Source organism: Coregonus clupeaformis, chromosome 17, assembly GCF_020615455.1.
Source record: "Coregonus clupeaformis isolate EN_2021a chromosome 17, ASM2061545v1, whole genome shotgun sequence".
Lineage (NCBI taxonomy): Eukaryota > Metazoa > Chordata > Actinopteri > Salmoniformes > Salmonidae > Coregonus > Coregonus clupeaformis.
Window position 1 is genome coordinate 58,434,124 of NC_059208.1, and position 64,777 is coordinate 58,498,900.

At 45.0% G+C, this 64,777-nt stretch overlaps 3 protein-coding genes and 1 long non-coding RNA gene across 12 annotated transcripts in view; 2 read left to right on the top strand and 2 right to left on the bottom strand.

Moving 5' to 3' along the window:
- The window catches only part of LOC121586787 (MAP7 domain-containing protein 1), a 79,602-nt gene extending 75,755 nt beyond the window's left edge, over window positions 1–3,847 (top strand). For 5 of the 7 annotated variants that reach the window (XM_041903774.1, XM_041903775.1, XM_041903779.1 and 2 more), the window contains 2 exons: window positions 1,208–1,480; window positions 3,316–3,847. In XM_041903774.1, coding sequence (XP_041759708.1) covers window positions 1,208–1,480; window positions 3,316–3,326 — 284 coding nt within the window. In that variant the 3' untranslated portion in view covers window positions 3,327–3,847. The remainder of the gene's footprint in view (window positions 1–1,207; window positions 1,481–3,315) is intronic. The other 2 variants (XM_041903776.1, XM_041903778.1) reach the window with 2 other exon arrangements.
- An 18,555-nt stretch (window positions 3,848–22,402) lies between these two features.
- On the top strand, window positions 22,403–53,881 carry LOC121586784 (thyroid hormone receptor-associated protein 3-like). 3 transcript variants are annotated; one of them, XM_041903756.2, is made up of 11 exons: window positions 22,403–22,499; window positions 34,157–34,308; window positions 40,087–40,920; window positions 42,323–42,925; window positions 43,106–43,281; window positions 45,665–45,776; window positions 46,568–46,643; window positions 47,460–47,644; window positions 47,915–48,254; window positions 48,792–48,953; window positions 53,625–53,881. In XM_041903756.2, exons 2-11 carry the CDS (start codon window positions 34,187–34,189, stop codon window positions 53,859–53,861), a joined length of 2,847 nt encoding a protein of 948 aa, XP_041759690.2. In that variant the 5' UTR covers window positions 22,403–22,499; window positions 34,157–34,186; the 3' UTR covers window positions 53,862–53,881. The 3 variants fall into 3 exon arrangements, with proteins under 3 accessions (XP_041759690.2, XP_045082381.1, XP_045082380.1); XM_045226446.1 differs by having other exon boundaries at window positions 48,792–48,936; window positions 53,625–53,704; XM_045226445.1 differs by lacking the exons at window positions 22,403–22,499; window positions 34,157–34,308 and adding an exon at window positions 38,856–39,058.
- Window positions 53,882–56,271: 2,390 nt separating this feature from the next.
- On the bottom strand, window positions 56,272–58,520 carry LOC121586814. The gene is made up of 2 exons (XR_006661935.1): window positions 56,361–58,520; window positions 56,272–56,320 (listed from the first exon to the last, which is right to left on the bottom strand). It is a non-coding gene; the product is annotated as an uncharacterized LOC121586814 (long non-coding RNA).
- Window positions 58,521–58,661: 141 nt separating this feature from the next.
- On the bottom strand, window positions 58,662–60,521 carry LOC121586810 (protein eva-1 homolog B; the record flags this gene model as incomplete). The annotated part of the gene is given in 2 exon segments (XM_045226664.1): window positions 58,662–59,836; window positions 60,396–60,521. Coding segments are annotated over 2 exon segments (498 nt in total). The 3' UTR covers window positions 58,662–59,405.
- Window positions 60,522–64,777: the final 4,256 nt, after the last annotated feature.

Consider the following 64,777-nt stretch of genomic DNA (forward strand, 5'->3'; position numbering starts at 1 on the left):
GAAATAGTCATGTAAAAACCTTACTCTGCTTATCTTAATCAGTGTAAGGTCAAAATGGAAGTAAGCATACGCCGATTAAAACATCTAGTTTTCTGAGCAATCTTTCAAATTATTAGGACATGTAAACACCTTAATCGGCGTTCCAGCGGTCTATTTGATCTGCGCATGTGCTAGAACCAGCCGAGGAAGCCTCCCTCTTTAGCGCAAGTGAAGTGAGTTCGGAACAACTGAATGTATGCGTCTTAGAAGTAGTTTTCACATACAAACTTTAATGTATATGTCCGAACTCAGAATCAAAAAATGCTTCGCAAAAATAACGTGTTCGCTGAGGTAGAATGTTTATTTTGATTGGCGATTTTTTTCCATTTCTCTGTGTCACCAGGTAGCCTGATTTCAAATGTGTCCATGGAAACAGGATTATTAGGGAAATCGTTCTTCTTGGAAAGCATGTAAACGTTTTAATCAAACTATTATATTAATCTGACTATTCACAATAAATGCATTATTGTGTGTGCATGTAACCACACTCATTAACAAGCTGTGATGTTTAATTAATTTTTTTGTTGGGGAGAACGTTTCTTTGGGACCATAAGGCGACATCCTGACAACTGATAAACAGAAATGTTCTTGCAACGTTCCCATGAAACGTGTCTAGAAGATTCATATCTTATGTTCTGAGAACACGGCAACCACGTTCTGTGTATGTTTGGTGGGACGTTGATGGAATATTCTCCTAACCCTCAGAAAACTGGACACATTAATGTTCTTGCAACGTGACATGAAAAGTGTCTAGAACATTAATATTGGATATTCTGAGAACATGGTAACCACGTTCTGGGTATGTTCTGTTTGACATTAAGGGAATGTTTTCCTAACTCTAACGCCAAAACATGCTAAAAAGGTTCTTAGAAGGTCTTTGCAAACATAGATAGAATGTTCCCCCTAACTAACGGATAAATGGACACTCAAACATTAGTGGAACATTACAAAAACGTTCTCTCTCCCTAGAATTGTTAGCTGGGATGTGCATTAGATCCCAAGAGGATGTCACTTATTTACAAAGTGGTCTTGGACGGTAACAAATAATGTCATGATTAAAAGACAAGACAGTTACAAAACATTACATTCATTGAGAGATACCACTCAGTCAAGGACCATTTTCTTTGTAATTTAAAGAGAGCAACTTTTTACTTATTTTTTCTTGCAGCTCCTGAGAGCCAGCAGAGTGAAGCAGAATCCAGCCCTGTGCTGAATGTTGTCCGGCCAGCCATGCACCAGAACGGCCTCTCAGCCAAGGGGAAGGCAGCTGACTTTGAGCAGATCATCCAGCTATCCAATCACAGCGGGAGCAGCAACGGTGGGCCGGGAAAACCGGGGAGTGGCATCGTCAGTGACCCAATCCTGGCCTTCGAGGGAGGAGATCCCTTCCTAATGAAAACAGGTGTCATTAAGCCTCAGCATGCTGCAGGTAGCTATGCAGGTCAGGATTAAGACCATACATGCCATATCATTTCAACATTTCAAATGAAGCATTCTATCACTGTATCAGTACATAGCACTCTAGAATGTACGCAATCCCTAACTCTATAACCACAATACCAGCATGTGTATAGAGATCCACAGTGTGGATCTTATGCTGAAGGTATGCATGCTGTAGTTAGCTACAACCGTTACTAGAGTTTGCAGAGAGAGGGCTCCAAACCTTTACCACTATCCCCAAGCCTGGGCCCTAGCCTCTGGGCACACTTCCCAAGCTCCCTATGTGGGAGAGCTGATGTCCAAGACTGGAAAGAGGATCACAGTCCTGTTTCGGCATGTCCCTGATGTTGGCAAACGAGGCCCCCTTTATTATGCCAAGACCCCCACAGCCGGTCTCGAAGACAGCCACACCCAAGCATTAAATGTCAGCAAAGCAAACAAGAAAGCAATATGAATGAGACCAGTGGGACATACATAATATTATACCCCATATTTATGTCCCCACAGTCCATGGGGGTTCTAATGATAATGTCCCCACAGTCCATGGGGGTTCTAATGATAATGTCCCCACAGTCCATGGGGGTTCTAATGATAATGTCCCCACAGCGCAGGTGGTTCTAATGATAATGTCCCCACAGCGCAGGTGGTTCTAATGATAATGTCCCCACAGCCCAGGGGGTTCTAATGATAATGTCCCCACAGCGCAGGTGGTTCTAATGATAATGTCCCCACAGCCCAGGGGGTTCTAATGATAATGTCCCCACAGCGCAGGTGGTTCTAATGATAATGTCCCCACAGCCCAGGGGGTTCTAATGATAATGTCCCCACAGCGCAGGTGGTTCTAATGTTAATGTCCCCACAGCCCAGGTGGTTCTAATGATAATGTCCCCACAGCCCAGGGGGTTCTAATGATAATGTCCCCACAGTCCATGGGGGTTCTAATGATAATGTCCCCACAGCGCAGGTGGTTCTAATGATAATGTCCCCACAGCCCAAGTGGTTCTAATGATAATGTCCCCACAGCCCAGGGGGTTCTAATGATAATGTCCCCACAGTCCATGGGGGTTCTAATGATAATGTCCCCACAGTCCATGGGGGTTTTAATGATAATGTCCCCACAGCCCAGGGGGTTCTAATGATGATGTCCCCACAGCCCAGGTGGTTCTAATGATAATGTCCCCACAGCCCAGGTGGTTCTAATGTTAATGTCCCCACAGTCCATGGGGGTTCTAATGATAATGTCCCCACAGCGCAGGTGGTTTTAATGATAATGTCCCCACAGTCCATGGGGGTTCTAATGATAATGTCCCCACAGCCCAGGGGGTTCTAATGATAATGTCCCCACAGCCCATGGGGGTTTTAATGATAATGTCCCCACAGCCCAGGGGGTTCTAATGATGATGTCCCCACAGTCCATGGGGGTTCTAATGATAATGTCCCCACAGTCCATGGGGGTTCTAATGATAATGTCCCCACAGCCCAGGTGGTTCTAATGATAATGTCCCCACAGCCCAGGTGGTTCTAATGATAATGTCCCCACAGCCCAGGTGGTTCTAATGTTAATGTCCCCACAGTCCATGGGGGTTCTAATGATAATGTCCCCACAGCGCAGGTAGTTTTAATGATAATGTCCCCACAGCCCAAGGGGGTTGTAATGATAATGATGCATGCGGAATATCGTCCCTAGAACTGAATAATGTTATTGATAAGGTCTGATAGACAGTATGCCTCATGTACTGTAGACTTCATACTAGGGCATATTTTCAATTGAAGCAGAAAGCAATGCTGATTTTCTCTCTCTCTGTTCTCTCTCTCTCTTTCTCTCCGTCTCTCCAGAAGTTCTTTGAGACACCAGGCTTCCATTGAGACGCTTTACGCCACCGGTTGATCTAGTTGATTTGTGCCACACACCGCAACAGCTTAAAAAGGAAGTGTGCCAAACAAAGAAACAAACTATGAACTAAACTTTTAAATCACTAAAAATGTATAATGCCACAGAGGTCAAGAGGGAGGAAGAAAACTCTGCAAAGAAAAAACTGAATGAAAAAATAGAAATATCATCTGTATTCTCTGCATGTTTTGGTTGCAACATACATTGAGTTTTGTTGAAAATGTCAAATACCGATTTTATGGTGCACCTTAAACGACTGACAATGTAATATGAGGAATTTTAGAGAGTTGTAAGACCTGGAAATATACAATATTTGACTAAGGTTGTTGTTATTATTATTGTTGTTGTTGTTATGCTATTGCTGTTGTTATCTTAAGTTGAACAAAGTGTGTGAATCATTGAGTTATTTAACTAGGGGAGGGAACAGTGTGGGGATGGTGACATGGGGAGCTGTGGGATAAAGCTTTATGAAAAGATGTCTCTATCTCTGTCTGTCTATCCATCTCTCTGTCTGTCTGTCTCTGTCTGTCTGTCTGTCTGTCTGTCTGTCTGTCTGTCTGTCTGTCTGTCTGTCTGTCTGTCTGTCTGTCTGTCTGCCTGTCTGCCTGTCTGTCTGCATCTGCCTGTCTGTCTGTCTGTCTGTCTCTGTCTGTCTGTCTGTCTGTCTGTCTGTCTGTCGTCTCTGCCTGTCTGTCTGTCTCTGTCTGTCTGTCGTCTCTGCCTGTCTGTCTGTCTCTGTCTGTCTGTTTGTCGTCTCTGCCTGTCTGTCTCTGTCGGCCTGTCTGTCTCTGTCTGCCTGTCTGTCTGTCTCTGTCTGCCTGTCTCTGTTTGTCTGTCTCTGCCTGTCTCTGTCTGTCTGTCTGCCTGCCTGCCTGCCTGCCTGTCTGTCTGTCTGTCTGTCTGTCTGTCTGTCTGTCTGTCTGTCTGTCTGGCTGGCTGTCTGGCTGTCTGTCTGCCTCTCATCTAACTAAGATATGACACAGACTAAAGAGTCAGTTTGATCTGTGTGGACATCAACTCTAGGGAGTTAACATCTGACATGTCTGCCATACCTCTCACCTGAGACAGAGTCTTAAAGTTTCACAGTTAAGGTTGGTTTCTTCAGCGTTTCCCATGAGGATCACATTAATACAGGTAGAAATATCAGGACACAGTATATGTCCTCTATTCCTGGTCGCTGCTGGTTTAATGGCTGTGACTCATAAGCTGCTTCCTGCCTGGTTTAATGGCTGTGACTCATAAGCTGCTTCCTGCCTGGTTTAATGGCTGTGACTCATAAGCTGCTTCCTGCCTGGTTTAATGGCTGTGACTCATAAACTGCTTCCTGCCTGGTTTAATGGCTGTGACTCATAAACTGCCTCCTGCCTGGTTTAATGGCTGTGACTCATAAGCTGCTTCCTGCCTGGTTTAATGGCTGTGACTCATAAGCTGCTTCCTGCCTGGTTTAATGGCTGTGACTCATAAGCTGCTTCCTGCCTGGTTTAATGGCTGTGACTCATAAGCTGCTTCCTGCCTGGTTTAATGGCTGTGACTCATAAGCTGCTTCCTGCCTGGTTTATAAACAGTGAAGGATGAACTTGTAGACATCTATTCATATATCAGGCTGCTGACAGAGGGATAAATATTACAGTGGGGAACGAGAGGAGGGAGGTTGAGAGATTTAATCAGATCAAGGGACAGATAGAGTGTGAGACAGAGAGACACAGAGAGAGAGAGAGAGAGACAGAAAGAGAGTGAGAGAGAGCGTGAAAGATGGAGAGCGATAGATGTGTTAAAGGTCCAAATCAGCACTTTTTATCGCAATATCAAATCATGGTCACATTTGATTTGATAGTCTGGATTTTCCATTGGTAGATGCTCTCCTACAATCAATAAGCAACTGTTGATAAGCAACTGCTTGCGGTTAGGGTTAGGTTTAGAATAAGGGTTGGGTTTAGAATAAGGGTTAGGGTATGGTTTAAGGTTAAGGTTAGGGTAAGGGTTAAGGTTAGAGCTAGGGTTAGGGTTAGTAGATACAGTTGAAGTTGGAAGTTTACATACACCTTAGCCAAATATATTTAAACTTGGTTTTTCACAATTCCTGACATTTAATCCAAGTAAAAATTCCCTGTCTTAGGTCAGTTAGGATCACCACTTTATTTTAAGAATGTGAAATGTCAGAATAATAGTAGAAATAATTATTTATTTCAGCTTTTATTTCTTTCATCACATTCCCAGTGGGTCAGAAGTTGACATACACTCAATTAGTATTTGGTAGCATTGCCTGTAAATTGTTTAACTTGGGTCAAACGTTTCGGGTAGCCTTCCACAAGCTTCCCACAATAAGTTGGGTGAATTTTGGCCCATCGCTCCTGGTGTAACTGAGTCAGGTTTGTAGGCCTCCTTGCTCGCACACGCTTTTTCAGTTCTGCCCACACATTTTCTATAAGATTAAGGTCAGGGCTTTTTGATGGCCACTCCAATACCTTGACTTTGTTGTCCTTAAGCCATTGTGCCACAACTTTGGAAGTATGCTTGGGGTCATTGTCCATTTGGAAGACCCATTTGCGACCAAGCTTTAACTTCCTGACTGATGTCATGAGATGTTGCTTCAATATATCCTCATAATTTTCCTTCCTCATGATGCCATCTATTTTGTGAAGTGCACCAGTCCATCCTGCAGCAAAGCACCCCCACAGCATGATGCTGCCACCCCCGTGCTTCACGGTTGGGATGGTGTTCTTCGGCTTGCAAGTGCCCCCTTTTTCCTCCAAACATAACGATGGTCATTATGGCCAAACAGTTCTATTTTTGTTTCATCAGACCAGAGGACATTTCTCCAAAAAGTACGATCTTTGTCCCCATGTGCAGTAGCAAACCGTAGTCTGGCTTTTTTATGGCGGTTTTGGTGCAGTGGCTTCTTCCTTGCTGAGCGGCCTTTCAGGTTATGTTGATATAGACTCGTTTTACTGTGGCTATAGATACTTTTGTACCTGTTTCCTCCAGCATCTTCACAATGTCCTTTGCTGTTGTTCTGGGATTGTCACGCCCTGGCTCTGGGGACTCTAGTATGTTGAGCCAGGGTGTGAGTTTTCATTTGTGTATGTTCTAGTTGTTGTATATCTATGTTGGCCAGGGTGGCTCCCAATCAGAGACGGCTGTAGCTCGTTGTCTCTGATTGGGAGTCATACTTAGGTAGCCGTTAGGCATTCATTATTTGTGGTTTCTTGTTCTTATTTGGTTTGTGTTATACCGTAGACGTCACGTTATCGTCTGTTGTTTTGATCGTGTGATCATTCTCTTAATAAATATGTTCACCCTCAACGCTGCGCCTTGGTCCTCCTCCTTAGACGATCGTGACAGAAGAAACCACCAAGATGTGACCAAGCAAGCGTGTCCAGGAGCCATCGCCAGGAGATCCCTAACAGATCTCCTTCGCCTCTCGACTGGGTCAAGCCGAGTGAGGAAGAGAAGGGCTTGACATTGTGGCAGAAGGGGCGAAAGGCTGGCGAGGGACATGGAGACCTGGTCCACGGGTAGGGGAGACGCCCAGAAATTTTTTTGGGGGGCTAACGCCGTGAGCGACGGGCCAGCAGGAGACCGCGGCAGAGCGGCCCAGCGGATTGGCAGAGGAGGCCGCCAGGTTACGGGGGCCACTGGTCGAAGAGGGGGTGGAAGATGTAGAGGCACGGCGAGAGGTACTGGCGTGTGTTGCCAGTCCGGTCCGGCCTGTTCCTGATCCCCACATAGGGCCAGTGGTGTGTGTTCCCAGTACGGTCCGGCCTGTTCCTGCCACTCGCACCAAGTCTACGGTGCGCATCGCCAGCTCGGCCCGGCCCATTCCTGCTCCCCGCACCAAGTCAGTGGTGCGTTTCGTCAACCCTGTCCGGCCCGTTCCTGCTCTCCGCACCAAGTCTGTGGTGCGCGTCGCCAACCCAGTCCGGCCCATTCCTGCTCCCGCACCAAGTCAGTGGTGCGTTTACGTCAGCCCTGTCCGGCCCCTTCCTGCTCCCCGCACCAAGTCTGTGGTGCGTTTCGTCAGCCCTGTCCGGCCCGTTCCTGCTCTCCGCACCAAGTCTGTGGTGCGCGTCGCCAGCCCGGTCCGGCCCGCTCCTGCTCCCCGCACCAAGTCAGTGGTGCGTTTCGTCAGCCCTGTCCGGCCCCTTCCTGCTCCCCGCACCAAGTCTGTGGTGCGTTTCGTCAGCCCTGTCCGGCCCGTTCCTGCTCCCCGCACCAAGTCAGTGGTGCGCTTCGTCAGCCCGGTCCGGCCCGCTCCTGCTCCCCGCACCAAGTCAGTGGTGCGTTTCAGTCAACCGGCCGGCCCGCTCCTGCTCCCCACACCAAGCCAGTGGTGTGCGTCGTCAGTCCGGCACGGCCCGTGCCTGTTCCACCGGTGGCGGGTCGGCACCGGTCAGGTGCTGCGTCACGCCGGAGCTAGAGCAATCCGCTCCACCAGTGTTCAGTTCAGCTCTGGTCAGCAGGGCCAGACCGGACCAGGGGTACTTTGGGGGTTAGAGAAGGAGTGGGGGGTCTGTCCGGGCCGGATCCGCCGCCGAGGCGGAGTGCCCACCCGGTCCCTCCCCTGTTGTATTTGGTTGGCGCGGTCGGAGTCCGCGTCCTTTAGGGGTGCTGTCACGCCCTGGCTCTGGGGACTCTAGTATGTTGAGCCAGGGTGTGAGTTTTCATTTGTGTATGTTCTAGTTGTTGTATATCTATGTTGGCCAGGGTGGCTCCCAATCAGAGACGGCTGTAGCTCGTTGTCTCTGATTGGGAGTCATACTTAGGTAGCCGTTAGGCATTCATTATTTGTGGTTTCTTGTTCTTATTTGGTTTGTGTTATACCGTAGACGTCATGTTATCGTCTGTTGTTTTGATCGTGTGATCATTCTCTTAATAAATATGTTCACCCTCAACGCTGCGCCTTGGTCCTCCTCCTTAGACGATCGTGACAGGGATTGATTTGCACTTTTCGCACCAAAGTACGTTAATCTCTAGGAGACAGAACGTGTCTCCTTCCTGAGCGGTATGATGACTGCGTGGTCCCATGGTGTTTATACTTGCGTACTATTGTTTGTACAGATGAACGTGGTACCTTCAGACGTTTGGAAATTGCTCCCAAGGATGAACCAGACTTGTGGAGGTCAACAAAAAAAAAATCTGAGGTCTTGGCTGTTTTCTTTTGATTTTCTCATGATGTCAAGCAAAGAGGCACTGAGTTTGAAGGTAGGCCTTGAAATACATCCACAGGTACACCTCCAATTGACTCAAATGATGTAAATTTGCCTATCAGAAGCTTCTAAAGCCATCACATCATTTTCTGGAATTTCCCAAGCTGTTTAAAGGCACAGTCAACTTAGTGTATGTAAACTTCTGACCCACTGGAATTGTGATACAGTGAATTATAAGTGAAATAATCTGTCTGTAAACAATTTTTGGAAAAATTATTTGTGTCATGCACAAAGTAGATGTCCTAACCGACTTGTCAAAACTATAGTTTGTTAACAAGAAATGTGTGGAGTGGTTGAAAAACAAGTTTTAATGACTCCAACCTAAGTGTATGTAAACTTCCGACTTCAACTGTAGTTAGTTGAACGGTTACTGATACTCTGTAGATAGTCTGTAGAGCATCTACAGATGGACTATCCAAATAAAGTGGTACCATCATTATTTCTTGGTAACAATTCATTTCCTTACTGTGATTGTTATCAATCAAATAAAAATAAATAGCTTCTTAGCAAAGGGCAATTTCTCAAGCAAGAATTTAGCTAGGACTGTCTGTGAGTGTAGGGAGGGGGAAACAAAAAAACTAGCAGTTATTGGCAGAGAGGTTTGGAACATTCTTTCTTATTGGTCTATTAACTAATTTACTCCATGTTGATGTCACCATGGAAGGCCAAATCTCCATCCCAACAAAACAGGCAGAAATTTCAGCCGGTCTTTTCAAACAGCTTTTACACTAAAAGGGCATTATCATCATTCTCACAATTTCACAGTATTATTCCAACCTCATAGTGTGGAAATGTATATAAAACACGGGGAAATCACGTTTTTGACTGCACTGGACCTTTAAGTACAGCCATACAGCTGTTCTGTCTGATCACTGGGGTACAATCGTCCGTTTCACCCAGAGTAGCAGCTGGTGATGTGAATAATTCAGTCAGTTTCATCCCTCCATTCCAGACATCTTATTTTCTCAAGAGAAGAATGTGCAATTTTTTATTTTTTGTTTGTTGATGCAAATTGTATGGTTTCTGCCTCACAAGTGCTTCAGTTGACAATGGTAATGGGAGTAAATAGGTTTGTTGGTTGGTCATTAGTTTGATACAATATGTTTAGCTATGTAAGATTATATAATGCCAGAAGGTGGCAGCACTAGTTTTACAAACACAATGCGGAGCCAAGAGAATCATTCAACAACTGTTCAGATGTCTCCTGCTGGTCTTTTATAATGGTATCTTTATCACAGATACTCCAGTGAGTAGAAAGCCGATCATTAGGATCACATGAAGTCATCAAATGTCACAAGGATAGTAAAGGGTCTTGCTGGTGACACGTCAAATGTGTTTGCAGACAGTCTCATCTACAACGCATGGATTCTATTTAGAACATTCAAATACAAACAATAAAAACTGAGATTTTCTGCTTGCTGTTATTAGTCCCTCAAAAGGAGGGACATCAAAACATGACTCATCACCTCTCTTCGTCGAGGCAACACCAGCGTTCCCAAAACAAGTCCCATCTGCTGTGATGGATCATCTACAGCTGATGGTGACTGAACAAAGGAGCTTCTGTCCATCTCTTTATTTATAGTTGTGTTAACAGTCAATGACATATGGGGCTTCAGCCATGGTCTGCGTCCCAATTGGCACTCTGTTCCCTATGTAGTGCACTACTTTTGACCAGGACCCGTCAGGCTCTGGTCACAGGTAGTGCACTACATAGGGAATAGAGTGCCAATTGGGAAGCAAGCAGGGACTTAACTCATTGGGAATGGGACGTTACTGGACATGGGGGGGACAGGATCCATTCATGATGGATTGATCCGCCACTGCCTCCATTTGAAACATTCAATCTACGCTGAAGGTTCGCAACGTGGCAACTGAAGAGAATTGGTTTGATTTATTTCACTACAGATCGTTTACTGCGGTGTTGATTGGTTGCCGTTATTTACGCATGATCCTCATAACAGATTATACACAGTGCATCTTTCAGGGTTTTGGTTGCTATGGCTAAAACCATTGATCTTTGTATTTGTTGTGTTGTTAGACATCTCAGGTTTTTACTGTGGTTACAATTTAAACTTATAAAAGTCATTGAACTGTGATGGAATAATGATTTGATGCATCTGACACATTAATTGATTGATATAAAGGACTAAAAATGGCCACACTAAAGGTCAGACACCTGCTATTTGTGCAGGACAGGCTGTATTTATTTAGCTGTTGCTCTGGGTTACAGCGTCATGATGACTGACCCTTGTAGTGATAGCAGACACTACGACAGGTGTGTGTGTGTACATGCCTGTGTTTCCACTGTCACTTAGCCTTTTCTATCAAACATAATCATTTGTTGTTGCATTGTAGAGAAGGGACCTGCAAGTAAACATTTCGTTGGACAGTGTGTATCCTGTATACACGACTAATAAAACTTGAAACCTGAAAATAATCTCCCTTGTGGTCAGTCTCTTTTCAGCATCCCTGGGTAGGCAATCAACCTGTAATAGAACGTGCTTATTTCATACCCTGGTTAGCATATTGAATATATAAACTGGACCTAGTGAACTACAGCCATGACAGCTTTCTGGCACTGAGATGTAATTCCTCCCAGAAAGCCCCAGAGAGGGCACAGGACTCACTATGTCCTCCACAGGAAGTTGGTGGCACCTTAATTGGGGAGAACGGACTCGTGGTAATGGCTGGAGCGGAATGAGTGGAATGGTATCAAATACATGGTTTCTATGGTTTCTATGTGTTTGATGCCATTCCATTGAATCCATTCCAGCCTCCACTGATGGCCCCTGTATCTGTTCACTCTCTTTTAGAGAGGAAGGCTTTTTCTGTGTCAATAGGAAAGCGTGTAGTCCTCAGCGCAGTACTTCAGGACTACAACACAATGATTGGATTTGATTTATTGGACAATTAAATACACATACTGTTTAAAGTCAGTCCAGCTGGACACAACAATACATGCATTACATCATAGAGGTGGTCTGTGGTCCTCTGTAGCTCAACTGGTAGAGCACGGCGCTTGAAACGCCAAGGTAGTGGGTTCAAGCCCCGGGACCACCCATACACAAAAAAAAAATGTATGCATGCATGACTGTAAGTCGCTTTGGATAAAAGCGTCTGCTAAATGGCATATTATATTATTATTATTATAGAGGATGAAACACAATAAAACCTGAAGGCTTTATGTCTATTGTGGTCCAATGTGCTGACTGAGGTAGACAAAGAGCCTCGCCTCCATCTTCCCTCAGTCTGTACACGGTCTATGGTCACCCTGGGTGTCTAACTGGAGCCAGGTGGATACCTACGTATTTACAGGGTGATGTCACCAGGGTCCCAGCTGCTTGTGTCAAGTGTCCTGGGAAAAAAAAGCAAGGTTATGACGTCTATTGTGTAGGCTCTAGGTTGAGGAGTCGGTTAATGTGGGGATGGTGTTGTAGCTAGCACAACAGCTACTGCATACACTACATGATGTCACACAGAACCACTTCCCTTTGCTTCCTGGAAAGACAGCTAGTGTGGGCTTTTTGTATAACTGTCTGTCCACGGTGATGTGCTACAGTATTATAACTGTCTGTCCATGGTGATGTTATATAACTAAAGATGATAATACTATAAATATAACTAACAGCATGTGCTGTATACAGCTTGTTTTCAGTTTAGTTTTTATCAAGCACATGGCAGACCAGAACCAGGAAGAGGTTTTATATTCCACCTCCATGGTTCATTGGACTTCCTGGTCTTAGGTTTCCTTTCTCTTCTTCTGCTGACTCAAGGTGAGTTTTCTTTTCTGTTTTCAGGCTTCCTTACTATTACGTGCTTTGCGAACCTGTGCTTTTAAACTGATCTTGTGTGATGTTTAGTATGCTTGTCTTAAACCAATTATTTCAATGTTTTTTTTAAAATAGTTTGATAGAAGAACAGCCATAACAATGAGTTAATGGACACCCAAAGAGGCATTATGTAATGCCCTTTGTACGTGTGTATCGACCATATAAAAGAAAGATGCAACACTGATATAAACCTTACTGTACCAAAATGATCTAAAGAGCTGTAGGTTATTATTAGATTTGATAATAGCTGTGTAACATGCTGTAACAGTCAACACCCTTCCTTGTTAGGCACTGGAATGTATGCAATTTCCTCATGGAATTGATTTTGTTTTCTCAAACAAATTTTAATTTCCTGGTAGGTTGATACAGAGTGTTCCACTATGTAATGAAAGAATGTATGACCAAACATGGTTCCTCTTCAGTGCTGTTTAAGGTTATGGTGGCCAGCCAGCCACTCACTGCTCTTAAAATGACATTCCTTCAATGGGAATGCAGTAAACTGGGAATCACACCGATGAAACCACAAAAGCGTTTCATTTGATTAAAAACTCAAATTAATTCCTTTGTGGGGTTTTTTTTTGTATTTTTTTTTGTTCCTGTCGTTAAAGACAGCTATTTCCTGATCTCTCATGGACAGAGTACCTATCTGACCAAATAACGCAAGATTTTATTAGTTCTGGGTTAACCGAGATTGTTTCTTGATGGTTGTTTTCTTTTCCTTTCAGGGTTGACTTCATTGGTCCTAGCCTAGTGTTGTCGTGTGTTCTTGTTTTGTTGCCTTTTGCTGGGATGAGTGGAGGACTGCAAGTATACTAATTTCGTAATCTGGAAGGCCTATGATTAGATGACTAAAGTTCTGGCATAACAACTTTACCCATTTATTTTTATACTTGCAATTATGTGGTGTGCAACAATTTTCATGAACATAAAGGGAGAAGGAGAATCCCTGAAGGATTTTGCATTTGAATCACAGCACGAAGATTGTTTCACATAGGCTCAAGCTGTTGGACTACAGTCATAGAAACACACAGAATATCAAGCCCTTAGACATATGAAACTTCAGTAGCTGGTCAATTATTTGTAGAAGGGATTTTACAGCAGACATTGCCACATATCCTAAGGTTTACAACAATCCTTGCCATATCTTCGCCCTATAGGTTAGTACTTTTACAGGGGTCTTTACAGTTACTTTTACAGGGTCAAAACCTTGCTGGCAACAATGTTCATTGTCAGCCTCCTTTTACCTGTTTAGTCCCATGCCTCTTGGAATGTGAGCCCAAAGTGAGACCATAAACAGCCTATAATAGTGATTGACAGGTCTCGGAGGCATGCGGGGCTACACATTGTGCCAGCAGGAGATTGTGCAGGGCTACTTTTAACCTTGGCACCACCAGCTCTAGAGACACCTGCTGTCCAGAAGCGACCTGAGGGAAGGGAGAGTGAAAAAAAAAGTATTTGTATCACTGTCTCTCAGCCTCTAGGGTCAAAAGGGGGATGAATTTACTACCGCAGACAAGAGATGTGGAGAAAATGATGTCTTGGAGCTGGCAGTGGCTAGTTATGATGAGATGTTCTACAGTAGAGTATATGGAAGTAGAGAGTGCACTATATAGGGAATAGGGTGCCATTTGGAACGCATAAAGAGTCTACTGTACCTCCTCTGGATAGTCCCTGTCCTTGAGATGGCTTTAGACCACAGCTGAGTTTGTCTCCTCTCTACAATCATAATGATGATACCCTGTAGGTCTGTGGTGGACAGACAGACAGTTATTTAGATTATATCCTGTAGGTCTGTGGTGGACAGACAGACGGTTATTTAGATGATACCCTGTAGGTCTGTGGTGGACAGACAGACGGTTATTTAGATCAGGGTTTCCCAAACTCGGTCCTGTTGGCCCATCATTGTCACGGTTTCGGCCGAGGCTGCTCCTCCTCCTTGTTCGGGCAGGTTTCGGCGGTCGTCGTCCCCGGAGTACTAGCTGCCACCGATCTATGTTTCATGTTCGTTTGGTTTTGTCTTGATGTTGTACACCTGTGTCTAGTTAGTCCTCATTAGTGTCCTATTTAGTTCTCGTTGTGTGTGTATGGTGTTGTGTGTGATTGCTCTTCTGTTTTGGTGTTCTGAGCTACGTACTTCCCTCCGTTGTTTGGAGAGGTTTTTGCAAATTTTTGTGCGCCTTTTGTTTGATGCCTGTGTGCGCCTTTATTTCGCCTCCGGGCTTATTGTGCTTGTGTACTACGTGAATAATTCACTAAAGTCTTTTGGACTTAGCTTCTGCGTCCTGCGCTTGATTCCTGCACCACACCCACCTTCAGCACCCCTGACAGAATCACACACCTTTAAGAATGGAATCAGCAGGAGCAACAGTCACGCCTGAGTCGCTGGAGGAGCATGTCCGCGGCCAGGATGACCAGATACGACAACTGGGGACCGCTCTACAGGACGTCATCAACACCCTGCACCGATGGGAGTCCAGAGGGGTACCCACACCTCCACCTACCCTGCCACCCCCATCGGCAGGTCCACCAGTCCCAGGTCCGGAACCCAGTGGGATTCGGCTCTCGCTCCCGAGGGCGTATGACGGAACAGCTGCCGGGTGTCAGGGGTTCCTCCTGCAGGTGGAGCTCTACCTGGCCACTGTACACCCGGTGCCCTCGGGACACGAGAGCGTTTCCGCCCTCATCTCCTGTCTCACGGGCAAGGCGTTGGAATGGGCCAACGCCGAGTGGAGGAGGATGGACGCCACCACCATCTCCTACGCCGAGTTCTCCCGTCGCTTCAAGGCCGTGTTCGACCATCCACCTGAGGGCAAAGCGGCGGGGGAGCGTCTAGTCCACCTGAGACAGGAGGGGAGGGGCGCACAGGCGTTCGCGCTGGAGTTCCGGACTCTAGCGGCAGACGCAGGGTGGAATGAACGGGCCCTCATTGACCACTTTCGATGTAGCCTACGGGAGGACGTTCAACGTGAGTTGGCCTGCAGGGACACCAATTTCACCTTCGACCAGTTGGTCGATATGTCCATCCGTCTGGACACCCTGCTGGCCACCCGTGGACGTCCCGAGTGGGGTCCGTCCATTCCACCCTCCGGCACCTCCGAGCCGAGCCCTATGCAGCTCGGGGGTGCTGGCGCTAGAGAAAGGAGGAGGAGGAGCCCGAGGGGGCCTGTCCCCTGCACCAAGTGCGGTCGTGGAGGGCACACTGCGGCCAGGTGCTGGGGAGGGTTCCCCGAGGGGGGGAGGAGACAACAGGCCACGCACTGGGGGAGCCTTCCCAGGTGAGTAGACGCCCACTTACCCAGAGCTCTCTGTTGCGCACTTTTGTATACCTGTTTGTTTTCCACAGGTTGCACCTCATTCCCAGCATAAGGCGCTAGTAGATTCAGGCGCAGCTGGGAATTTTGTTGATCGGAAGTTTTGTTTAGATTTAGGGATCCCTCTCCTACCTGTTGACAAGCCTTTTCCCGTCCATGCTTTAGATAGCCGCCCGTTGGGGTCGGGGTTGATCAGGGAAGTCACAGCGCCACTTAGGATGTGTGCGCAGGGGGGTCATGAGGAGACTATACAGTTGTATCTGATCGACTCTCCTGCGTACCCGGTGGTGCTGGGAATTCCCTGGTTAAGCACCCATAACCCTGCTATTTCGTGGCAACATAGGGCTCTCAATGGGTGGTCTGCTCAGTGTGAGGGGCGATGTCTGGGTGTTTCCGTAGGGGCGACTTCGGTGGAAAGTCCAAACCAAGTGCCCGCACTGCACATTCCGCCTGAATATGGGGATTTAGCTCTCGTGTTTAGTAAAGCTAGGGCGACGCAGTTGCCTCCTCATAGACAGGGGGATTGTGCGATTGATCTCCAGGCAGGAGCAGCGCTCCCACGGAGCCACGTGTATCCTTTGTCTCAAGAGGAGAGAAAAGCTATGGAAACTTACATAGCCGAATCTTTGAGACAGGGATACATACGGCCCTCCACTTCTCCCGCCTCCTCTAGCTTCTTTTTTGTGAAGAAAAAGATGGAGGGTTGCGCCCGTGCATCGATTACCGTGGTCTCAATCAGATTACTGTGAAATACAGTTATCCACTCCCTCTGATTGCGACCATGACGGAGTCATTGCATGGAGTGCGGTTTTTCACAAAACTGGATCTCAGGAGCGCGTATAACTTGGTGCGCATTAGGGAGGGCGACGAATGGAAAACAGTGTTTAGTACCACGTCAGGTCATTTCGAGTATCTCGTCATGCCATATGGGTTGATGAATGCTCCATCAGTCTTCCAATCCTTCGTAGATGACATTTTCCGGGATATGCAGGGACAAGGGGTGGTCGTATACATTGATGATATTCTGGTGTAATCGTCTACCCGAGCCGAGCATGTAACCCTGGTGCGTCGTGTATTGAGGAGGCTGTTGGAGCACGACCTATATGTCAAGGCAGAGAAATGTCTGTTTTTCCAGGAGTCGGTCTCCTTTTTGGGTTATCGGTTGTCCGCGTCAGGGGTGAGAATGGAGGTGGATCGTGTGTCAGCTGTGCGTAATTGGCAAACCCCAACCACTGTCAAAGAGGTGCAGCAGTTCTTGGGCTTTGCGAATTACTACCGGAGGTTTATCCGGGGTTTTTGGACAGGTGGCAGCTCCCATCACGTCCCTTCTGAAAGGGGGTCCGTGCGCCTGCAGTGGTCAGCTGATGCGGACAGGGCCTTTAGGAGACTGAAGGACCTGTTTACGTCGGCTCCGGTGCTGGCGCATCCGGACCCCGCATTACCCCTTTAGGTCGAGGTGGACGCGTCTGAGGCCGGTATAGGGGCCGTACTCTCTCAACGGTCCGGCACGCCACCCAAACTCCGCCCCTGTGCTTTTTACTCTAAAAAGCTCAGCCCGGCGGAGCGAAATTATGACGTCGGGGACAGGGAGCTGTTAGCTGTAGTTCAGGCCCTTAAGGTGTGGAGGCATTGGCTTGAGGGGGCTCAACACCCTTTCCTCATTTTGACTGACCATCGGAACCTGGAGTACATCCGGGCAGCGAGGAGACTGAACCCTCGCCAGGCTCGATGGAGTATGTTTCCGCCAGGTTCGTATTTAAAATCACGTACATCCCTGGGTCCCAGAATGGTAAGGCAGATGCGCTGTCCCGGCGGTATGACACGGAGGAGAGGTCCGTTGAGCCTACTCCCATACTACCGGAGTCTTGTCTTGTGGCACCGGTGGTATGGGAGGTCGATGCCGAAATCGAGCGAGCGTTGCGTACCGACCCCAGCCCTCCACAGTGTCCTGAGGGTCGGAAGTACGTTCCGCTCGTGATTCGGGATCGACTCATTTACTGGGCTCACACGTCACCCTCCTCTGGACATCCGGGTATTGGCCGGACAGTGCATTGTCTTAGCACTAAATACTGGTGGCCCACGTTAGCCAGGGATGTGAGGGTTTATGTATCCTCCTGCTCGGTGTGCGCCCAGTGTAAGGCGCCCGGACACCTGCCCAGGGGTAAGTTACAACCCCTGCCCGTTCCACAACGACCATGGTCCCACCTCTCGGTGGATTTTGTGACAGACCTTCCCCTCTCTCAGGGGAATACCACCATCCTGGTCGTTGTGGACCGGTTCTCGAAGGCCTGTCGTCTTCTCCCTATGTCGGGTCTTCCTACTGCCCTGCAAACCGCAGAGGCACTATTTACCCACGTCTTCCGGCATTACGGGGTACCCGAGGATATAGTGTCTGATCGAGGCCCCCAGTTTACCTCCAGAGTATGGAGAGCGTTCATGGAGCGTTTGGGGGTCTCGGTGAGCCTTACCTCAGGGTACCACCCGGAGAGTAACGGGCAGGTAGAACGAGTCAACCAGGATGTGGGTAGGTTTCTGAGGTCGTATTGCCAGGACCGGCCTGAGGAGTGGGCTCGGTACATTCCCTGGGCCGAGATGGCCCAGAACTCTCTCCGCCACTCCTCTACCAATCTAACCCCCTTCCAATGTGTGTTAGGTTACCAGCCGGTTCTGGCACCTTGGCAGCAGAGCCAGATCGAGGCCCCTGCGGTGGATGATTGGATGAGGCGCTCGGAAGAGACGTGGAACGCTGCACACGTCCACCTGCAGCGGGCCATCCGTCGTCACAAGGCGAGCGCCGATCTCCACCGCAGTGAGGGGCCGGTGTACGCACCCGGAGATCGAGTCTGGCTCTCTACCAGAAACCTACCCCTCCGCCTGCCCTGCCGGAAGCTGGGTCGGGCGGTTTGTGGGGCCTTTTAAAGTCCTGAGAAGATTGAACGAGGTGTGTTATAGGTTACATCTGCCTGTTGAATATAAGAATATTAACCCCTCGTTCCATGTGTCTCTTCTCAGGCCGGTGGTAGCTGGTCCACTCCAGGAAGGTGAGATAGGAGAGACTCCTCCGCCCCACTGGACATCGAGGGGGCTCCGGCGTACACCGTTCGGTCCATCTTGGACTCAAGACGCCGGATGGGGGGTCTCCAGTATCTCGTGGAGTGGGAGGGGTACGGCCCGGAGGAGCGGTGCTGGGTGCCGCGGAGGGACATCCTAGACCCATCTCTCCTGTCGGAGTTCCACCGGGACCATCCCGCGCGCCCTGCTCCGCGCCCTCCTGGTCGTCCCCGAGGCCGGGGTCGGCGCACGGCTGGAGCCGCGCGTCAAGGGGGGGGGTACTGTCACGGTTTCGGCCGAGGCTGCTCCTCCTCCTTGTTCGGGCAGGTTTCGGCGGTCGTCGTCCCCGGAGTACTAGCTGTCACCGATCTATGTTTCATGTTCGTTTGGTTTTGTCTTGATGTTGTACACCTGTGTCTAGTTAGTCCTCATTAGTGTCCTATTTAGTTCTCGTTGTGTGTGTATGGTGTTGTGTGTGATTGCTCTTCTGTTTTGGTGTTCTGAGCTACGTACTTCCCTCCGTTGTTTGGAGAGGTTTTCGCACATGTTCGTGCGCCTTTTGTTTGACGCCTGTGTGCGCCTTTATTTCGCCTCCGGGCTTATTGTGCTCGTGTACTACGTGAATAATTCACTAAAGTCTTTTGGACTTAGCTTCTGCGTCCTGCGCTTGATTCCTGCACCACACCCACCTTCAGCACCCCTGACAATCATAGTAATGAGGCACTGGATAAGGTATTGGTGTTGTACAACAGAGTGTGGGAGGAGGGGAAACTACCAGGCAGTTGGAAGGAGGCAGTAGTGGTACCAATCCGGAAGCCCGGGAAGGATCCAACAAAGCCAACAAGCTATCGGCCAATAGCTTTAACATCACATGTATGTAAGATTATGGAACGTATGATTACGGAGAGGCTAACTTACTTCCTGGAGAGCAGAGGGCAAGTATCGTCACATCAGAGAGGGTTCTTGAAGGGTAGGGGAACTATGGATCCAGTGCTCTGCTTAGAAGCAGAGGTCAGGAAGGCTCAGGTGAACAAGGAGACTGTTGTAGCTGTCTTTTTTGATGTGAAGAAGGCGTATGATATAATGTGGAAGGAGGGGTTGTTAATCAAGCTTGATATTATGGGGGTAGGAGGAAGAACGTACAACTGGATAAAGGATTTCCTGTTTGGAAGGTCTATCCAGGTGAGGGTGGGGAAGTCTTTATCAGGCAGCTACCTGGTGGATAACGGTACACCACAGGGGAGCGTGATTAGTCCTCTGTTGTTCACAATCATGATCAATGGATATAGGAGGTCATTATTTGCAGATGATGGGGCCTAATGGAAGAGGGGAAGAAATGTGCCATACATATTCAGGAAGGTACAGGAAGCAATTGATGAGGTAGAGCGGTGGGCATTCATGTGGGGATTCAGGTTCTTTGTAGAGAAAACTCAAACAGTGTTCTTTACCAGGAGGAAGGTGGGAGATGAGGTATGCTTGAGGTTATATGGGAGAAACTTGGAGAGGGTGGGGGCCTTCAGGTTCCTTGGGGTATACTTTGACACTAGACTGACCTGGGCAGAACACATTGAGAGAGTGGTGGGAAAGTGTTAGAAGGTGCTAAATGTGATGCGCTGTCTGACGGGGAAGGAGTGGGGGGCTGGGCGTTCCTCATTGAAGACCATGTATGTTACATTTACGTCATTTAGCAGACGCTCTTATCCAGAGCGACTTACAGTTAGTGAGTGCATACATTATTTTTTTATTTTTCATACTGGCCCCCCGTGGGAATCGAACCCACAACCCTGGCGTTGCAAACGCCATGCTCTACCAACTGAGCTACATCCCTGCCGGCCATTCCCTCCACTACCCTGGGCCAATTGCACGCCGCCCCATGGGTCTCCCGGTCGCGGCCGGCTACGACAGAACCTGGATTCGAACCAGGATCTCTAGTGGCACAGCCTTAGACCACTGCACCACTCGGGAGCTATTGCATTGATCCGATCTGTAATAGACTATGGAAGTATAGCATATGGTTCGGCAGCCCGGACCTCACTGGAAAGGCTAGATGTCATACAGGGGCAAGGACTCAGAATATGTAGTGGGGCGTTTCGGACGTCCCCAGTGGCTGCATTACAGGTGGAGATGGGGGATATGCCATTGCAGATTAGGAGACAGCAGCTGGCAATGAATTATTGGGTCAATCTACAAGGACATGGGGTGTCTCATCCTGTGAAAGGGATTTTACAGGCATGCTGGGAACATGAGCGAAGACAGAACACAAGCTTTGGGTGGGTAATACCCAGGCGAAGGAGATGGGACTGTATGGAAGTGAGTTTAGTCCAACTGTAGTTATTCCTGTAAATCCACCATGGCTACTCCCGCCTCCAGTAGTTGATCTAGAAGTGTTGGAGAGACTACAGAGAGATAGGGAGGATGTTGATCCATCTGATTTCTTTAAGAGATGTCTGGAAACTGTGTATCAGGATTTTGTGGCCATTTACACAGATGGTTCAAAAGATCCAAGGACAGGACGTACTGGGTCAGCATTTGTAGTGCAGGAATGTGGGGTGGAAGTCAGGAAACGTATTACAGATCATCTGGCTGTATATACGGCGGAGCTGATGGCCATACTGTTGGCCTTGCAGTTGGTAGAGGAAGTCAAACAAGACAGAGTAGTTATTTGCTCTGATTCATGTGCAGTGTTAATGAGTCTCCAGTCCTTTAGCTCACGTAGCAGACAAGACCTGCTTGATGAGGTGCTACAAACCCATGGCAGGATTAAACAGATGGGTATTCAGATAATATTTACTTGGGTCCCAGCCCATGTGGGGGTGGAGGGGAACGAGGCAGTAATATAATAATAAATAATAATATGCCATTTAGCAGACGCTTTTATCCAAAGCGACTTACAGTCGTGCGTGCATACATTTTTTTTTTGTGTATGGGTGGTCCCGGGGATCGAACCCACTACCTTGGCGTTACAAGCGCCGTGCTCTACCAGCTGAGCTACAGAGGACCGCAGTAGATGAACAGGCTAAACAAGCACTTAGTAGTGGGGATGTTGATGTTGAAGTTTCAATGAGCAAGGCAGAGGCAAAAAAACTGATATATACAGTGATGGTGCAGAGATGGCAGGAGCAGTGGAATAGAGATAATAAGGGAAGGCATTTATTTCAAGTGCAGAGGAAAGTCAGGGAGGGAGGACGGCAGGAAGGGACAGAAGAGAGGAGGCTATTTTTACAAGATTAAGAGTGGGACACAGCCAGTTGAATAAGACATTACATGTGATAGGAAAGCATCCAACAGGAAAGTGTGATTATTGTCAGGAAACAGAGACCATGGAGCATGTATTGCTACAGTGTGGGCAGTATCAGAGGGAAAGAGAGAGGATGAGATCTAGTATGAGGGAGAAGGGGATACAGGAAATTAGTTTAAAGAGTATATTGAGTAGAACGTCATTAGATATAGTATCAAATATTTTTTAAGAGCAACGTAGGCAGGTAGGATTTAGTTTCTCCCTGTCTCTGGCCCACACTCCAGTACAGTAGGTGGCGGTAATGCACCATAACGTTGGATGCCAACCGCCGATAAACCCCACTGAAGAAGAAGTAGTTTGGACCGGTAGCTAGCTAACTGCTTGCAACATTTTCGAGTAGGAAGCAAAAGGGGGTTGGGCGCATGTTCATTGAAATTACTGGTAGAACAGTGCAGCAGGCTATTTCGCGCCCAAGAAACTGCGTCTCAACAGGTAAGAACATTCCATAGCAGGTTTTCATGTAGTATATTTCACGGTAGTAGGCTACAATAGCTACTGTATGATTGGCATCATGATTTAAAATAATCATATGCTCCTTTAAATCAAGTGAGGTGGGCGCAATCCTTCAAGATTTGACAAATCCAGGAAGGAAATTAGACCTCGGTAGCCACTGTCCTGCGTACTTGCGACTCGCTGGTGTGAGGCGACCTAATGGCTAACATTTGGTAGCTAGTGTACGGCAGTGGTGGATATCGTTTTTACATTACGATATCTCAGAAATATGTATTTATTTGCATAAAATTAAAGGTATACCTTTTATTTTGTGCGTCCTTGTCTTTAGCAAGTCAGAGCATTCGGTGGTTTCTTCGTTGGTTGGCTAGCATAGCAAGCCAGCCAGCCAGCTTGCGAACTATTGTTAGCTTTTTGTTGAAAACGTTGCTTAGCTAGTTTATTAACAAACTAGCTGGTAAGCTAGCTAGTTTTGTGTGAAACAAGTCTGAGGTAAGTGAAAATGCTTTTTGCTTTACAGACCAGTAGTTTCACGTCTAATTGTCAATCAAGGAAGCTAACCAGCTAACTACCTAGTTACCCTCCCCATGCTCTACAGCCAATAGAATAACAAAATATTGTTGAGAGTTAGCCATCTACAGCATTGAGTGTAGCCCAGTTTACCAACTATAATAATTGACTAAGTTAACTAAATTGAAAAGGCAATTATTGCTAGCTGGCAAACCGGATTTTGAATAGTTAACTAGCAGATTTGTATAATTATTAACCTTGACTTCAGCAGCATAATGTTTGTGCACGCTGCAGGACGCACTGCACTGTACAGCCGGATGATCTGCATACAAACCCTCTGCTGCTAATTATAAATCGGTAGATTTATCTTAAGTCTACCTCTCTTCTCCGCGTCTACTCACATCCTAGAGCCCAGTGTTGGACCATAACTAGTTTGGTTAGAAGTTAGAGCAATAGGCAGGCATTAGGCGTAGTGCAAGTGGAAAATTACTATGTTTAGATACAACCTGTTTATTTTTATTTTTTTATTTAACCAGGTAAGCCAGTTGAGAACAAGTTCTCATTTACAACTGCGACCTGGCCAAGATAAAGCAAAGCAGTGCGATAAAAACAACAACACAGAGTTACATATGGGGTAAAACAAAACATAAAGTCAAAAATACAACAGAAAATATATATACAGTGTGTGCAAATGTAGCAAGTTATGGCGGTAAGGCAATAAATAGGCTATAGTGCAAAATAATTACAATTAGTATTAACACTGGAATGATAGATGTGCAAGAGATGATGTGCAAATAGAGATACTGGGGTGCAAATGAGCAAAAATAAATAACAATATAGGGATGAGGTAGATGGGCGGGCTAATTTCAGATGGGCTGTGTACAGGTGCAGTGATCGGTAAGGTGCTCTGACAACCGATGCTTAAAGTTAGTGAGGGAGATAAGAGTCTCCAGCTTCAGAGATTTTTGCAATTTGTTCCAGTCATTGGCAGCAGAGAACTGGAAGGAATGGCGGCCAAAGGAGGTGTTGGCTTTGGGGATGACCAGTGAGATATACCTGCTGGAGCGCATACTACGGGTGGGTGTTGCTATGGTGACCAATGAGCTAAGATAAGGCGGGGATTTGCCTAGCAGTGATTTATAGATGGCCTGGAGCCAGTGGGTTTGGTGACGAATATGTAGTGAGGACCAGCCAACAAGAGCGTACAGGTCACAGTGGTGGGTAGTATATGGGGCTTTGGAGACTAAACGGATGGCACTGTGATAGACTACATCCAATTTGCTGAGTTGAGTGTTGGAGGCTATTTTGTAAATTACATCGCCGAAGTCAAGGATCGGTAGGATAGTCAGTTTTACGAGGGCTTGTTTGGCAGCATGAGTGAAGGAGGCTTTGTTGCGAAATAGGAAACCGATTCTAGATTTAACTTTGGATTGGAGATTCTTAATGTGAGTCTGGAAGGAGAGTTTACAGTCTAACCAGACACCTAGGTATTTGTAGTTGTCCACATACTCTAGGTCAGACCCGTTGAGAGTAGTGATTCTAGTCGGGTGGGCGGGTGCCAGCAGCGTTCGATTGAAGAGCATGCATTTAGTTTTACTAGTGTTTAAGAGCAGTTGGAGGCTACTGAAGGAGTGTTGTATGGCATTGAAGCTCGTTTGGAGGTTTGTTAACACAGTGTCCAATGAAGGGCCAGATGTATAAAAAAGGGTGTCGTCTGCGTAGAGGTGGATCTGAGAGTCACCAGCAGCAAGAGCGACATCATTGATATACACGGAGAAAAGAGTCGGCCCAAGAATTGAACCCTGTGGCACCCCCATAGAGACTGCCATAGGTCCAGACAACAGGCCCTCCGATTTGACACATTAAACTCTATCTGAGAAGTAGTTGGTGAACCAGGCGAGGCAGTCATTTGAGAAACCAAGGCTATTTAGTCTGCCAATAAGAATGCGGTGGTTGACAGAGTCGAAAGCCTTGGCCAGGTCGATGAAGACGGCTACACAGTACTGTCTATTATCGATCGCGGTTATAATATCGTTTAGGACCTTGAGCGTGGCTGAAGTGCACCCATGACCAGCTCGGAAACCGGAATGCATAGCGGAGAAGGTACTATGAAATGGTCGGTGATCTGTTTGTTAACTTGGCTTTCAAAAACTTTCGAAAGGCAGGGCAGGATGGATATGGGTCTGTAACAGTTTGGATCTAGAGTGTCACCCCCTTTGAAGAGGGGGATGACCGCGGCAGCTTTCCAATCTCTGTGGATCTCAGACGTTACGAAAGAGAGGTTGAACAGGCTAGTAATAGGGGTTGCGACAATTTCGGCGGCTAGTTTTAGAAAGAAAGTGTCCAGATTGTCTAGCCCAGATGATTTGTATGGGTCCAGATTTTGCAGCTCTTTCAGAACATCAGCTGTCTGGATTTGTGTGAAGGAGAAGCGGGGGGGGGCAAGTTGCAGCGGAGGGTGCAGAGCTGGTGGCCGGGGTAGTGGTAGCCAGGTGGAAAGCATGGCCAGCCGTAGCAAAATGCTTGTTGAAATTCTCGATTATTGTAGATTTATCGGTGGTGATAGTGTTTCCTAGCCTCAGTGCAGTGGGCAGCTGGGAGGAAGTGCTCTTATTCTCCATGGACTTTACAGTGTTCCAAAACTTTTTGGAGTTAGTGCTACAGGATGCACATTTCTGTTTGAAAAAGTTAGCCTTTGCTTTCCTAACTGCTTGTGTATATTGGTTCCTAACTTCCCTGAAAAGTTGCATATCGCGGGGGCTATTTGATGCTAATGCAGTACGCCACAGGATGTTTTTGTGCTGGTCAAGGGCAGTCAAGTCTGAGGAGAACCAGGGGCTATATTTGTTCTTAGTTCTGTATTTTTTGAATGGGGGCATGTTTATTTAAGATCGAGAGGAAATTAGAACTGTGAGCGCAAGTCAATCCTATTTAGTCAGTTGATTTTATAAAAAAAAAAGCGCAACATATTTGTGGTTCCTTGGACAGGAAATATCACTTTATAACTGGACAGATCATGGGACTGTCTACACTAGGCTACATTCCTGTGTCATAAAGGCGCTTCTCTGACGCGTGACCTACGGCGCCTATCGTTTGCTGGTTTGTACAAAGATGAATTGCTCAGCGGCGTCCGTATGCGTTATGCTAGTTAGTGTTCTTTTACAGGGCCTTCAGAAAGTATTCATGCCCATTGACTTAGTCCACATTTTTTTTTGTTACAGACAAATTATTCAAGCTCTGTCAAGTTGATTTGTTGATCATTGCTAGACAGACATTTTCAAGGCTTGCCATAGATTTCCAAGCCGATTTAAATCAAAACTGTAACTAGGCCACTCGAAAACATTCAATGTCTCCAGTGTAGAGTTGGCCTTGTGTTTTAGGTTATAGTCCTGCTAAAGGTGAATTAACCTCCCAGTGTCTGTTGGAAAGCAGACTGAACCAGGTTTTCATCTAGAATTTTGCCTGTGCTCATAGCTGTATTCCGTTTCTTTTCATCCCCAAAAAACTCCATAGACCTTGCCGATGACAAGCATACTTATAACATAAAGCAGCCACCAACATGCTTGAAAATATGAAGAGTGATATGATGCAGCCACCAACATGCTTGTGTTGGAATTTGACCCAAACATAACTCTTTGTATTCAGGACAAAAAGTGTTTCTTTGCCACATCGTTTGCAGTATTACTTAAAGGTGCAATATGCAGAAATCGCTCCGCCATTTCCTAGTTACTACATTTCTAATAGTAAAGTTTGTGACAAAACCAGAAGTCATTGTGTAGAGTATGATTGTAACATCTGAACTGTGAAAAATATTTTTCCATAACCAACAATATTGTTTTTCCAGCTTTTTGGAGCTGGTGTACAAACAGAAAGTAAAAGACGCAAAAACAAAACTTAGGCACAGGAAGCATAGAAATAGCGCGCATGGAACAGATCTACAGCTTCTTAGACTTGCTTTCAATGAGAATGACAGGTGTATAACTCACATTTCTATGTGAATTTGGTTGGGTCGCCCAAAAAGTTAAATATTGTAGCTTTTAAGTGCCTTGTTGCAAACAAGATGCATGTTTTGGAATATTTTTATTCTGTACTTTGTTTTCACTCGGTCATTTAGGTTAGTATTGTGGAGTAACTACAATGTTGTTTATCCATCCTCAGTTCTTTCCTATCACAGCCATTAAACTGTTTTAAAATCACCCTTGGCCTCATGGTGAAATCCCTGAGCAGTTTCCTTCCTCTCCGGCAACTGAGTTAGGCAGGACACCTGTATATTTGTAGTGGCTGGGTGTATTAATACACCATCCAAAGCCTGACTAATAACTTCCCCATGCTAAAAGGGATATTCAGCATCAGCTTTTTTTATTTTGACACATCTACCAATCGGTGCCGTTCTTTGTGAGGCATTGAAAAACCTCCCTGGTCTTTGTGGTTGAATCTGTGTTTGAAATTCACTACTCGATTGAGGGACCTTACAGATCATTGTATGTGTGGGGTATAGAGATGGAGTAGTTATTCAAAAATCACGTTAACCACTATTATTGAACATGGAATGAGTCCGTGCAACTTATTGTGCGATTTGTTAAGCACAAATTTAGGCTTGCCATAACAAAGGGGTTTGCATACTTATTGACTCAAGACATTTCAGCTTTACATGTTTTATTTCTTTAATTTTCTACAAAGAAATTCCACGTTCACATTATGGAATATTGTGTGTAGATCAGTGACACAAAATCTAAATTTACTAATTTTAAAATTCAGGCTATAACACAACAAAATGTGGAAAGTAAAGAGGTGTGAATGTGGAAAGTAAAGAGGTGTGAATGTGGAAAGTAAAGAGGTGTGAATGCTTTCTGAAGGGACTGCATGTAGGCTATCTTAAAGTTAACCCCTCTAAATATTTGAAATAATCTTGTTTTCTTAGCAATAAAATAGAAAACGCAGAGCACTTGACCCCTGACACTCTCTTGGCCCCATTTGGGCATAGTGTCCAATCTACTGTCAATATTTATCCGTTGCCAAGTCTTTGGATACCAGTGCTAGTGTGTGTGTGTGTGTGTGTGTGTGTGTGTGTGTGTGTGTATATGTGTGTATATATATATATATATGTATGTGAGGGAAAAAAGTATTTGATCCCCTGCTGTTTTTGTACGTTTGCCCACTGACAAAGACATGATCAGTCTATAATTTTAATGGTAGGTTTATTTGAACAGTGAGAGACAGAATAACAACAAAAAAATCCAGAAAAACGCAGGTCAAAAATGTTATTAATTGATTTGCATTTTAATGAGGAAAATAAGTATTTGACCACTCTGCAAAACAACACTTAGTACTTGGTGGCAAAACCCTTGTTGGCAATCAGAGGTCAGACGTTTCTTGTAGTTGGCCACCAGGTTTGCACACATCTCAGGAGGGATTTTGTCCCACTCCTCTTTGCAGATCTTCTCCAAGTCATTAAGGTTTCGAGGCTGACGTTTGGCAACTCGAACCTTCAGCTTCCTCCACAGATTTTCTATGGGATTAAGGTCTGGAGACTGGCTAGGCCACTCCAGGACCTTAATGTGCTACTTCTTGAGCCACTCCTTTGTTGCCTTGGCCGTGTGTTTTGGGTCATTGTCATGCTGGAATACCCATCCACGACTCATTTTCAATGCCCTGCTGAGGGAAGGAGGTTCTCAACCAAGATTTGACGGTACATGGCCCCGTCCATCGTCCCTTTGATGCGGTGAAGTTGTCCTGTCCCCTTAGCAGAAAAACACCCCCAAAGCATAATGTTTCCACCTCCATGTTTGACGGTGGGGATGGTGTTCTTGGGGTCATAGGCACCATTCCTCCAAACACTGCGAGTTGAGTTGATGCCAAAGAGCTCCATTTTGGTCTCATCTGACTACAACACTTTCACCCAGTTCTCCTCTGAATCATTCAGATGTTCATTGGCAAACTTCAGGTGACAACAGTTCGCACCAACTGTTGTCACCTTCTCACCAAGCTGCTTGGCGATGGTCTTGTAGCCCATTCCAGCCTTGTGTAGGTCTATAATCTTGTCCCTGACATCCTTGGAGAGCTCTTTGGTCTTGGCCATGGTGTAGAGTTTGGAATCTGATTGATTGATTGCTTCTGTGGACAGGTATCTTTTATACAGGTAACAAACTGAGATTAGGAGCACTCCCTTTTAGAGTGTGCTCCTAATCTCATCTCGTTACCTGTATAAAAGACACCTGGGAGCCAAAAATCTTTCTGATTGAGAGGGGGTCAAATACTTATTTCCCTCATTTAAAATGCAAATCAATTTATAACATTTTTGACATGTGTTTTTCTGGATTTTTTTGTTATTATTCTGTCTCTCACTGTTCAAATAAACCTACCATTAAAATTATAGACTGATCATTTCTTTGTCAGTGGGCAAACGTACAACATCAGCAGGGGATCAAATACTTTTTTCCCTCACTGTGTGTATATATATATATATATATATTACTACCGTTCAAAAGTTTGGGGGCACTTAGAAATAATAATAAATAAAAAAATCCATTATAATAACAACAAATTGATCAGAAATACAGCGTATACATTGGTAATGTTGTAAATGGCTATTGTAGCTGGAAACAGCTGATTTTAAAAATAAATAAAAAGTAATATCTACATAGGCGTACAGAGGCACATTATCAGCAACCATCAGTCCTGTGTTCCAATGGCACGTTGTGTTTGCTAATTCAAGTTTATAATTTTAAAAGGCTAATTGATCATTCGAAAACCCTTTTGAATTATGTTGGCACAGCTGAAAACTGTTGTGCTGATTTAAAGAAGCAATATCTGGAGCATCAGTAATTGTGGGTTCGATTACAGGATGAAAATGTCCAGAAACAAATAACTTTCTTCTGAAACTCGTCAGTCTATTCTTGTTCTGAGAAATGAAGGCTATTCCATTCAAGAAATTGCCAAGAAACTGAAGATCTCGTACAACGGTGTGTACTACTCCCTTCACAGAACAGCGCAAACTGGCTCTAACCAGAATAGAAAGAGGAGTGGGAGGCCCCGGTGCACAACTGAGCAAGAGGACAAATACATTAGTGTCTAGTTTGAGAAACAGACGCCTCACAGGTCCTCAACTAGCAGCTTCATTAAATAGTACCCGCAAAACACCAGTCTCAACGTTAACAGTGAAGAGGTGACTCCGTAATGCTGACCTTCTAGGCAGAGTTGCAAAGAAAAATGCATATCTCAGACTGGCCAATAAAAATAAAAGATTAAGATGGGCAAAAGAACACACACTGGACAGAGGAAGATTGGAAAAAAGTGTTATGGACAGACGAATCGAAGTTTGAGGTGTTTGGATCACAAAGAAGAACATTTGTGAGACGCAGACCAAATGAAAAGATGCTGGATGAGTGCTTGATGCCATCTGTCAAGCATGGTGGAGGCAATGTGATGGTCTGGGGGTGCTTTGGTGGTGGTAAAGTGGGAGATTTGTACAGGGTAAAAGGGATCTTGAAGAAGGAAGGCTATCACTCCATTTTTACAATGCCATGCCATACCCTGAGGACGGCGCTTGATTGGAGCCATTTTCCTCCTACAACAGGACAATGACCCAATGCACAGCTCCAAACTATGCAATAACTATTTAGGGAAGAAGCAGTCAGCTGGTATTCTGTCTATAATGGAGTGGCCAGCACATTCACCGGATCTCAACCCTATTGAGCTGTTGTGGGAGCAGCTTGACCGTATGGTACGTAAGAAGTGCCCATCAAGCCAATCCAACTTGTGGGAGGTGCTTCAGGAAGCATGGGGTGAAATCTCTTCAGATTACCTCAACAAATTGACAACTAGAATGCCAAAGGTCTGCAAGGCTGTAATTGCTGCAAATGGAGGATTATTTGACGAAAGCAAAGTTTGAAGGACACTTATTTCAATTAAAAATCATTATTTCTATTTCATGTATGTTTTCATGGAAAACAAGGACATTTCTAAGTGACTAGTGTTATTGGGAAAAATAGATTTTGTATTTCTTCACTCAACCTTTTTGTTTTAAGTGGTCCTGAGTTTTAGGTGAGTTGGTTTAAAGTTGAAGAAATACACATTTTTATATGAATAACAAATGTCCTCCTGACTCTACGATGGAGAGAGCCCCGTTTTCAACATTCCTCCTGTGCTATTCCTGAGAAGACCGCACTGTTAAATGATGGTACGAAGCTCGTGTGAGGAGGATGGTGGCTGTTGTCTTTGACTTGTCCTAGATGATTGATTGACGTGTGGCTGGAAGGTAGGAAGGAGTGACTTTACAAGAAAAATAAAAACAATAGAAATGTGGTGCCTGATAATCTGAAGAGGGCTGCTGTCTTTTCAGAAGAACGCTGTTTGGGATGGATGCCAGATTTGTATCAGGCTTTTAAAATATATGTTCACATCCTTGAGGTTATGTCTGACCCCCCCCCGCCGCCATCCTTCCTAGCTGCTGTGAAGGCAGCTGCCCTTTGGGTGAAATATTTTGATATTTTGTCTCTCTGAAGCAGAGCCAGATATTACCACCCATGGAGTTTCCACAGGCTGTGTATCTTGTCCTGAATGGTGCTATAGTCTCTCTTCTCTCCCCGCCCACACTACCACGCGTTACGGGTATGGCTGCAGAATAAAGGCAAGCCGTTGCTAAAAGCATTCCGGGCCATTCTCTCAACCCGTCTTGTTATAGCTTCTGACAGTGTGTAGCTTCTATTTTTAGCCTGGTTTTGACATTTTGCACAAGCACCGTGAAGGTCGTGGGGGGCTTTTGGGGATACTGGTGACAGCCAAGGGGTCAAGCAGGCGAGGGCGGTGGGTCTTGTTGACAGGGGACAAGTTGTTGTCCCAGACCTGAGGTCTCAACAGTTCTAGAAATAGCGTGTGTGCCAAATGGCACCCAATTCACTGTATAGTGCACTACGTTTGATCAGGGCCCGTAGGACTCAGGTTGGGAATAGTGTGCCATTTGGGACACAGTCAGTCAGAGTGATGATTAGGTCTCCAGAGGACAAGCCAACAGAGCAGCAGGCTCCCGTTTGGCCCCAGGTTACTGATGGGCTCCCTTTTGGCCCCAGGTTACTGATGGGCCCCCTTTTGGTCCCTGGTTGCTGATAGGCTCCAAGAAATCTCTGGGGGCCACGATTGTGACTGTAGAGATGATTTTCTTCGTTGTGTTGGACATTTTGTAGTGATGTTATTTTCTTGGACAGTGTGTGAAATTGTGTAGTAATGTGTTTTTATTTCTTTAGCAAATAAACATTTTTATTGTAGATTTGTGCTCAGGCTAATTTGATGCTGATAACTTCCTTGTTCTAGGGCTCGTCTACTTCCTCGTTCTAGGGCTTGTCTACTTTTATCAACCTGCATGAAGGTTGAGAACTATATAAAACACGTTTATTACCCTTGTATACTTTAATCACCCCGTCCCTCTTGTTGTTGGACAGGTCATTCTAGTTTTATATTTGTCTTTATTTCAAGGATGACCACTTCCTGGTTCTACCTCAGAGCCTTATATGGTGTCTGGTTCTACCTCAGAGTAGCCTGGGCAGCCGCTAGTGGGCTTTATTTTTTTCCACTGTCGTCTATTATTATTTTATTTTTTCACCTTTATTTAACCAGGGAAGCCAGTTGAGAACAAGTTCTCATTTACAACTGCGACCTGGCCAAGATAAAGCAAAGCAGTGCGATTTAAAAACAACAACAACAGAGTTACATATGGGGTAAAACAAAACATAAAGTCAAAAATACAACAGAAAATATATATACAGTGTGTGCAAATGTAGCAAGTTATGTGCAAAATAATTAATCTAGGCTTGATGTACACAGCCAGTAGTACACTCGTGTCCCCTGGCGACCGGTTTGTACATAAAACATTCTCCATTCAGGCTGCAAAAGCTTTGATTTCCTCCTTAACTAAATGTAATGGTCCTACATCTATACTGAACAAAAATATAAACGCAATATATAAAGTGTTGGTGGCGTTTTCCATTAGCAGAAATAAAAGTTCCCAGAAATGTTCCATATGCACAAAAAGCTTATTTCTCTCAAATTATTATGTGCACAAGTTTGTTTCCATCCCTGTTAGTGAACATTTCTCCTTTGCCAAGATAATCCATCCACCTGACAGGTGTGGCATGTCAAGAAGTTGATTAAACAGCATGATCATTACACAGGTGCACCTTGTGCTGTGGACAATAAAAGGCCACTCTAAAATGTGCAATTTTGTCACACAACACAATGCCACAGATGTCTCAAGTTTTGAGGGAGCATGCAATTGGCATGCTGACTGCAGTAATGTCCACGAGCTGTTGCCAGATAATTAAATGTTAATTTCTCTGCCATAAGCCGCCTCCAACACCGTTTTAGAGAATTTGGAGGTACGTCCAACCGCCCTCACAATCGCAGGCCACTAGTAACCACGCCAGCCCAGGACCTCCACATCCGGCTTCTGCACCTGTGGGAATGTCTGAGGGGGAGGGGGGGGGGTGTTGAGAATTTCTGTCCGTAATAAAGCCCTTTTGTGCGGAAAAACTCAATCTGATTGGCTGGGCCTGGCTCCCAAGTGGGTGGGCCTATGCCTACCCATGGCTGCCCCCCTGCCCAGTCATGTGAAATCCATAGATTAGGGCCTAATTAATTTATTTCCATTGACTGATTTCCTTCTATGAACTGTAACTCAGTAAAATAGTTTAAATTGTTGCATGTTGAGTTTATATTTTTATTCAGTATACATATCCTGGTTCTACGTCAGAGCCTTATCACAGAGTCAGATATTTCACCGGATGTATAAATGTGAAGCATCCGGTTGGTGCTTCCACACATACCAAATATGGAGGGAGGTGGATTTTGGCCGACATTCTGCTAATTTTCTCATCGATGAAACATTTGATCTCCATACAGTTCTCTGTTTGTAAAACTAGAATCTGAAACAGAGTTGACTGCGTTTTGTAGACTTTATCCTTTGCAAAAGTTTCAAAAAATTGCTTGGTTTAGTTATAAAAAAATCTTTGCTTATATGGTCTCTTGTTCTACTTAGTTTGGTCAACAAGCAGGTTGGCAACTGTTAGTTTTATGAAACACCCCAAGTGTATTGCCAGTACATACCAACATCACTAATCCCTCTTGTTGTTGGGCAGGTGAACTTCTAGACAGGCCTGACAGTAGAGATGTCCAAAGCGCCAGATTGCCCCGCAAGGACCCGCTCCAGATCAAAGTCCCGGTCCAGATCTAGGTCTTGCACACGGTCTCGCTCCAGAAGCCGCTCCAGATCCAGGAAGCACCGATACAGGTGAAGTTTATTACTTGCTTCCTCTACTGTATGGAGCCTTGTCAGCAAGCCTAGCTTTCCATTGATTACTAGGACATGTACTTCCCATAAATGCCTACCATGGGAATGTGCCTGTTATTGAGACTTGTTTTAATGGTGCTACACGTAGGATTATTTTTGCATTGTAATTTCAGAATGTCCATAATATATCTGGTTCTAATAGTGCAATGATTAGTTTCACAGTATTAATTACCCACCAGTGATGTGATTTGGCTGTGATATTCGCCTATTGATTTCTCCCGCCTGAGCGGCATTTGTTGTCAAACTGGGAAAGCTGTTCTGACTTTGTGGCTGTGTTATCTAGTGGAAAGCTTAAGTGGCTATTTGCAACTCTGCCTAGGTCAGCATCCCGGAGTCGCCTCTTCACTGTTGACGTTGAGACTGGTGTTTTGCGGGTACTATTTAATGAAGCTGCTAGTTGAGGACCTGTGAGGTGTCTGTTTCTCAAACTAGACACTCTAATATATTTGTCCTCTTGCTCAGTTGTGGTCTCAGACTCGGTCTCAACCTTTAAGTCTTTACTGAAGACTTATCTCTTCAGTAGGTCATATGATTGAGTGTAGTCTGGCCCAGGAGTGTGAAGGTGAACGGAAAGGCTCTGGAGCAACGAACAGCCCTTGCTGTCTCTGCCGGGCCGGTTCCCCTCTCCACTGGGGTTCTCTGCCTCTAACCCTGTTGCAGGGGCTGAGTCACTGGCTTGCTGGTGCTCTTTCATGCCGTCCCTGGGAGGGGTGCGTCACTTGAGTGGGTTGAGTTACTGACGTGATCTTCCTGTCTGGGTTGGCGCCCCCCTTGGTTTGTGCTGTGGTGGAGACCTCTGTGGGCTATACTCGGCCTTGTCTCAGGATTGTAAGTTGGTGGTTGAGGATATCCCTCTAGTGGTGCGGGGGCTGTGCTTTGGCAGAGTGGGTGGGGTTATATCCTTCCTGTTTGGCCCTGTCCGGGGTTTCTTCGGATGGGGCCACAGTGTCTCCGGACCGCTCCTGTCTCAGCCTCCAGTATTTATGCTGCAGTAGTTTATGTGTCGGGGGGCTGGGGTTAGTTGGTTATACCTGGAGTACTTCTCCTGTCTTATCCAGTGTCCTGTGTGAATTTAAGTATGCTCTCTCTAATTCTCTCGTTCTCTCTTTCTCTCTGAGAACCTGAGCCCTAGGACCATACGTCAGGACTACCGGGCATGATGACACCTTGCTGTCCCCAGTCCGCCTGGCCTTGCTGCTATTCCAGTTTCAACTGTTCTGCCTGCGGTTACGAAACCCCTACCTGTCCCAGACCTGCTGTTTTCAACTCTTAATGATCGGCTATGAAAAGCCAACTGAGAGACCTGAGCACCTAGGACCATACGTCGGGACTACCGGCCGTGGTGACTCCTTGCTGTCCCCAGTCCGCCTGGCCTTGCTGCTATTCCAGTTTCAACTGTTCTGCCTGCGGTTATGGAACCCCTACCTGTCCCAGACCTGCTGTTTTCAACTCTTAATGATCGGCTATGAAAAGCCAACTGAGATTTATTCCTGATTATTATTTGACCATGCTTGTCACTTATGAACATTTTTGAACATCTTGGCATGGTTCTGTTATAATCTTCACCCGGCACAGCCAGAAGAGGACTGGCCACCCCTCATAGCCTGGTTCCTCTCTAGGTTTCTTCCTAGGTTTTCGCCTTTCTAGGGAGTTTTTCCTAGCCACCGTGCTTCTACACCTGCATTACTAGCTGTTTGGGGTTTTAGGCTGGGTTTCTGTACAGCACTTCGAGATATTAGCTGATGTAAGAAGGGCTATATAAAATAAAATTGATTGAAATTGATTGATTGTGCACCGGGGCCTCCCACTCTTTCTATTCTGGTTAGAGCCAGTTTGCGCTGTTCTGTGAAGGGAGTAGTACACAGCGTTGTACGAGATCTTCAGTTTCTTGGCAATTTCTCGCATGGAATAGCCTTAATTTCTCAGAACAAGAATAGACTGACGAGTTTCAGAAGAAAGCTATTTGTTTCTGGACATTTTGATCCTGTAATCGAACCCACAATTGCTGATGCTTCAGATACTCAACTAGTCTCAAGAAGGCCAGTTTTTATTGCTTCTTTAATCAGCACAACAGTTTTCAGCTGTGCTAACATCATTGCAAAAGGGTTTTCTAATGCTCAATTAGCCTTTTTTAAATGATAAACTTGGATTAGCAGACACAACGTGCCATTGGAACACAGGACTGATGGTTGCTGATAATGGGCCTCTGTACGCCTATGTAGATATTCTATTAAAAATCAGCCGTTTCCAGCTACAATAGCCATTTACAACATTAACAATGTCTACACTGTATTTCTGATCAATTTGATGTTATTTTAATGGACAATTTTTTTTGCTTTCCTTTCGAAAACAATAAGTTCTAAGTGATCCCAAACTTTTGAACGGTAGCGTGATATACATACATACATACATACATACATACATACATACATACATACATACAGACAGTGAGGGGAAGAAAGTGTTTGCCCACTGACAAAGACATGATCAGTCTATAATTTTAATGGTAGGTTTATTTGAACAGTGAGAGACAGAATAACAACAACAAAATCGAGAAAAACGCATGTCAAAAATATTATAAATTGATTTGCATTTTAATGAGGGAAATAAGTATTTGACCCCTCTGCAAAACATGACTTAGTACTTGGTGGCAAAACCATTGTTGGCAATCAGGGGTCAGACGTTTCTTGTAGTTGGCCACCAGGTTTGCACACATCTCAGGAGGGATTTTGTCCCACTCCTCTTTGCAGATCTTCTCCAAGTCATTAAGGATTCGAGGCTGACGTTTGGCAACTCGAACCTTCAGCTCCCTCCACAGATTTTCTATGGGATTAAGGTCTGGAGACTGGCTAGGCCACTCCAGGACCTTAATGTGCTACTTCTTGAGCCACTCCTTTGTTGCCTTGGCCGTGTGTTTTGGGTCATTGTCATGCTGGAATACCCATCCACGACCCATTTTCAATGCCCTGGCTGAGGGAAGGAGGTTCTCACCCAAGATTTGACGGTACATGGCCCCGTCCATCGTCCCTTTGATGCGGTGAAGTTGTACTGTTCCCTTAGCAGAAAAACACCCCCAAAGCATAATGTTTCCACCTCCATGTTTGACGGTGGGGGTGGTGTTCTTGGGGTCATAGGCAGCATTCCTCCTCCTCCAAACACGTTGAGTTGATGCCAAAGAGCTTGATTTTGGTCTCATCTGACCACAACACTTTCACCCAGTTCTCCTCTGAATCATTCAGATGTTCATTGGCAAACTTCAGACGGGCCTGTATATGTGCTTTCTTGAGCAGGGGGGCCTTGCGGGCGCTGCAGGATTTCAGTCCTTCACGGCGTAGTGTGTTACCAATTGTTTTCTTGGTGACTATGGTCCCAGCTGCCTTGAGATCATTGACAAGATCCTCCCGTGTAGGTCTGGTCTGATTCCTCACCGTTCTCATGATCATTGCAACTCCACGATGTGAGATCTTGCATGGAGCCCCAGGCCGAGGGAGATTGACAGTTCTTTTGTTTCTTCCATTTGCGAATAATCGCTTCAACTGTTGTCACCTTCTCACCAAGCTGCTTGGTGATGGTCTTGTAGCCCATTCCAGCCTTGTGTAGGTCTACAATCTTGTCCCTGACATCCTTGGAGAGCTCTTTGGTCTTGGCCATGGTGGAGAGTTTGGAATCTGATTGATTGCTTCTGTGGACAGGTGTCTTTTCATACAGGTAACAAGCAGAGATTAGGAGCACTCCCTTTAAGATTGTGCCTCTAATCTCAGCTCGTTACCTGTATAAAAGACACCTGGGAGCCAGAAATCTTTCTAATTGAGAGGGGGTCAAATACTTATTTCCCTCATTAAAATACAAATCAATTTATAACATTTTTGACATGCGTTTTTCTGGATTTTTTTTGTTTTTATTCTGTCTCTCACTGTTCAAACCTACCATTAAAATTATAGACTGATCATGTCTTTGTCAGTGGGCAAACGTACAAAATCAGCAGGGGATCAAAAACATCCGACATCAACTGTACATAACATGCAGTCATCGACCCATCAGTTTGATTAATTATTGAATCATCCTTTTGTTCCAAAGGAATACTTAAATCATTTTAATTTGAGTTCTTTGCCCTGGAGAGAAGGGCTGTCAGACAGCATTCAGCACTTTGTGCTCTGCGTTCGTCTGTAATGACTTTCATGAGGAATTATGGGCCGAGTGTTAGTTACATCTCAGATTAGTTATATTTATATGACTGAGTTAAGTTTTTTTATTTTTATATTGATATTAAGTAGGCTATTGTTAAAGTTTGATTCCCCTCTGACGTACAGAGGCTTGAAAACACGACGCTCGGGACCTCTCTTTCTTTCAGTGAAATGGTCAGCAATGCGTAAGACAAGTGACATACATAATCAATGACTTGCCCAAAAGGAAAGTAATGGCTGGAAGAGCTTGTCAGAAGGAAAGGAGGGGAGCCCTAGCCAGGCCAAACCCCCTCTTCCCACTCCCTCCTCCTACAAGGATTAAAATGTTTAAATGCTTTCCCATTTTGGCCCAACGCGTATCGCCTCTTCCCACTGCTCCAGTCCCTCCACACACACACACACACACACACTCTCCAGACAAAGGGAGTCCCCTCACTGTGAGTATGCTATGTAGCGCACAGCTCGGAACACCACCTCCAGACTATTCCAATGAAAAAGGGCAAGCGGTAAGTTATGGGGGATTTTTTTATTAGAGGTTTGCGTGATGGATTTGGCTGTTTTGGAAGTTTTCCCCCCCCTGCGGTACATGGGTAGAAACCAAAATCCTGTTTGCTTGCTGCCTGTGTTGTCGTTTTTGGGTTTTATTGTAAGTCCCCAATTTGCAATTGTCCTTCTAAAATGTGCCTGCTACTTTGCGTTTTCCTGGATTTGTAGGAATAGTGTGTAAGGACGGTACTTTCGCTGTTAGTAGCAGCAATAGTAGTACAACGCTATGGGTGTTTCTGCTACACATTTATTTGTACATTATTTCCATGGATTTAGGGACAGATGATGTTAGAATAATCTCTGTGTGTAACAGGTAATAGTCTTCATGTCTAAAACCTAAAGTCCCCAGCATTTTAACCAAATACACTGGCTACGTCTTCATTTGTTGGTTGAGAATGACAGAGGGTAAGCAGGATAAACATGTTTTATTCCATATAATGCTAGATTTGGGGATTTCTCCTGCTCTGTCCATCATGTTACTCAAAGGGCACCTTGAAGTGAAGTTGTTTGAATGTTGAGTGTCTTCAGAGGACAAGGGCAGGAGGAGGATCCTGGTTGAGTTTTAATAGGCGCTAGTGTGTGGTTTAGGAGCTCCTCCAAGTGGACAGAATACTCTAATGCAGTCCTTGAGTCCCATCCGCTGGGACCACTGCCAGTTAACGTACACATCGGTTTGTTATTTAGCCTGACAGTCTTTTCTCTCTGAGTGAATTAGGGTTCTGTCTGAGTGAATTAGGGTTCTGTCTGAGTGAATTGTCTGGGTAATGAAAAAGGCACACCTGAGTTGGCGAGGTGCAGGCTGGCGGAACAAAAACATATCTTCTTTTACTCTCTGAGTGTATTCTCCTACTCAATCCAACTAAACCAGACTGGATTTTCTCAAGATGTACATATGTTTACTGTTTTCATAATGTTTAGGCGACCTTCTGAAAAGTGTACCAACATTGGACTTGTTACACAGTATCTTCAACAGACTTCTCTCTCCTAGTTCTAGGTCGCGTTCCCGCTCCAGATCTCACTCTCCGTCCCACGGCAGGAACTATCCCACCAGAGACTACCAGAACAACCGGGGTTACCAGAGGGGCTACAACCGTGGCTTCCGCAGACCCTTTTACTTCCGCGGTAGAACCCGGGGCTTCTACCCTCGCCATGGTTACCAGAGAGGAGGGAACAACTACGGCTACAGAGCCAACAACTGGCAGGGGGGTGGCTACCGGGACGAGCCTCCCCACGACCAGGACCACCACGGTCCTCACAGCCCCAGGAGAGGGAGGTCTCGGTCCCGCACACCCCGGAAACGCTCCGACAGCCGCAACCACTCCCGGTCTCGATACTCTGACCGTTCATCCTCCAGGGGTTCCCGGCAGTCCCGGCGGCGCCACAGCTCCTCTTCCCGCTCCTCGTCCCCGCGGCGTCGTCGCAGCAGCCCCAGCTCCGGGAAGCCTGGCGCTAAAGACGTACAGGCCAGGACTATGCCAGCAGAGGCCAAGGAGGAGAGGGGGGAGGTTGGGGAGCAGGCAGGAGGACCAGGGGGAGAGGGCAGCAGCCATGATAAGGCCTCTGCTGGGAAATGGCAGGGTCTGAGTGACTATAACACCAGCCCCAAACGCAGCAGTCCGGCTGTTGGTGCCAAACAGGGGAAGTCGGACCCCAAAGGGTCGTTGTGTAGAACCATGGGCAGCACTGGCAGTGTTACCTCTACCAAGAGCCCACCAGGCCCCACCAAGGCCGGGCCGACCGCCTCCGCCAGCGGGTTTGGCTTCTTTGGCAAGGAGGATCCCACCAGGGCAGATACGACTGCTATTTCCTCTGCTTTCAAAAAGTATGTTCCCCTTCTTTCATTGTGTTTTTTATATTTCTTCCCAGTATGTGATTGTAATTACTTTAAGCTTGTTCAGTCTGTGCACAGCTACAAAGATCCTTGGTAGAATATATTTACAAAATGGATGCCATTGGCACTCTTCTCAATTTAAAATGCATATAACAAAATTGGAAAAGTCACTGGCTGTTGTCCTCTGCATTTTTTTATTCAACCCTTATTTTACCAGGTTAGTTGACTGAGAACACATTCTCATTTACAGCATCGACCTGGGGAATGGTTACAGGGTAGAGGATCGGGGATGAATGAGTCAATTGGAAACTGGGGATGATTAGGTGGCCATGATGGTATCAAATTGTATTTGCCACATGTGCCGAATACAACACGTGTAGACCTTACAGTGAAATGCTTACTGACAAGCCCTTAACCAACAATGCAGTTTTAATAAAAATAATAATAATGAAAGAGCAGCAGTAAAATAACAGTAGTGAGGCTATGTGTACAGAGTCAATGTGCGAGGGCACGGGTTAGTCGAGGTAATACGTACATGTTAAAGTGGCATGAGGGCCAGATTGGCAATTTAGCCAGGACACGGGGGTTAACACTCTTACAATAAGTGGCATGGGATCTTTAGTGACCACAGAGAGTCAGGACACCCGTTTTAACGTTCCATCTGAAAGACGGTACCCAATCACTGCCCTGGGGAAGCATTGGGGGGAGGAAAGAGTGCCTCCTACTTCCAGCAGCATCTGGTCTCCCATCCAGGGACCGACCAGGACCCGCCCTGCTTAGCTTCAGAGGCAAGCCAGCAGTGGGATGCAGGGTGCTATGCTGCTGGGTGTTGTATGAAATGAAGGTTGTATGAAATCTCCCTAATTTTAAGAGGTGATGGTTAAGGAAGTATAATTATTACAATAGGTTTCCTGGTCAGTCTATTCTAAATGTTCAGTGTCTGTCTCTGATATTGTCAGTCTTCTATGGTTGTGTAGTCTTTCTTCTGTTTCACTAGATCATCTAACATTCTACCACGTGATGAAATGTCTTTCATTTTAATATCAGCGCCCTGTTAGAAAATGGATTCTGTAACGGTAATAGATTTGAATCAACATTCTCCTTTGTATAACACATTGTAAAAGCTCCCTCACGACGCCAGGACAGCGGAGTCACTCACCACCTTCCGGAGACACTTGAAACCCCACCTCTTTAAGGAATACCTGGGATAGGATAAAGTAATCCTTCTACCCCCCCTTACCCCACCCCACCCCCCAAAAAATTAAAAATAACATATTGTAAAGTGGTTATCCCACTGGCTATAAGGTGAATGCACCAATTTGTAAGTCGCTCTGGATAAGAGTGTCTTCTAAATGACGTAAATGTCAATTTGCTTCTCTGTCTGATTGGCCAGGTTCTTGGCAGAAAACAAGAGCAAAAAGCAGCAGCAGGCGGCAGAGTGGGCGAATGGCCAGGACGGAGACAGCAGAGAGAAAGGGAACAACCTCTTCAACATAACATCCGCCTCCTTCAGCGCCAAGGCCGATAAGTCCCTGCCCTTCCTAGACCGAGCCGAAGAGGCATTCCTCAAGTCTCAGGCTGCTGAGAGAGAGCGGGAGGAGGAGGCCAAGCCCGAAGGAGCCACCCTGACGACACGGGACGTGTTTGGGAAGTGGGAAGACGAGCCCCATTACTACCCCCCGGGGAAGGACGAGGAGAGACTGAGAGACACGGCCGACAACGCGGAGGAAGACCTGGAGCTCATGGAGGAGGAGCTCTACCGCAGCCGCAAGCAGACCTCCAAGAAAGAAGAGAAGAAGAAGAAGACGGAAAAGAGAAGTAAGCGGTTTCCATCTCCCGTCACCGCAGCAGTGCCCCCTGGGGTTTCAGGCAGCGGGGAGAAGGACAGGCCCCTGGCCCTGTTCCCCGTCACTAGGTTGGAGTCACCCCTACCCAGGCCCTCTGGGAAGAGGGATGGCCTGGAGCTCAGTATCAACACCTCTGATGAAATGCCCAGGTAACCATCACCAATGGTGTCCATCAGCAGATCTCTTGGAGGGTTAATCGTTTCTGAAACGGTCCTAATTCTGAACACTGCGTTGAGTTTTGGATATGCTTGAGGGGTTAACATTTTTATGGAACTAGGTCACGGTCTTGAACACAACAGTTTTGTATCAGCTTGTCTTCCTCTTCTCAGCTCCTCCGGAGGTCTGACCAAGGAGCGTGGCATGTCCAGGGATCTGGCGCATCCCACTAAGAAAGATCACGGACAGTTCCGCTCCATCTTCCAACACATACAGGCTGCTCAGCTCCGACGCAGCCCCTCCGAGCTGTTTGCGCAGCATATTGTCACCATTGTGCACTACATCAAAGGTAAGGGCTGTTACGGTGACCGTATTACCGCCACACCGGCGGTCACGAGTCATGACGGCAGTCAAATTCCACATGACCGTTTAGTCACGGTAATTAGGCTTCTCCAAGCTCTGATGCTGCTGGTGGTCATTAGTAGCCTACCAAACATGCTAACTGCCTGGTACTCAGCTCTCTGCTGTCCCTCTAATCACTCTGATGTCAATGCAAGTGTTATAAAATCAAATCAAACACTTCATGAGAGCCCATGAGCTCATGTTGCACAACATTTGTATAGGTTATACAATTGCGTGAGAAAACAGTTGATGGCCTCTATTAAAAAGAGGAGGATCCCATCAGCTTTCTATAGGCTAGGCGTACTATATTTATTTCTCAGCTTTCCTAATATTCAGCACATGGCCTATCTTAACAGTAGTATAGCCTACCTGGCTGGCATGAAAATGAACCATGGGAAAAGCACCCTCCATTCGCTATTAAAGCGCTTAGATGACATGTATTTTTTTCCCCCTGCCCCTGTTTTTCGAGACAGGTGCATGATAATGGTCCATTCTAAATAAAAACTGATTTCACACATATATTAACGCCAAGGTAGTGGGTTCGATCCCCGGGACCACCCATACACAAAAATGTATGCATGCATGACTAAGTCGCATTGGATAAAAGCGTCTGCTAAATGGCATATTATATTATATTTTAGTATACTGTATGTAAAGACAAGATTATATCAAGAACAGTCTGATGGGTGACTACTAGCCTATCACTTGTGAATGATATATTATCACTTGTGAATGATATATTATCACTTGTGAATGATGTATTATCACTTGTGAATGATGTATTATCACTTGTGAATGATGTATTATCACTTGTGAATGATGTATTATCACTTGTGAATGATGTATTATCACTTGTGAATGATGTATTATCACTTGTGAATGATGTATTATCACTTGTGAATGATGTATTATCACTTGTGAATAATGTATTATCACTTGTGAATGATGCCCAGTGTGTGCTCTAAGGCAAGAAACAGCGCATGCCTTTTTTTGCGACTTTACATTTACATTTTACATTTTAGTCATTTAGCAGACGCTCTTATCCAGAGCGACTTACAGGAGCAATTAGGGTTAAGTGCCTTGCTCAAGGGCACATACTTTCAAATCATAGTCGCACACCTCATGTAGCCTAGCCCATAGGCCTATATGTTTTGATAAGGTTTGTATCACAACTAAAGTGTCCAAATAACTTCTTAAAATGAAGCACATTAATCCGCTTTACAACCGGTGTAGAGCCTAACTGGCATACATAGGCGGCGCGTGAGTTTCAAGTTTGGGGAAGATAATTTTCACCAGAAAAATGCACCTTTATAATAAAAGCATTACATGCACTTTTGAGAATGGGGTTTTCCCGCTAATTGATTGCATTTTGGAACATTCGCGCTTATAGCCTACTGCCGTGTGCGCATTGCTGTGCTTATAATGTGAAGAAATAGCCTAATAATTTATCAACATTTTAAAGCTGAACGTTCTGATCTGTTGCGTTAGCCTCATTGCTTAAAAAAGTTTTTGGGATGTCCATAATGACAAAGTTGAAGACATGTTTTTAGAAATGTTAGCAAATGTATTTAACATTTTAAATACATAAAATATCTCATTTGCATAAGTATTCATACCCCTGAGTCAATACTTTGTAGAAGCACCTTAGTTCTGTCATTGGGTTGTTGGTCACCTCCCTGACCAAGGTCCTTCTTGCCCGGTTGCTCAGTTAGGTTGGCAGTCTGGGCAGTTCCATATATTTTTTTGTTCAGTTTCCCCAATGATGGAGACCACTGTGCTCTTGGAAACTTTCAACACTACAGAAATAGTTTTTCTAGTCTATCTCGTAGGTCTACGGACAGTTCCTTGGACTTCATGGTGTCGTTTCGGCTCCGACGTGTCAACTGTGGGGGCTATTATAGATGGATGAATAGATGTTTCTTTCTAAATCACGTCCAAACAATTGAACTAGCTGCAGGTGGACTCCAATCAAGTTGAAGCGACGTCTCAAGGATGATCAAAGAAAATCGGGATGCACCTGAGCTCAATTTGGAGTGTCATTGCAAAGGGGTTTGAATACTGATGTAAATGAGATGTATGTATTTCATTTTCAACAAATTTGCAAAAATGTCTGAACATGTTTTCACTGTCATTATGAGGTGTTGTGTTTTTAGATGGGTGAGAGAGAGAACATCTATTTTAATCAATTTAGAATTCAGGCTGCAACACAACAAAATGTGGACTAAGTCAATGGGTATGAATACTTTCTGAAGGCACTATATGTAAATATTGTCTGTATTAGAGGTGTCCATTAAGACGGGCTGTATATAAATATTGTATCTGTCCTCCAGCACAACACTTCCAATCTTCAGGCATGACTTTAAGTGAGCGATTTGCCATGTACCAAAGAAAAGCCGCTGAGATGGAATTGATTAAACAAAGGAAGAGTCCAGAAATCCACAGGTAAGTCATTCTCAACCAACATTGTGGAAAATACAGATAACTGCCAGAAGAAAGGAAAGACTTGAGTAAATGAGGGATACAAAAGTATATTGAAAGCAGGTGCTTCCACACAGGTGTGGTTCCTGAGTTAATTAAGCAATTAACATCCCATCATGCTTAGGGTCATGTATAAAAATGCTGGGCAGGCCATTATTTGCCCATTTTATTAATGGCTATGCCTTCATAGGATGACAATGCCCCCATCCACAGGGCACGAGTGGTCACTGAATGTTTTCATGAGCATGTAAATTATGTGAAGAATATGCCATGGCTGTCTCAGTCACCAGATCTCAACCCAATTGAACACTTATGGGAGATTCTGGAGCGGCGCCTGAAACGGTGTTTGCCACTACCATCACCAAAACACCAAATGATGGAATTTATCTTGGAAGAATCTTGGAATCCCTCCCAATAGAGTTCCAGACACTTGTGGAATCTATTCCAAGGTGCATTGAAGCTGTTCTGGAAGCTCGTGGTGACCCAACGCTCTATTGACACTTTTTATGTTGGCGTTCCTTTATTTTGGCAGTTACCTATAGGTCTGCCTTTTTGACTGACATAAGATTTATGTAACACGAATCAAGCATTCCATGTGGCTATGCATTATAAAGTTGTGTGTGTGTGTTGACGTTACCGTTCATATTCATGGTATTTGAGAAATATTTAACATTTTCTTTTGAGACCGTTGTGCGATAAGTACACGCTTCAGTGTAGCTGTATCCAACTGTCCTTTGTTTTGCGTCCCCCTCCAGGAGAATCGATGTCTCCCCCAGTGCGTTTAAGAGACACTCTCACCTGCTGGAAGAGCTGGAGGAATGCAGCTACAAGGTGAACGGCCTTTTTGGCATTTGAAGTAAAAAAAAATTGAAGGGAATTGAGACGGTCCAAAGCAACAGTGTTGAGCTTTGTGCTTTTCTTTTAAAGGAGATGCATAAGTCTAAATCAAAAGAGCCCAATTGTGTATTGTAATGCCAAGCGAGCCCCCCAGCCTAAGAGATCATATGGTTATTGAGCTGTTATGTACGTACGTACGTACGTACGTACGTACCCAAGCAAAGGCTAACAGGAAGTGACTTAAGATGCTGTGTCCGAGCCTCTCAAGGGACCCTAAGCAATGCCATTGTAAGTATTTTTCTTTTAAACAAACAAGCAACATGTATTCAAGTTCAGTACAAATGATTTTTGTTTTGAAAATCTGTTAAAAGCGGCTGTTTACTGTGAGTGTGTAGATGTTTGTCTGTAAATGTGTGTTTTTTCACTTGGCCAAATTTCTAATTGAATAGAAGATTAACTTAGTCTACATTAACATACATGAGATTTGATTTGTTTACTTCAGAACATACATACAAAATACTTTGATATAGAACACAAGTTATTTGAAAGAAAAGCTGTAAGCATCAAGTCCTCCTTAGATCTCAGGAGGGATGCATTGTGTGTCATCACCAGCAGATCTAAAACTGTTTAACAAGTTCTGGCATTTACTGACTTTTTAACTATTTTTTTGTATTTCTTATGTATTGAAAAGACCTCATTACTTCATTATATTTTGTCAATTTGTAAAGTGGTAGGATGGTAAGTTAGAAGTTGTGGTATCCAAAGCGAAAGCACCCACTAACATAGACAGCACTTCCTATATCTCTACAGGATCAGGGTAGAACGGCTAAAGGTGACCCAATGGACCTGCGTCTGGATATAGAGCGCCGTAAAAGGTTTTCTGGGAAGGAGCCTGGGCTGCACCAATGGGACGGGGGCAAGGGCTCCGGAGGCTCCCAGGGACCCAGCCAAGAGAGGTCATCAGAGAAATCTTCCAAACACCGCAAGAAATCAAAGTAGGCTTATTATATCTTAATGTGAAATCACCTCCCCATAGTCGTTTCCCATTTGTCGTACGTCAGACAGCACAATGAGCCGGTAGCGTTAGAATGAAACCGTCTGCCTGAAGACAATGTTTCATCCCTAAATTGTATCTTTCATTTAAAATTGAGTGATACAAGCTATATGTATGACATTTTCACCCTTGATGATTTCCTGTTTTGCAGTCCAACTATAGAGGCAGTCAAAACGGAGACTGATTGCTCTTTTACCCCTCTCAATCCCAGAAAAACCAAGAAGAATCGTGATCGCTCTCCGTCCTCCTCCTCCTCTTCCTCCTCTCCCTCTCCTTTCAGAGGGTTCAGAGGTAAAGACCACACGATGGAGCATACGGACCAAGGCTACAGTAAGCCTCGCATCGGGCCCCGGGACTACGGAGGCCCCATAGATAGGGGTCCCCCCCGGGATTATGATGGCCCCATCGATAGGGGTCCCCCCCGGGATTATGAGGGCCACATCGATAGGGGTCCCCCCCGGGATTATGAGGGCCACATCGATAGGGGTCCTCCCCGGGATTATGAGGGCCACGTGGATAGGGGCCGAGGACGTGGAAGTGGTGGAGGATTTGTAAGTTCTGTTCTCTGTGTGGTGTAGCCTACTGTTTCACGTAGCCTAACGTAACTTTATACACTAGACTGGCACAACTGGAATGATGTGATTGATTGTCTTGACTAAAATGTAAATGTTGTAATATACATCCGTGACATTCAGAAACAGAACACTACCACAATAGGCCTGAATCCTCTTCTCTCCACAGCCAACTGAGAGCCCCTAGTGTTCTCTCGTTCCCTCTCTCTCCTTCCCTCCTTCTCTCTTTTTCCCTCCTGGTCTCTCGCTCTCTCTATCCTTCTCTCTTTCCCCCTCTTTCTTTCCCTCACTCTTTCCCTCCCTCTCTTTTTTCTCTCTCCCACACCCTCTCTTTCCCTCTCTCTCTCTCTCTCCGATGTCTTTGATCTTTATCTCTAGGATCAGCTTTCCCCTCCCCCAATCCTAACCTTAACTGTTAGTGGGGAAATGCAAAACTGACCCATGATCAGCATCTATGGGCAACTTCACTCTACAGCCCCATTCTGACCCAGTTTATTGTTGTTGTTGTGGTTTCAGCTCCCCAGAGTCAGAGGAGGAAGGGGCTGGAACAGGGGCAGTTACCAAGGAAACAGCAGCAATGGCAACCCTCCTCCTAATATGAACACCGCCCCCTCAGAGCGCCCCCCAGATGAGGAGTGGGACCCAGAGTACACCCCCAAGAGTAGGAAATACTACTTTGTGAGTTTCACCATCTGCTCTTTTAGCACATACAGTGCATTCAGAAAGTATTCAGACCTCTTGACTTTTTCCACATTTTGTTACGTTACAGCCTTATTCTAAAATGGATTCTGGCTGGGCCCCTCAAGGACATTCAGAGACTTGTCCCGAAGCCACTCCTGCATTGTCTTGGCTGTGTGCTTAGGGTCATTGTCCTGTTGGAAGGTGAGCAGCTTTTCATCAAGGATCTTTCTGTACTTTGCTCCGTTCATCTTTGCCTTCATCCTGACTAGTCTCCCAGTCCCTGCCTGCCGCTGAAAAACATCCCCACAGTATGATGCTGCCACCACTATGCTTCTCTGTAGGGATGGTGCCAGATTTCCTCCAGACGTGACGTTTGGCATTCAGGCCAAAAAGTTCAATCTTGGTTTCATCAGACCAGAGAATCTGGTCTTTAGGTGCCTTTTGGCAAACTCCAAGCGGGCTGTCATGTGCCTTTTTTACTGAGGAGTGGCTTCTGTCTGGCCACTCTATCATCAAGGCCTGATTGGTGGAGTGCTGCAGAGATTGTTGTCCTTCTGGAAGGGTCTCCCATCTCAGAGGAACTCTTGAGCTCTGTCAGAGTGATCATCGGGTTCTTGGTCACCTCCCTGACCAAGGCCCTTCTCCCCCGATTGCTCAGTTTGGCCGGGCGGCCAGCTCTAGGAAGTGTCTTGGTGGTTCCAAACTTCTTCCATTTAAGAATGATTGAGGCCACCATGTTCTTGGGGACCTTCAGTACTGAATACATTTTTTGGTACCCTTCATCAGATCTGTGCCTTGACACAATCCTTTCCCGGTGTGCTACGGACAATTCCTTCGACCTCACGGCTTCTGCTCTGACATGCACTGTCAACTGTGGGACCTTATATAGACAGGTGTGTGCCTTTCCAAATCATGTCCAATCAATTGAATTTACCACAGGTGGACTCCAATCAAGTTGTAGAAACATCTCAAGGATGATCAATGGAAACAGGATGCACCTGAGCTCAATTTCGAGTCTCATAGCAAAGGGTCTGAATACTTATGTAAATAAGGTATTTCTGCTTTATTTTTAAAACGTACAAAAATTTAAAAAACAAACATTTGTTGCTTTGTCATTAATGGGGTATTGTGTGTAGATTTGCTGAGGGAAATGTTTTATTTAATCCATTTTAGTATAAGGCTGTAACGTAACAAAATGTGGAAAAAGTCAAGGGGTCTGAATACTTTCCGAAGGCACTGGAAATTATTGCTTTGTCCTAAATGGCACCTTTTTGCCTTTATAGTACACTACTTTTGACCAGAGATGATCTTGATTTGAATATGGAAACCTGGTCTTAATTGTGTTTCAGTATTGTGATAGTTGGTAATCTTCGCTCTTAGTGACATTTTAATAGAACATGGAAACAGTACCAGTCAAAAGTTTGGACACACCTACTCATTACTCAGGGTTTTTCTTTATTTTTTACTATTTTCTACATTGTAGAATAATAGTGAAGACATCAAAACTATGAAAGAACACATATGGAATCATGTAGTAACCAAAAAAGTGTTAAACAAATACAAATATACACTGCTCAAAAAAATAAAGGGAACACTAAAATAACACATCCTAGATCTGAATGAATGAAATAATCTTATTAAATACTTTTTTCTTTACATAGTTGAATGTGCTGACAACAAAATCACACACAAATTATCAATGGAAATCAAATGTATCAACCCATGGAGGTCTGGATTTGGAGTCACACTCAAAATTAAAGTGGAAAACCACACTACAGGCTGATCCAACTTTGATGTAATGTCCTTAAAACAAGTCAAAATGAGGCTCAGTAGTGTGTGTGGCCTCCACGTGCCTGTATGACCTCCTTACAACGCCTGGGCATGCGCCTGATGAGGTGGCGGATGGTCTCCTGAGGGATCTCCTCCCAGACCTGGACTAAAGCATCCGCAGACTCCTGGACAGTCTGTGGTGCAACGTGGCGTTGGTGGATGGAGCGAGACATGATGTCCCAGATGTGCTCAATTGGATTCAGGTCTGGGGAATGGGCGAGCCAGTCCATAGCATCAATGCCTTCCTCTTGCAGGAACTGCTGACACACTCCAGCCACATGAGGTCTAGCATTGTCTTGCATTAGGAGGAAGCCAGGGCCAACCGCACCAGCATATGGTCTCACAAGGGGTCTGAGGATCTCATCTCGGTACCTAATGGCAGTCAGGCTACCTCTGGCGAGCACATGGAGGGCTGTGCGGCCCCCCCAAAGAAATGCCACCCCACACCATGACTGACCCACCGCCAAACCGGTCATGCTGGAGGATGTTGCAGGCAGCAGAACGTTCTCCACGGCGTCTCCAGACTCTGTCATGTCTGTCACATGTGCTCAGTGTGAACCTGCTTTCATTTGTGAAGAGCACAGGGCGCCAGTGGCAAATTTGCCAATCTTGGTGTTCTCTGGCAAATGCCAAACGTCCTGCACGGTGTTGGGCTGTAAGCACAACCCCCACCTGTGGATATCGGGCCCTCATACCACCCTCATGGAGTCTGTTTCTGACTGTTTGAGCAGACACATGCACATTTGTGGCCTGCTGAAGGTCATTTTGCAGGGCTCTGGCAGTGCTCCTCCTGCTCCTCCTTGCACAAAGGCGGAGGTAGCGGTCCTGCTGCTGGGTTGTTGCCCTCCTACGGCCTCCTCCACGTCTCCTGATGTACTGGCCTGTCTCCTGGTAGCGCCTCCATGCTCTGGACACTACGCTGACAGACACAGCAAACCTTCTTGCCACAGCTTGCATTGATGTGCCATCCTGGATGAGCTGCACTACCTGAGCCACTTGTGTGGGTTGTAGACTCCGTCTCATGCTACCACTAGAGTGAAAGCACCGCCAGCATTCAAAAGTGACCAAAACATCAGCCAGGAAGCATAGGAACTGAGAAGTGGTCTGTGGTCACCACCTGCAGAACCACTCCTTTATTGACTTGAAGTTACAAAGTGTTCCCTTTATTTTTTTGAGAAGTGTATTTTAGATTTTAGATTCTTCAAAGTAGCCACCCTTTGCCTTGATGACAGCTTTGCACACTCTTGGCATTCTCTCAACCAGTTTCACCTGGAATGCTTTTCCAACAGTCTTGAATGAGTTCCCACATATGCTGAGCACTTGTTGGCTGCTTTTCCTTCACTCTGCGGTCCAACTCATCCCAAACCATCTCAATTGGGTTGAGGTCAGGTGATTGGAGGCCAGGTCATCTGATGCAGCACTCCATCACTCTCCTTCTTGGTCAAATAGACTTTACACAGCCTGGAGGTGAGTTGGGTCATTGTCCTGTTGAAAAACAAATGATAGTCCCACTAAGCGCATACCAGATGGGATGGCGTATCGCTGCTGAATGCTGTTGTAGCCATGCTGGTTAAGTGTGCCTTGAATTCTAAATAAATCACAGACAGTGTCATCAGCAAAGTACCCCCACACCATCACACCACCTCCTCCATGCTTCACGGTGGGAACCACACATGTGGAGATAATCCGTTCATCTGCTCTGCGTCTCACAAAGACATGGCGGTTGGAACCAAAAATCTCGAATTTGGACTCATCAAACCAAAGGACAGATTTCCACCGGTCTAATGTCCATTGCTTGTGTTTGTTGGACCAAGTAAGTCTCTTCTTCTTATTGGTGTCCTTTAGTAGTGGTTTCTTTGCTGGAATTCAACCATGAAGGCCTGATTCACGCAGTCTCCTCTGCAGCAGAGGGAACTCTGGGTCTTCCGTTCCTGTGGTGGTCCTCATGAGAGCCAGTTTCATCATAGCGCTTGATGGTTTTTGCGACTGCACTTGAAGAAACTTTCAAAGTTCTTGAAATGTTCCATATTGACTGACCTTCATGTCTTAAAGTAATGATGGACTGTCGTTTCTCTTTGCTTATTTGAGCTGTTCTTGCCATAATATGGACTTGGTCTTTTACCAAATAGGGCTATCTCCTGAGTGGCGCAGTGGTCTAAGGCACTGCATCACTAGAGATCCTGGTTCGAATCCAGGCTCTGTCGCAGCCGGCCGCGACCGGGAGTCCCATGGGGCGGCGCACAATTGGCCCAGCGTCGTCCAGGGTAGGGGAGGGAATGGCCGGCAGGGATGTAGCTCAGTTGATAGAGCATGGCGTTTGCAATGCCAGGGTTGTGGGTTTGATTCCCACGAGGGGGGGGGGGCAGTATAAAAAAAAAAAAAAAATGTATTCACTAACTGTAAGTCGCTCTGGATAAGAGTGTCTGCTAAATGACTAAAATGTAAATGTAATGTATGTATACCACCCCTACCTTGTCACAACACAACTGATTGGCTCAAACGCATTAAGAAGGAAAGAAATTCCACAAATTAACTTTTAACAAGGCACACCTGTTAATTGAAATGCATTCCAGGTGACTACCTCATGAAGCTAGTTGAGAGAATGCCAAGAGTGTGCAAAGCTGTCATCAAGGCAATACATTTTAATTTGTTTAACACTTTTTTTGGTTACTACATGATTCCATATTTGTTATTCCATAGTTTTGACGTCTTCACTATTATTCTACAATGTAGAAAATAGTAAAAAATAAAAACCCTGGAATGAGTACGTGTGTCCAATCTTTTGACTGGTACTGTATGTCCTTTTCACTGACCTCTCTCTGGCCATCCACCTTACAGCATGATGACCGTGAGGATGAGAAGACGTGGCTGGAGAGCTGTGGCCGAGGAGCCTTCCCCCACAGCAGGGGTCGCTTCATCTACCGCAAGGGCGGCAGCAGCCCCAACAAGTGGACTCATGACATGTTCCACACTGGGGAGGAGGGGGGCGAGCACAGGGAGGAGCACCACACCGAGATGGACCAGAAAGACGACAACCAGGCCGCCGGAGATCCCTCAGCTTCCTCCAAACTGTAGTAGAGACCATTTGCGACCAATAAAAAATAGTAGAGGACCTTTTCCACCTCTTGCTCCTCCTCCATCCTCCTCTTGCTCCTCCTCCATCCTCCTCTTGCTCCTCCTCCATCCTCCTCTTGCTCCTCCTCCATCCTCAACCACCAGAGCTTTCTGTCCATTTGTGAGAGGTCATCTGATCCTCTGAGATCATCTCTGTGTAGGCTATAGGAGCCTGAACCCTGGTTACCTGCCTGGCCCTGCACACAGTCACATCAGAATGTACATGATAGTTGTTTTTGTATTGTTGAGCCAGTGCCACTTTCAGTAAGTTGTGAAAGCGATGTTGAATTGAACTTTAATTAAGAGCAATACTTTTGTATTTGACATTTTATTTGAATTACTACCAGTAATTTGTCTTTGTTTCTGGGTGTTGAATTACTACCAGTAATGTCTTTGTTTATGGGTGTTTAATTACTACCAGTAATGTCTTTGTTTATGGGTGTTTAATTACTACCAGTAATGTCTTTTTTTGTCTGTATTTGCTTGTTTGTTTTGCGAACAAGAGACTGGTTTTCAGTTGTCTTCTGGGTCCTCTGCAATGGTGACGGTATTGCAGCTACGTTGATTTAAAACGTCAAGGACAAAGTATTTTCCCTCTAAAGACATTGAAATGACAAATGCATTTGTGCCTTAAAGTTTATATTCATACATGGTGATATACAGTTGAAGTCGGAAGTTTACATACACCTTAGCCAAATACATTTAAATTCAGTTTTTCACAATTCCTGACATTTAATCCTAGTAATAATTCCCTGTCTTCGGTCAGTTAGGATCACCACTTCATTGTAAGAATGTGAAATGTCAAAATGATAGTAGAGAGAATGATTTATTTCAGCTTTTATTTCTTTCATCACATTCCCAGTGGGTCAGAAGTTTACATACACTCAATTAGTATTTGGTAGCATTGCCTTTAAATTGTTTAACTTGGGTCAAACATTTTGGGTAGCCTTCCACAAGCTTCCCACAATAAGTTGGGTGAATTTTGTCCCATTCCTCCTTGCAGAGCTGGTGTAACTGAGTCAGGTTTGCAGGCCTCCTTGCTCGCACATGCCTTTTCAGTTCTGCCCACAAATGTTCTATATGATTGAGGTCAGGGCTTTGTGATGGCCACTCCAATACCTTGACTTTGTTGTCCTTAAGCCATTTTGCCACAACTTTGGAAGTATGGTTGGGGACATTGTCCATTTGGAAGACCCATTTGCGACCAAGCTTTAAATTCCTGACTGATGTCTTGAGATGTTGCTTCAATATATCCACATAATTTTCCTTCCTCATGATGCCATCTATTCTGTGAAGTGAACCAGTCCCTCCTGAAGCAAAGCACCCCCACAGCATGATGCTGCCACCCCCGTGCTTCACGGTTAGGATGGTGTTCTTCGGCTTGCAAGCCACCCCCTTTTTACTCCAAACATAACGATGGTCATTATAGCCAAACAGTTCTATTTTTGTTTCATCAGACCAGAGGACATTTCTCCAAAAAGTACGATCTTTGTCCCCATGTGCAGTTGCAAACCGTAGTCTGGCTTTTTTATGGCGGTTTTGGAGCAGTGGCTTCTTCCTTGCTGAGCGGCCTTTCAGGTTATGTCGATATAGGACGCGTTTTACTCTGGATATAGATACTTTTGTACCTGTTTCCTCCAGCATCTTCACAAGGTCCTTTGCTGCTGTTCTGGGATTGATTTGCACTTTTCGCACCAATGTACGTTCATCTCTAGGAGACAGAATGCGTCTCCTTCCTGAGCGGTATGACGGCTGTGTGGTCCCATGGTGTTTATACTTGCGTACTATTGTTTGTACGGATTTACGTGGTACCTTCAGGTGTTGGGAAATTGCTCCCAAGGATGAACCAGACTTGTGGAGGTCTACAATTATTTTTGAGGTCTTGGCTGATTTCTTTTGATTTTCCCATGATGTCAAGCAAAGAGGCACTGAGTTTGAAGGTAGGCTTTGAAATACATCCACAGGTACACCTCCAATTGACTCAAATTATGTCAATGAGCCTATCAGAAGCTTCTAAAGCCATGACATCATTTTCTTGAATTTTCCAAGCTGTTTATAGGCACAGTCAACTTAGTGAATGTAAACTTCTGACCCACTGGAATTGTGATACAGTGAGTTATAAGTGAAATAATCTGTCTGTAAATAATTGTTGGAAAAATTACTTGTCATGCACAAAATAGATGTCCTAACCGACTTGCCAAAACTATAGTTTGTTAACAAGAAATGTGTTGAGTGGCTGGAAAACGAGTTTTAATGACTCCAACTTAAGTGTATGTAAACTTCCGACTTCAACTGTATGTGCATTGCTCTATATTTTTGTACAGATCTGCTGTACTAGCTAACGCAAGCCTTTAGCTAAACAGTTGTTTTGGGCAATGATAGGTTTTTGATGGTATTTGCATAACAGTTTGGACTCTAACCTCCCCACCCCATGGGACCAATCTACTGTGGGTACTGAACCTCCCCACCCCATGGGACCAATCTACTGTGGGTACTGAACCTCCCCACCCCATGGGACCAATCTACTGTGGGTACTGGGAATACTCACCATTAGAGTTTCTCACACACAACAGTATGTCCTGCCCCATTGAGAATTCTTAATCATATATCCTAAGCATTCTCATTACCGCCAATACCTCTGCTCTCCTACTTCTTTGGGGGGGTTGAGGTTGTTTTGTGTGTGGTGTTCCCCCCCCCCCAGTGATACTAGATGTTTTCTGTTTTTAAAGCATCAAAGGGATTTTCACTGTGTAAAATGAAAGGACTGCGACAACATATTTTTTTTGTTTCAGAGCTGACAAACAGTAGCTGTACGTTTGCCTCTGCCATATCATTTTAGGTAAATAACTATAGGTTTTAAAATTGAATATAATTACAGAGGAAAAATAAGTCGTAATGTACAAAAGTAAATTATTGTTATTGAGGCCTTTTGTATCTTGGGAGTTTAAGTGTTTAAATAGAACACTGTTTTTCCAACATTTTTGACAATGGAGCAGTTCATGGGCTTGAGTCTTAGTCCTTCAGTAATGTTCTTTTTCAAAAGGTAAACCTGTATTATTGAGGTTTATGGCACAAGATAAGTGAAGTACAGAACATTTCCCTGTATGTGGCAAATAAAAACTGTCAAAGTATAATTGTTGTTGGAGTTTAAACAGGTGAGGGACAGTGCTGCTTTGTTTGGTCTACCCTGTGTCCATACTGTATGTATCGAACATAACTGTAGGACGGATTCTAATTGTGGTTCTTATGCTACATTTGAAACAAGCCGACATTTTCTACTGTTACTTCAGAGCTTTGAACTACTTCTCTTAAATGTTCAATAAATCTGTTCTCCAGTTCACTTGAATTTTGTCAATTTATTACTGACCTTTTCCTTCAGCACTTAAAGTTTTGTTAGAGTTTTACACATTCTTAAGCTTGACCTGTGATATAAAACCCCTGATCTATAAAAGTCATTAGATCTAGTATTAAAATGATCGCCCTTTATTAGATGTACTTGTGGAAACCATTTTTATGTTTCTACGTCCATTGTGAAGGAAGTTTGTAGGTAGATTTGCAAGCTAAGGCTAACAGCGTTCTCTGTTCCAACACACTATCATCGCATATTGTGAAATGTACACAAATCACCTATTCGAAATTCGTGACAGGCAAACGGTCTACTTTTTTGTGTGCGTTACACCATTTTCACAACGATTTTCTTAACACGGTGTACATTACACAAATTCCAATTTGTTGTGGCTAACGTTAGCTAGGCTAGGGTTAAGGGTAGGTAACGTGCTAGCTAAGTAGTTAAAGGGTTAACGTTAGGTTAAAGGGTTAGCCAAGTAGTTGCAAAGTTGCTAAAATTATGAAGTTGTAGGTGTTGAGATTCGAACACGTAACCTTTGGGTTGCTAGACGTTCGTGTTATACACCCATCCATCCTCCCTACCAACTCCCCTCCTAAATAACCTACTGTCTTTATCTGTGATTGAAATGCACGGTATACAAAATCGTGTACTGCACATTCAAAAAAATTCCTTTTTCGTGTGCCTGTCACAAATTTCCAATAAGCAATTTGTGTTTATTTCACAATAATCTGTTATCCTGAGTTGCATAGACTTCCAATCGTTGCAATAACACTAGTTAGCAACTTCCTTCATACAGAACGCAGAGACATAACAATGGTATCCAGGAGTTCATCTGACTCTGGGGAAGTAGATAAAGGGACTCATTGGCAAAATACTGAACTAACCCTTGAAGTTGTACACATCCAAAGCGGTGGTATCTGAAGTTCTTTGGATTCAACAGGATATTTTGCAACATTTCTAACCCATTTTACATTTACATTTACGTCATTTAGCAGACGCTCTTATCCAGAGCGACTTACATTATTTTAGACATGAAGGCCAAAGAAAAGTCTGCTCAGGACAATGTGATTAGCTGTGGACTGAAATATTCTTTACCGGGCCAATTTCAAATAAAGCATTTGGCAATGATCACACTCAATATGCAACTGTGTGCAGACTGAAGTTACATAACCTCTCAAGTCAAAAGCAAAGAATCACTCACTTAAGCCGCATTAAAGGGATGAGTCCCAAATGGCCCTCTATTCCATATATAGTGGTCAGTGGAGGCTGCTGAGGGGAGGACGGCTCATAATAATGACTGGAACGGAGTTCATGGGATCAAACACATAGAAACCATAGAAACCATGTGTTTTGATACCATTCCACTGATTCCGCTCCAGCCATTACCACGAGCCCGTCCTCCCTAATTAAGGTACCACCAACCTCCTGTGATAGTAGAGCACTTTATAGGGAATAGGGTTCCATTTGGGACGCAGGACAGGTATCTGTGGCCTTTTCATAAAGTCCTCGACAATCCTTCCCATGAGGATAGAGCTGCTGGCTGTTACAGCGAGGCTGCCAGGACTGGAAAGGGCAACACAGGAAGTGATGGGGTCAGAGGTGGCGGCTAACGCTGGGTTAAAGGCTGGGCGGATTCTGTGGGAAGACTTCTAGCCGGCTAAGATTAGCCTGGAGGGTTGGAGCTTGGAGGGTTGGACTGTGTGGGAGCAGCGTTACAACCACAGAAGAGTCAATAAGCAAATGTTGACATTATACAAGAAGAGGCAGCAATGTTGGTGGTTGTTTCTTCAAGCTGTCTGCATTGTAAATCAATTGTGGGGTATTTTTCATGTCGATTATTATGTGTGTCCATTGGGAGCAGTGGTTATGACGTTCAATTTTTTCTTACCAGAAGAAGAAGAAAAAAATCGGAATACTCATTGAAGAATTAAACGTTAAAGCTTACATTGTATTGTGCAACACACTTTTGTCATAGGCCTGTACATGAATGATAATGAAATACGTTTGTAAAAAAACACAAAAACGTTTAATTAAAAGATGAAGGTGAATCTGTGCCCAATGAAGTAGTCCTCTACAGTCTCTGCCTGGAGTAGATAAACCCTTATTAGTTCAGGGTTAAGACTATATGTTTTAGGTCCTTAAGTCACATTAATCTGTTAATGATAGTGTACCCGTCCGATGGTCCCCGTCCCAGTGGTCAGTATATCTGGCTGTCCGTTCCTCCAGATCTCCCTGACGATGCGCTCCCTGTCCTCCAGTCGTCTCGCCCTCTCCAGCTCCTCCGCCGACGCAAACACGTTCACGCTCCTCAAAGTACCGTTTGATTGGCTGCTGCGGTCGCTCATGGGCGCAACCGTCACTTTAGGGATCTCTACCTCCTCCCCTTCTTCCACATCCACACTCTCCTCTTCCTCCTCCTCCTCCTCTTCTTCGCTGGACTCCTTCAGTTGTCTCCTCTCTGGGGAGGGGGCTGGCTTCTTGGCGCGGCGGGTCCTACAGGTGATGCCGGTGACCAGGAGGCACAGGGCCAGGAGCAGGCCAAAACACACACCCATCATGAAATACAGAGCAAAGCTCTCTGGGTTGGCTGGATGGGAAAAACAGGTTGTTAGATCCCTCACCTACAAAGCCTCGTGAAACCACACTGACTGTGAGCTTGTGAGATCAGGTGGGTTTAGAGGCTATCACCTACATTGACAGGGGTTCAACAGGGCCATTCGCAGTCTCGTTCATACTAAATACAGCAACAGCATGTGAATTGTCCGTGCTTTGAGAATGCCTTGTTGGGTATCCGTTTCCTGTCTAATGTCTTCACAATGAGCACGAGCGGAAAAGGCCCTGTGTCTTTTTATTCTGACTGTATAAAAAGCCACTTTCCTTTAGCTGTAATAGGGGGTGCAGGAAGTGAGGACTAAGGGTAAGCATGCAGACACTCACAGTTCAGGGGGGTCAAGCCAAAGCAAACAGGACATATAAGTCCCTGGAACGGATTATGGTTAAACTCAAGAGGTTACAGCTCGTTCGGGAAGGAATTCTCAAAGCATCAAAATGAAAGATAAAGAATAAGACAATTTTATATAAAAAAATAATGAACAAAGGGTCCTTTTATCCTGGAACTATAAGCAGAAATAACAAGGGGGTCTTACCTTTGATGTGAGCATAGGTCGCCATGCTGTTACTTAGCAGTTCCATGTCTTTCCTAATTGGTTCCATTTTGACCTCTCTGCTTGTTTGTTGACAACCATTCACCAGCCTGTCTCCAATACGAAGTCCTGTGGTTCAAAAATAATTAATGTATTAGAACTTCCCCCACAGACAGGAAATAATCAACATGTTCTCTTCTACTATGACACTGTGTGTCATCTCCAATGGGAGGAACTGTGCCATTTTCTGACGGCCAGCTCAGTGTCTCACTGTCTGATTCCACTCTCTCTTCCACTGAGTCTCAGAAGGCTTAGCGAGGAGCATGTAACAGAATACCGCCACGTATTCCCCATCCCCACCCAGCCATCACCACTACAGTCCAATGAAGTGTCGGAGGTCATTGTGATGGGGACATTGTGTTCCTGGTAAATTTCTTCACTACGGCCCCACTGAGGACACCATAATCCCCATTGAGGACACCATAATCCCCACTGAGGACACCATAATCCCCACTGAGGACACCATAATCCCCACTGAGGACACCATAATCCCCACTGAGGACACTATAATCCCCACTGAGGACACCATAATCCCCATTGAGGACACCATAATCCCCACTGAGGACACCATAATCCCCACTGAGGACACCATAATCCCCACTGAGGACACCATAATCCCCACTGAGGACTCATAATCCCCACTGAGGACACCATAATCCCCATTGAGGACACCATAACCAGACAGCACACATACATCTCGCCGACGTCGGCTGTGAGTGTGGGAGGTCGAAATGCACCGTAACATGGCCGCTCAGCATCACAGAGTCGGCCGTAGATCGTGTAGACATTGAAATTAAGACGAGTGTCACAATGCTTGAATGGCTGCCTTCTCTCGATGCATAATCATTCCTCACCCACGTGGGGCACGTTTCACATCTTTTAGGCATATCCTACCCATGGACAGTCAAACATTTTCAGTTCATGGTTGGCAATACTTTTATCAGAAAATATGTATAAAGCCTATAGGCTTAAGTAAATGAATAAAAGCGCATTTTCTGATTACAGGACTTGTCCCCATTCTTTTCACCATGTGGCTCAAACATTACCTTTTTTTTGTAAATATATTCATCACATATTCACTACTCTTAGCCTGTAATAAAACCTTAATTCCATCTTTATGGAACTAACTGCACACCCTCTGCATGAGCTATATTTTTGTTAAATGTGATGTTTCTGTTTCTCTGTGCCTTGTTTCTCTCTCTGTGCTGGAGTTCTTTTAAGAACTTGATGGTATAAACTTGACATTAACTTGAATCTTCTCTCTTCATTTTACCCACAAACAAAATCACCTATAGTCTAGTAAAGCATATTAGTTTTTATTATTGCCAGTATAATTTAGCTAATAATCTTTCTTATATTTTCTATTCAAATTCGATGTTTACACTCATTTGGTAAGGGTAATTCAAATCGTGTAGCGAAACATTATTTGCTGTTGGCTCCGACCTCAAATAAAGGTATTTTTAATGTCATCCTTAGAGCGGCTAGGCAGCATGCAGCTTTGACATGCATCATCCTAACAGCGGCTGGAGGGCGAATGCCATCTAATGCCGACGTCTCAGCGACATCTTGCAAATGTGAAAACGCTCTCCATGCTACATCGGTCCGACGTATCATGTATACATCGGGCCGACGTCTGCGCGATATATGTGTGCTATCTGGGATACTCCTCACTAAGGACACCATAGTCCCCACTGAGGACACCATAGTCCCCACTGAGGACACCATAGTCCCCACTGAGGACACCATAATCCCCACTGAGGACACCATAGTCCCCACTGAGGACACCATAATCCCCACTGAGGACACAGAGTCAGTTAGCTTGCTTTCCTAACCGAGTGCTGTGTCCAGTTATCTGTTAATCTGTTTGTATTTATGGTATTTCTGTAGCAGTGACCTGGCTGACCCTTTCTTGTGTACCCAGGGCGGGGGTTTCACTTTTCCCACAGAAACACACATGCATGCTAAGAAGAACTGTGTGGGGTCTCCTCTGGGAAATGGGAAAGAACCGATGCTTATGTCATCCTCCAGAGAGGAGAGCCAAAGAGAGAAGGAGAGATCTAAAAGACAAATAAACATAGGCTTCAGACAGAGATTGGGGGTGAAACTGGGGACTTGGGGAGGGAATAGGATGAAACCCCATGCGTTGATGAAACCCTATGGTTTCAATCATACATCCAATGACTGCTCAGTGGTGTAAAGTACTTTAAGTCGTTTTTTGGGGGGTATCTGTACTTTACTATTTGTATTTTGGACAACTTTTACTTTTACATTCCTAAAGAAAATAATATCCTTTTTACTCCATATATTTTCCCTGACACTCGTTACAATTTAAATGCTTAACAGGACAGGACAATGGTCCAATTCACACACTTATCAAGAGAACATCCCTGGTCATCCCTACTGCCTCTTATCTGGCAGACTCACTAAACACAAATGCTTGTTTGTAAATTATGTCTGAGTGTTGGAATGTGCCCCTGGCTATCTGTAAATTAAAAAAATAACAAAAAAATGGTGTCGTCTGGTTTGCTTAATATAAGGAATGTGAAATTATTTATCCTTTTACTTTTGATACTTAAGTATATTTTAGCAATTACTTTTACTTTGATACTTAAGTATATTTAAAACCAAATACTTTTAGACTTTTACTCAAGTAGTATTTTACTGGGTGACTTTCAATTTTACTTGAGTCATTTTCTATTAAGGTATCTTTACTTTTACTCAAGTATGACAGCTGGGTACTTTTTCCACCCTCATAACAGTCAGTCGCTTGCATGCAATTCAACAACAGTGGGTGCACTGGCAGAATGCTGTTCTTTTCTTTCTCTGCTGAGTTTAAAATCATGCCCATCAGGACCCTGTGTTTTCCCACCCTGATCTTTATCCTGCCCACTCTTGGCAGCAAACCTGACTCTGTTAAATCTCAAAAGCACATTTAGCCAATTAAATGGTGGTCGCCATGGCAGCGGTGCTGCTTTTGTTGGCCCGCAGACCCATGGGAGATGATGGGTCTTGCCGCCTTGCCCGAGTCATGGGCCGTGTTCGAGAGCATCAAATCCATGATGCATTGTGGGTAAATGGTGACTGACTGACTGATCTACAAATAATAATGAGTAGTTATTTATGATGCAAGGTGATTTGTAGATCAGTCAGTCGGAAGTCGCCTGCACTGCCGGCTGCAATGTCGAACAAGCCCATAATTAACTGCATATGAGTGTGTCTGGAAGTGGGAGGATCAACACCAGTGAGTGTATTGAAAGCTAACAGCTAATTGGGCAGATTGGTTGCCAATCAAGACCGTTTTGTGTGGCTGCTTGCTACTTCCTTGTAGCGTTTTAGCTAAACCTAACCCTTTTCCTTAACCTCATTCTCCTAACCTGCTAGGTTAATTATCCAAACCTGCCACGTTAATTCTCCTATCCTGCCACGTTAATTATCCTAACCTGCTACGTTAGTTCTCATAAGCTGCCATGTTAATTATCCTAACCTGCTACGTTAGTTCTCCTAACCTGCCACGTTAATGATCCTAACCTGCCTAACCGGCTTAGCTAAAATGCTACAAGGAAGCAGGAAGCAGCCACGCAAAACAGTCTTGAGTGACAACCAATCTGCCCAATTAGCTGTTAGGTTGACACACCCACTGGTGTTGATTCTCCCACTTGTTTCGCAAAACCTACTTTCAGACACTCCACATATGCAGTTGCCCATACTTGCTTTGCCCTATCAGAGCACTGAGTTATCTACTTAGTTCTTTTGGCTGGATAACTGATTTGACTTTTGAAATATCTCACCAAATCCATCCTTGTTTTCCCCCCCAGGCTTTAATGACATAAGTGCTGTGAGTAATTTTGTTTTGAGTTCAGTTCATTCAAAGACAAACAATGTTTTCATTTAATTAAGCCTTGCTTGGCCTCAGTTTTCATTTCCCAAATCCTACAATTTACCAAGGTAGTGTTTCCTTCCTATGAGTCAGGCAGATTGAAAAAGGTCCAGGTTTGGAAGGGTCTGAGTTAAAAGATGCACAGCCGCTCTCTTCCTTTTCACATTTCTTTCATTGCATATTTTATAAACTTTTCTGTACTTGAGGGCATGTGTTGGCATCTTGAAATGTAATCCCTTATAAGCACATTCTACTTCCTGTGAATTACCCTTCCTGTCCCTCTCTTTCTTCCCACCAAGGCACACTCTCCAGACAGTTTTTATCACAAACAACCATAAAACTTTGTCACAGCCAACAAGAAACAGTACTGTGATAAAAGTTTCTCTCAAAGTCTCAAAATATCTGGAGGCAACATACCAATGGTAACTGGTGATAGAAGGCATATGTC

Coding starts and splice junctions, on each gene's coding strand:
- LOC121586784 (XM_041903756.2), top strand. CDS start 34,187: ATGTCCAAAGCGCCAGATTGCCCCGCAAGGACCCGCTCCAGATCAAAG. Junction 42,926..43,105: donor ACCTCTGATGAAATGCCCAG/GTAACCATCACC, acceptor TCCTCTTCTCAG/CTCCTCCGGAGGTCTGACCA. Junction 43,282..45,664: donor CATTGTGCACTACATCAAAG/GTAAGGGCTGTT, acceptor TCTGTCCTCCAG/CACAACACTTCCAATCTTCA.